Source organism: Ceratotherium simum, chromosome 13, assembly GCF_057802395.1.
Source record: "Ceratotherium simum simum isolate JZ-2026a chromosome 13, ASM5780239v1, whole genome shotgun sequence".
Classification (NCBI taxonomy): domain Eukaryota; kingdom Metazoa; phylum Chordata; class Mammalia; order Perissodactyla; family Rhinocerotidae; genus Ceratotherium; species Ceratotherium simum.
This window is the reverse complement of record NC_141912.1, coordinates 34,796,286-34,857,233: the sequence shown is the minus strand read 5'-3', so window position 1 is coordinate 34,857,233 and position 60,948 is coordinate 34,796,286. Positions and strand designations below refer to the sequence as shown.

Genomic DNA, 60,948 nt, shown 5'->3' with positions numbered 1-60,948 from the left:
TTTGGTAAAAACTGCTGGAATGCTCTGAACTGGCATTCTATTAATAAACTATGCAGGGCTCTGCAAATCTGCAATCTGGGGCCAAAGCAGCAGATTACTGAAGTAGGCACAACTGCCTTCTCAGGGAAGAGGCCCAACGCAAAAATCACCTGCTGTTGGCTACCTCCCATCCCTTTCACATCTTTTAAATGTTCAGGAGACAATCCACATATCCAGCATCATAAAGGAAACGCTCAGAGCCTACCTCAAATCTTGAGTTCAAAACTCTCAGTTAAGGCATGAATGAGCCAGAGGGTTTGCTTTTCTCATTTAAACCAGAGCATATCATGAACTGGTTATTTTAAAAGATTCATTTTACCAAGGACACATATATTTACTTCTCTCACCACAGCAACAGCCTGATTTATTTAAAGAATAAGACACAATCCAACTACAGGGTGGCTCTCTTCCTTTTTCTCACTCAGGAATACTTTCCTCAGAATTTTCACTCAGTTAATTCTATCATGTTCCTTCTGAAGCACTACAGAAACAAATGTTATTAAGATAACTAACTCAAAACTTGAATAATATTTTCTTTATTTACAAGTTAGAATCAACAGACAAAGAAAAGACAATCCAGGGGACCAAATGGGGAGATGACTGAAACCCCCAGAGGCCCCAAATGGAGCAGAAGGAAAAGGGAAAACAGAATAGAAAAGAAAAAGTCAACGTAAAAAAAGAGCTCTCCCTTCTTCCCTCCCCATGGAGGCCGAGGGGACCATGGCCCCACCCCCCTCAGCCTTATCTAGCTTAAAATAAATTAGAACAATCAATCTCAAAACAGGGCCCTTACAAGCGAGAACAGGGCAGCTATGGCCTCAGGTAACCCCATTATCAGGGCCTTTGCCCACTCCCACCCTGTTCTTCTGCCCAGCGCCAGTCATTTTGAATGGGGGCTCTATGCCCAGGAGGTCACTCTCAATGGGGTTGAGAACTCAATCTTATTTTGTCCATTTATGTCTCTCCTTCAGTATCCCTCCCCCCTGCAGAGCCAGCTCTCCTACAGTAGGGGGGAGGGAGAGTGAGATGAGGAAGTGTCACAGCAAGGGAGGGAAGGGGTGGGGCAGGGTGGTCTAGGGGTCCGGTCCTGCGGAGCCTCCTGCCCCATCTGGCCTGGCCCCTTAGCCAGAGTCTGAGTCACTGGTGTCTGAAGAAGAGGAAGATGAAGAGGAGGAGCTGGAATCTGAGCTGGAGCTGGAAGCACTGAGGCGTGACACTGCTACCTGCTGTGCTGAGGATGACTCTGTTTTCTCACTTGCTGCAAAACAAAGTTGAAGGGTAAAGACAATCAGTCTCATCTCCATTTCTCAAGAAAAGGCAGTTAAGAGGGCAAGATGTGACAAATTTACAGTTACTTATAGAATACTCACCTTTCTTGGGGGGCTTTTTGGTGGAATTGAGCTGCCCACTAACATCCTGTAACCGCTTTTCTAGTTCCCGCTTCTTCTCCAAAGCCAGTTCCTCTTTTGTCTTTCCCACAGGTTTCTTAATGGCTAGAAAAAGAAACGCTATCAGGACTAAGATTGTAGCAAGCATCCCAGTTTTACTGCTTCCTGATTTTGCCAAGTTCCTTTCTTGAACCTTGGGAGGCAACTAATGCATCCCCTCATCCTGGGAGCTGACAATCAATCATGAGTGCAGCAAGCACACCCTACTACCCTTTTCTCAACTGTCCTCAGAACCGATTGCTAGGTTAACTGATGGACCTCATTTACTCACTGTAGGGCTTCCGAGGTTTCTTTCGTAGGCAGGAAAGGACGTAGCGTTCAAGCTCTCTAAGCGTGGATGGCTTGAGCGTTTCAAAATCAATCTCAATCTCTTCTGGGTTTGAGTCACGTAAAGAGGGCTCCCTGGCTTGTATTATGTGCACAACTCGACCCAGCTTCTCTCCAGGTAACTTGTTGATGTCCAGGCTCAACTGCCGCTTCTCATCATAACTCATGGGCCTGCTTTCTTCTTCCTCCTCTGAATCGTAGCCTGTAGGCAGGGCGGGTGGGGCTGTCTTTGTGGCCTTTTTGGGAGGTCTATGGGCAAAAGAAAACTGTCAGCTGGGAAAGCATCAACAACTTTTCCCAACATGCTTCCACTGTTTTCAAACCAGTAATCAGATTTCCTGCCTGGAGTGGAGGTTCTGTTTTTTCCACTAAGGCAGATGGGTGAGCCAAAGGTGCGCTACTGGGACACTGTATTACGTAAGCAGAGCTTCTCACTTGCCAAACATTTTACATTTATTTTGGGCTCTGAGAATCAGATATAGTTATACTGGTGTAAGTGTATCTTTTTCCTCCCTAAAGTGCTAACCGACCCCTAATTGTGGAAAATAAGTAAAAGATAGTACAGATTCATTAGTTTAGAGACCGGGCAAGCAAACAATGGTCAAGGAACAAATCTGGCCTGCCACTTGTTTTTGTAAATAAATTTTTATTGGAACACAGCCATATTCACGTTTACATGTCACCTATGGCTGCTTTCATACCACACTGGAAGAGCTGAGTAGCTCTGAGAGACCCTATGGTCTTCAAAGTCTGTATTTGTCATCTGGCTATTTACAGAGTTCACTGATCTCTGGTTTAAAGAAAACTTTGCAAGGGGTGGGAGAAAGCACCCCCAAGAAAAATTATAGAAATAGCCAAGCTCATCTCTGCCTCCTACCCTGTTAGAACTCACTTGGTGCCACTTCCTCCAGAAGGTCCAAAGCCAGGAGTGCCTAGTGCAGCAGCACTGCCACTCCCACTGCCACTTGCTTTCTTGGACTTCTTGGGCTGAGATGGGCGGGGGGCCCGAGGCCCTTTGTCATCTTCATCCACCCCAGCCCGGCCTCGATGCTTCTCTGTCTTCCGTTTCTTTTTTTTCTCTTTTTTCTCTCTCTTCCGCTTGGGCTTGGATATTGGGCCTTGGGACAGGGCAGCCAGCTGTTCATGTACTGCCCGAAGCTAAAGAAGAAAAAGAATCCGTGAAATGGGAAAAAAAAAGTAGAATGAAAGACAAAAAGGAAAAGAAATTTAGGCCATGAATCTTTTATCCAGGAAATTAAAGTGACAATATATATACCTGTTCTTGTAGTTCAGCCAAGCGATGAGCCCTTTCTTCCTCAGAGTCAGAGCTTTCACTCTCCTCTTCTTCCTCTTCATCCTCCTCATCTTCCTCCTCCTCCTCCTCAGAAGAGCTCTCACTGCTACTTTCCTCACTGGAGGACTCTGAAGATGATTTAGCCAAGCCAGGGGGCAAGACAGTAGAGACTGGTAAAGGCCCTGGTTCCAGTGGTTCATCTGGCATCTTGGCATATCGGAACTCAAATACATCCTAGAGAGAGAGAGAGAGACTAAAAACCATGCTGGTGGACTGTGCCCTGATCACACTCAGCTGCCTCGTGGTACAGCTCCAATTTACAACTGTTAGACAGACTAGGAGAGCCTCACGTTAAGCTTGTGCAGCACAGATAACAATCTCTCTCTCCCCAGACCCATTTATTCTTCTAACTCCAACCTTGACACTCACCTGTAACTTTCGTGCCATGGCTACAACATCGTGGTCTGGGGGGTTGTACTTATAGCAGTTGGAGAACATAAGCCGCACATCAGCAGCAAACTCCTGTGCATCCCGGTAATCACGATTCTCCATCTTCCGCTGCAGAAGGAGGCAGCATCAGAAGCTGCACAGGCAGGGAGACTCACCTTGCCCTGCCAACCCCAGACATCGCAAGAGTAGCCCTCTCTGAGAGCACAGTAAGGATGACCTTAAGGATCTACGCACACCCTGGGATTCAGGTCTGAAGTCAAAGGAATTTAGGTGGGTTGAAGAAATACCTATGTCTAGAAAAACAAATCATTTCTACGTGAAAGGGGAGGGTAGATGGCCACTGACTACCCTCCTACCCCCTAACTTCCTAAACTCAACACTCCCAATAAGCAGGACTTAATTGTACATTAATGGTGTTGCTCTGAAGACTATACCCACCATACTGTTTCAAACTCCAGGAAATATGGACTCATTTTATTAAGTACTTGACTTTTTGTCCTATTACTATTTTGTGAAAATAAAATACGAAGAATCAAAAACTGCTGTGTGCCCATAAGAAGTGACTGTTTTATTGATCCCTAGGGTTCCAATCACTGCCTGAGCTTCCCATCTGCCCCATGCAGTGGGTACCTTGACAGTGCTGAGGTCCATGGGGTGTTTAATGATGTCATGATAGTCATGCAGGCCAAGGGCAGAAGCGTCCACTGGTTTATAGAAAGGCCAGGCATAGGCAGCATGCTTCTTAGAGAGTAACTCCTTCAAAATGCCATTGCAATGTTTTAACTGTTCTGATAGCTTTCCTTTCTTGGAGCTCTGGTGTTGTTGCTGCGAGTCAGGCAAGTCTTTGCGTGGGGGCTTGATGGGGCGGCCGCTCTCTCTACGCACAGGGGGAAGCCGTGCTGCCTTAGGTTCAAGACCCCCAGGAGGGCTAGCTGGGGAACCAGGAGCCAGGATGGCTGTAGGCGTAGGGGTGGTAGTATCTGCTTTCCGCTTTACCCCTTTTTTCTGCAGGGAAAAACAACATGGAAGCTTTTATCCTGGGTCCACCTCAAAACGCTTCCCTCCCAGTTGTGCAGAAGAAATCCAGGGATCTATACCTTGGCAAGGGGCTGGGCTGGGGGAGCTGCAGAGACAGCAAGGAGCGGGGGTCCAGCGGAGTGCAAGGACTTGAGAAGGGGAGAAGAGATGACCGATGGGTGGGGAATGTTGAGGACAGTGGTAGGTATCTCAGGTGGTGGAGTATACAGGGTTGTATGAGACACAGATGAGACAGCAGGCACCTGATGGGCACTGGTGATACTGCCCTGGAGTGCTGGGGGACAAAAAAAAAAAAGTTTAGTTTGATATCTTTCCCATCTTTTGGTCTCCATTAGTAAGACTCCCACTCTTCCTACCTGCCAATTTGGCCCCCTTCTTGTGGCTGTTCTTAGGGATGGTCACCACAAGCTCTTGTTCCTCTTGTGGCATTGATGCCACTTTCTGTAGAAAGATCTTTTCCAAAGTTTGTGCCATCAGCACAATATCATCAGTGGGCTATAGGAAACACAAACAAAAAGGTCCAAACATCAACAAAAAGTAGACACCATTTTTCTCAGACGAATTCCTGGCGCCATCACACCACCATCCCCTTCGACAACTTGGTCATCAACTATCGAAAAATTATCCACACTGGGTCACTAATTTCCTTTTTCTCTCCCAACTCTGTCCCTCAAAATACAACAAAGAAAAAAAGTTCAGAAGTAAGGCAATGAGAGCTGACAAGGAAAATAGATCTTAGTCTACTCAGGTCCCTGGAGATTTCTCTGAGAAACAGGGCCACTATCCCTATCCCTAAGTATGAAGTGTTCTACTTAACCGTTAATTCTCAATCTCTGAAACCACATCACTGTGTTCAACGGTACCCTTTAAAGCTCAGATTTTCTAGATCTTGACTATTGTGAGAACACCTTCTATAGTAAAAAACAAACTTTATTATAAACAAAACATCTAGCAAATATCCAGCAATAACAAAAGCACTGTCTCTCCTCAGCTACTAAAGCACACAGGGGAACTCACCTTGTTGTAGATGTAACAGTTGGTGAACATGGTATTAAAATCCTGCATACACTCTGAGGCAGCCCAATAGTAGTTGTTTTCAAGCCTCCTCTTAATAGTCCCCATGTCCATAGGCTGCTTTATAATTTTGTGATAATCCTAAAAAAAGAACAGCTAGATCAGCCACTGAAAGATAAACACCTATTCTCCTAGTCAAACTACTGTCCCCAACACACACGTACTCTCACACACACATGCACACACACACCCTATGCCTTCAAGGAATATACAGTCCCCCCAACTGCGGCCCCCATTAAACTACAGGACAGATAAAAACGAAACAGGATTCTTAACACCCATAGGGATGCCCCTATTGTGTTTCTCTAACCACCCCCCACCCACTCTGCAAGGCTTCCCATCCTGTGACATTACCTCTGGGGCTGGCTATCCACGGGCTGCATGAGGGAGAGGAAGAAGCTAAGAATTTTGGCCACCGTGGTCCTCTCCCAACCCGGGGTGGGATATCTGTAAAATGGAGCCAGGGCACAAAAGTTAAGGAAGGACACATGGAGGGCACAATGAGAGATGCCAAGATAGCAAGAGGTTGGATCAATCACAAGGCACCAAAGACCCAGAAATCTGGTGGCTATCTGTTCTACAAGGGAGAGATGGGAACTCCCTAGGGGCCGCAGCACCTATACCATACAGCCCACCTCCATTCACACTCACTCTTGTTCATTTCCATACCTCCCCCACTCCCATCTCTCTACTCACCGGCAGACCCAGTTTGACAGCATCCACAGGCTGCCGAAAGGGCCATGCAAACTGATGTTTCCACAGAGCCTTCATCACCACCTTGTGCAGGTACTGTAGCTGGTTGGTAACCCGTCCTGGCTTTTTGGGATTGGACACCTCTGGGGGTGGTGGGTTAGCAGGGGTCAGTTGCAAAGCTGGCACTGAAGCCATTGTGGGGCTCTCGAATCCCTCATACAACAGGGAGGGCTTTCGAATCCTTTTCCCTGGAGCTGCTGCCTCTGGACCCAGCCCCAGTAACCCTGCATTCCCTTCCCCAGGGAGCCTGTGAAGATGGGAAACACAATTAGATGTGGTAATCTCATGGAAATCGGCAAACAACGCAATTTACACTACATACTCAATAAATCCAGGCTTAGGACCTAGTGAGAAGCGGTCAAACCTATGAAAATGAATCTTAACCAAAATCAGGATGCAAACAATCTGCGAAGCTTTTGTTCTTGTCTCCCCTCCACCTACTTTCTTTGTTGCCGTGTTTTTAGTATACCTACCCAGATCCCACCTGCTGGAGTCTGATGGGCTCTATCATCTTTTCACCTAGAATGGGGGGAAAAAAGCGCCCCAAAATGGTTGCTCATAAGGCATACCATCTGAGAAGCTCAGCCTTATGGGGATAGAACTTAAGCAAAATGGGTGGAGCTGAGAAACTCAAGCCCCAAGCTTCCTCCCTCACCAGGGGCTTGGTGGTTGCCATGGTGGCTGAGCCTGAGGAAAGCGAATAAAGGAGGAACGGAACAAAACAGGAGAAAAATTTCATAAAATGTTGATGAGACATCACAGAATCCATCCAGGCAGGAGAGATTAGCATCTTCCAGAAGCTCTGGATACTTAAGTCCAAAGCAGAAAACGGACCAGAAATCTAACGGAAAACCGTTATCAACTCTTCAGAAAAAGAAAAACTCAGACAAGGGAGCATTTGTCAGCCTTCACAGCCTAGAATAAACCAAGCTGCCAGCTCCCAGATATTATTCGCAAATTCGGTCTTCTCCCTCCAAGGGACTCAAAAAATAGAGCCATCCAAACAGTCAAGGTCAGCAAGTTCCCTCGCAAAAGTGACAGATACCCCCCAACCGCCGCCAAAAAATACAATTCAAATAACAGTTCCCACTGTGGCATCAACTCTGAAGATCAAAGGCCAACAGCGGTTAAAGGTTACGGTCCCTCTGATGCTGCTCAGAACCAGGTGCTTCCCAGGGCCCAAGACTAAAGACGTTACAGCCAAATCTCATTGTTTACATCCGCAAAGCTAGACTACAGAATCCTCAGCTCCACCCTCGTCCCTAAACAAGACTCACTGCTACCAAAAACACATCCCCCCCTCCACCAAAACACACACACACACACACACACACACACACGTCCCAACACAAAACCCACCCCATCACGGAAAGACGAGCAGTTCAGTGACCTCCCCTAGACATAAAGAACCCACAGGCTGAGAGAGCGATCTCTCTACCCTACTCTGGGAATCCCCGTAGCCAGTCCCCGAACCTCTATCACCATGGCAACCCTATAAGGCGCTACATGTGGCGACGAACCCCCCTCCCAAACCTACAACACACTGTCGTTAGACACCGGACCTACTACCTGCAGGACCCGCTGCCCAATCAATGTCCTCCTCCCCCATTACATTCTGCCGCCAAGCTAAGTCCCCCCGCCTCGGTTAAGGCTGGACCGCGGCGGGAAACGGAACGCACGAACTGACCACCTGTACGACCTCCATACGCTGCATCTGGGCAGCTACCACCGTCCCCAAACCGTCGCTCACCCCACTCCGCGAGCGCCAACAGCCGCGCCACCAAACTGGAACGCGCCCCAAAGTCCCACACCCGCGCGCCGCAGCCTCCCAACGTCCCCTTCCCACACGCGGCTCGCGGGGACGTACTTGTTGTGGGGAGTCACGTTTTGCAGCATCTTGACCACGGGGAACCGGCGCTGCCCTCAGCCGCGCAAAGTCCGGGTGGCCTCGGTTCCCCTTACCGCCCGGTCCAGCATAACCCGGGGAAGTGGGGGGGGCCGTTGCCCTTGGTCCTCCAGGCGACAACCCCCCCGCCGGACCGGCACGAAAGCAGTCTCTTCCGCTGCTTCTCGGAGAACTCCCGGTAGCTTGGCGCGCTCCGCGGGAGGCGGACAGCGAGAAAATGGCGGCGGCCTCAGCTGAGGCGGGCGAGCGAAAGGGGACGCACTCTTCAAACCCTAGGACGGCCCCTGATCCCAGACACCGTCGTCAATATTGCCCGCTGTTGGTCTGCAACGATCCCCTCTTCCTGCTGGGACCGTCCAGGGCGGACGAGGTCCCGTTTCGATCTTGGATGGAGGCGGATGAACCCGAAAAGTGGTTTAGGGAGCCGCCGCCTCCATCTTTGAAATCCTCTTGAGGGCGGAGTAGAGGGGGTGGACAGACTCCGAGGATTGGGCGGGGCCCGAAAAAGGGGAGCTTCGGGGGCTTCTATGGGGTCTGTACTGTCCGCCGGGACCAGTCATAGGCCGAGACGAAGGCCATTTCCAAGCGGATGGACGTGGATTGTAATGGCGGCCCCCGACGACTCGAAAGCTCTGTATCGGTGGCAGAATCCCCCAGCTCGTTCTAGAGGCTGCTCCACTCCAGCGCGAAATGGCGCCGCCGAGCCCCGCGCCAGCCCTTTATATATAGGCAAGAGGGAGGAGCTTCGCCGCTCATGCGCGCCACCGTGCTCGAGATTTCCTCCACCCTCTCCGCGCGCGCCCGCTCGCTCACGCGCGTGAAGAAGCAGAGTCGAAGGGGGAGGAACACCTCTCCGCGGGAGCGTTTTCTATTGGTCGGCTGAGGCGATGACGTCATAAGCTTCATTTCCAAGGTGTCAGTCACCAGGCAGAAGAGTGCCGCATAGACCCATAGGGAAGCGGCAACCCGCCACGTCTCTGAGCCAATTGGCTGCGCTGTGGTTCGGCGACTCCAGGGAAACAGGGAGGTTGGCAGGGATGCAGCACCCTCTCCCCGCCTCCCCTTCCAACAAAGTCTTCCCAGGCGTCCAAACCCGGTGCGACTGGCGACTGCCAAGCTCCGGCAGGTCGTGCCATTCGTAGCTCCTCCATTGGCCAGAACGGCAGAAGGACTGGAGGGGGCCGCGTGGGCGTAGCCAGCCTCGGCCCGCCAGGGTGTGGCCGCAGGATGCCCGGCGGGTTGTTGTTCTCGGCAGTGAGGCCGCTGCAGTGAAGAACCTGAAATGAGGAAGAAGACGCCATCTTAGAAACCGCGGCCTGCTCCTCTGGCAAACAGCTAAGGGCTCCCGAACGTAGCAAAGAAGGAACCTAATGTTCCTATGCTCCACAATAAAAAATACAGGCTTGCCAGAGTCTTAAAAACTCTCCCCGTCCTTCCCCAAGTGAAACAATCGAAAGACAAAGGCAAAACACTTCTCAGAATCTATGTTAACTCCCAAAGGCTTCCTACCGAGACAACCAAACCTACACGTCCAAAAAGTTGCATCCCAAGCACCTCTCCTATCCCACCCACTCATACCTTCAGTTACCAACGTAAATATCTGCCTGCTTGACAAAACCTCGGCAGCTCAAAATTTCCAAATGCATCCTCATACCCTATAAAATGAAACCCACCTCCTCCCCAAACTTCATTCCGGTGTCCGGATCGGAGCGGAAAAAACAAGTCCTGCGAGAGGCGAATCAGGGTGAACACCCTGCCCGCTCCTGGCGAGCTCAGACCTTTCCCCACCGCCCTCCCCCACCCAGAGGGCAGGCCCGCACCCCCGCCTTAGGGTCCCTCCGCCGCGGGGGCGGAAGGCTCCCCCCATCCCCCCACCAGGGTCCGGAGTCCTCCCCACGGAGCGGCTGGTCCATCGGTCAGCGCCAGGGAGGAGGGCGAGCGGAGGAGGCGCCGGCTGCGGCTCAGACTAGCCCTCCCCCTCCTACTCTCCCCTCCTCCCCTCCCCCCGGGCCGTCCGCCTCCGAGGAGGGGCAGGAGCCATTTTGGGAGCTGTTTCGCCCCCTCCCCCCAACCTAGTCAACTAAGTCTTCCCCACGATCTGGTTGTCTTGAATAGGGTAACGAGCTCTGTATCCATCAAGAGCCAGAGCGCAAGGTCAGGATCTTCAAAGCCATCTCTGGGGCTCCCCCGCCCCCGTTCCCTCATAGGAGACTGAAAGAATTTCCCCTACCTGGGCTTTAGGCGAGGGGTCTCCCCCCTGCATTTCCCCTTTTCTGGCTACCAAGGAAGAGAAGGCTATGCATTTCTGAAAAAGGAAATTAATTTGTCAACGAATATGAGCCCCCCCTGCCAGGGGCTCGTGAGGGCCTAGATCCTTGAGCTCCAGCCATGTCACCCTCCCTCCTTCGCGGTAGCCTTTGAGCCCTAACCTCGGTTACTTCGTCTAAAATGGCCGTCAGTCTCCCGTCTTCTCAACCACTCGAGTAGGGCAAGCCCTGCGGGGGAAAACGCGCACCGGGAGAGCAGAGTCTCTCCCTCCACCAACCCCCGCTGGGGATCAGGCCTCGGCCCCAAACGTACATGCGGGCCCGCCCGGGTGGCTGCAGCACGGAGGGCAATGACACAGCAACTTTGCAGAGGCCTTCTCCCCTCCCCCCATTCCCCTCCCCCTAGCGGCCTAGCCTCCCCGATCTGCTTTTCTCCACCCCAGGCCTTGCAAGTCTGCACAGAGGCCCATCAGGGGGCCGGCCAGGGAAGAAAAATCAGGAGGTCGAGAATACTGGGCCTTAGAAAGCGAAAGGGCAGCCAGACATTACTCTGGCTTATTTCCCTGCGTTCCGGAAAATCACTGCTCCCCGCTCCCTCCCAATCCTCCCTTCCCCCACATGAGTCACCGGGGAGGCTACTGCTACTCAGTAATTTGGAAAAGTAACTCTTCCCTCCTTTCCGTTCCCTCCCCCGCAGTACACAAGGAGAGAACTGTTCAGGAATGGGGGAGGGGATGAAAGAGGCAAAAAAACGCCACCCTGGAGAAACCCGAAACCTTGTGAGCTGTGATATCACTCCTGGTCCTAAGCCTCACTCCCTCCTGTCTCACACCACGATTTCTACTCCCTCCCAAAACCCACCTTGGGCCTGGCTTCTGCTCCCAAGCGGACCCCAGGCTTTCAGCCTGTAAGCCCTCCCAAGCCTGGGGCAGACACATGCTCAACTAAGACCCCACCGGGGCAACGAAGGTTTGTGCAGAAGGCTCCATAGGCCGTGTCCACGTGAATGCACACAAATTCGATAAGCGACTCGAAGCGTAACCTCCACCATGCCATGTGATGACTGCGAGCTTCCTACCGCTGACACAAAGGAAGTACAGAAATGCTCCTTCCAGTCTCTGGAGAGAAAGGGAGTGGGCGCCTGGAACAATCTCAGTTCACAACCCAGGTTGCCAACTCTAAGCATTAACATCCAGGAGTAGGAACTCCGGTCACCACTCCCACTCCTCAGCCCACTAGGTCACCCCTCCCTCCGGCCGCCAAAAGGATCCCTTCTCACCTGGCTCCGGGCTCCTGTACCCCCAGGGAACGAATGGAAAGGGGGGGCCCACCGCCCCCACGCCCCTTTGCCCTCCAATTGGTATGGAGGCATGAGGTTGGCCATTCCCCTCCCCCATCAGAGGGGCCCTCTCCGGCTCGCCCCCTTCCAAGCTCCCATTGGCTATAAACTATTTGAAGGACAAATCCTCTCACCCTCAGGATTCTTCTATGAACCCCAAGAATCTCCCTCACGGACTCCCCACCATTGGTTAAGCACTTAAATGACTGACATTCCCGCCCCCCAAGGGCCCCTACTCACCTGGATCCTGGAACCTTCCGGGGGGGCTCCAATGTTCCCCTCGCCGTGGTGCGGGGGGAGGTTGTAATCCGGGGCGTCACCCCCCCCGGAAACTGAAGCTGTGTTGGGGGAGGGGGCGTAGCCCCCAGCCCCTCCCTTCCTGACCGATCCGGGGGGTGGGGAGAGCATCGGGGCCGCGCGGCCACGTCAGCAACACCCAGATTGGCTGACCCAGGTCACGTGCCAGCCGCTCCCCTCTCCCCCTCCCCCGCGACGGGGGCCAGTTTTCCGAAGCTTACTGGGGGTCGCGCAAGGGCCAAGGGGGCCGCATGGCCCAGGCCTATCTCCAGAGACCCAGATCGCTCTAATGCCGCTGCTTCTCCATATCCCCAGCTTCCTATCCCGCTGTCGTCGACCCCGTCCCCCCCACTCGCCTCTCCGTACGGGTTCAGCATGGCTGCGGGAGCCCGGGAACGTGCACGGCGCAGGCGCAAGGGTGCGACCGGATTGGGGGAGGGGAAAGGAGCGCCGGAGGCCGCGAGCAGAGCAGCAGTGCGCAGGCGTCGGGGCCCGCACCGCAGCTGGGGCGGCGAGGCTGGGAGCGCGCGCAGTGGGTGGGGCGGAAGCGGGCGCGGCGCGCCGACCTCTCGCCTCGGCGGCCCCTCCCCCACTGCCCGCGGCCTCGCGGGGCGGCTTGGGGAGGCCTGACTCGGTTCCTTTTCCGCAGGTGAAAGGTGCAGCCTGGGACGTCCTGGCCGGAGTCCAGCGGAAACGCGCGCCACCGAGCTGTTGTCAGTGAAGGAGAATGGGGCCTGGACCTGGAGATGTGAGGGTTTGCAGGGTGGGGCCCCTTCCCCGGTGTAGTGTGGTTCGACGACGGGAGAGGGAGTTAATCACCCTCGCGGTGCCTGCCTCCGGGAGGTGAGGTGCGGACGGTAGATGGGGGCGGTAGATGTGGGCGTCTTGTTCGGCTTCTTTGTCTTAGGCAGCTTTATAATCTGTCGTTTTCCCTGAACCTACCAAGACTTCATTACTTCATTGAGAGCTGTCAGTCGCTGGACTTCTCTGCCTTCTACAAAATTTACCAGCCTTCTGATCACTTTTATTTCTTTACTGATCTCGTGCTCGACCATTTATGTTAAAACTCTTCTACTTTTCGCTAAGGGTTTGCCCTCTACTCTCAGTCTTGAATCAGTCCCATAAAAGTCTAATCTAGGGATGTTACGGTGATTCATTTGCCGCCTAAAGCAGATCTTTTACTTGTTCATAACCCATAATTTCTCTCCTGTCTCTCAGAGTATGGTTCAAATTTTCACTCTTTAGTCCATAAACCCCACTGCCCACCAACAGAACAGAAAGGCCAACTTGCCGGAGAACTCCTGGCTTTCCGTCTCCCTCCTGTAAACTGGGCCATGTCTGTATCCCTTTACCATTGTCCTAGAAGTCCTCTGTTCCGTTTAAGGAAATTTCTTTTCTTTTGACCTGGTCAGCCTTATCTATTACTCTTAAGCTGTCCTCCATTTTCTAGCAATTGACATTTTTAAATTCTCCCTTTGTAAGGGTTTCTCAGCCCCCAAGAAAAGGAAACAAAGAAAATAACCTTATGGATAGCGTATCCCCCTGTAGACTCTCTTATTTATCTCTCAACTCTCCTGCATAGTCAAGACCTAAAATTGTGATCTAAATTTTCCTCTCTCTGCCCCATCCCACTTTTCAGCCCATTTCTTCCACTACTGAAACTGTTCTGGCACATGTCACCAAGAACCTCCTAATTGGCAAAGTCAAGAAGTGCTTTTCACTTCTCACCTCATTTGACCTCTCTGGAGCATTTGACATTTGATCATGCTTCCTTCCTGAAGTTCTCTGCACTCTTGGTTTCTGTGACCATCTCACTTGTTTCTTTTCCTGCTTGTCCAGCTGTTTCTCTCCAGTCTCCTTTGTGGGCTCTTCTTTAGCCTCTTCCTACGCATTGATGTTTGCCAGGATTTTGCTTCAGTTTGCTTCTAGTTCTGTTTATCTTCTCTAAGTAATCTCACTCAATGGCTCAAAGCCTCTCAAATCTGTATCTTTACTTCAGATAACTCTCCTGAGCTAAACTGGCCACTAAATATTACCGCTTGGAGAACCCTCAGACACTTGAACATGTTCAAAATTGATACAATCTGTGTGCAGGCTAGACTTGCTTCTTCTATATTATCCTCGCTAATGGCAGCTATTCAATCACAAAGTCTGGAATCGGGGAGCCCGTTCTTGATTTCTTTTTCTCACAACTTTATATCCACTAGACTTATTATTTTGGCCCTAAAATAGCTGTTGAATCACACTCTGTCCTTATCCTATCACCTGAGCTATGTCAACAGCTTCCTAATTGATTTCCCTATCTCTAAAGCTGCACTGTCCAATACAGTAGCCACTAGCCATAGGTGGCTATTTAAATTACTATTAAATATGATTTTAAATTAAGTTCCTCAGATTCACAAGCCACATTTCAAGTTCTCATTAGCCACATGTGGCTAGTGGCTGTCATATTGGACATCACAAATTCATTGCAGAAAATTCTGTTGAACAGTGCTGTTCCAGATTGCCCTCTCTTGCCACAATACTGCCCTGAGTGAGCTTTCCAAAATACAACTCTTGGCCATATGCTACTATTTAAACCCCTTTATTAATTCCTCATTGCCTCTGTAATAAAGTTCAAATTCCTGTGCTTGACAGAAAGATTGGCTTACCTCTCCAGCCTCCTGTCTAGCCATTTCTTGGGCCCTATACTCCAGCCATATTGAATTGTTCCCCAGGCACACCATTTTGTTTTATGCCTCTGTATTTTACATATACAGTCATGCATCACTTAACGACGGGGATACATTCTAAGCAATGCGTCATTAGGCAATTTCGTTGTTGTGTGAACATCATAGAGTGTACTTATACAAACCTAGATGGTATAGCCTACTACACACTGAGGCTATATGTTACTAATCTTATGGGACCACTGTTGTATATGGGGTTCATCCTTGACTGGAACATCGTTAATACAGCCCACGACTGTACTGCTCTCTCCATACAGAATAGGCTTTTCCACAATCCATGTAAGCCCAAATACCATCATCTGAAAAGCCTACTCTTGCCTCCCAAATTGAGTTGACTGCTTGTTCTTTGATGTCCCTTCCTCTTATGATTACTCCTTTCACAGTGAATGGCATTTATGTGATTACATGTTTCTCTCCTCTACCAGACTTTGATCTTGAGAACAGGGCCATGTTGTATCCTTTTTTTAAAAAAAAATATCCCCAGCTCCTGGCACAGTACCTGGCCAATATGAGGTGCACACAAAGTGAGCAAATGTTGAAGGAAATTGATGCTTAAGTAAGTACGTGACTTAGGTAAGATGGAGATGTATATGTATTATGGAGCATCCTGCATAGTATTGGGGAAGTAATCATAGTAAGACAAAGTCATTGCTGTCAGGTACATGTTTGAGACATTGGAATAGTGTGAGGAAAGACAGAAGCAGAACAGCACAGGTCATTTTCACAGAGAACAGTGCAGTCTGGTCTGGCCAGAATAGAATATAAGCTACAGGTAGAGCAGGAGGAGAAAGGACTGGAAGGTAAATTTATTTGAGGCATTATTATGAAGAATTTCCAGTGCTGTTAAGTTTGGACCCAGTAGGGAGTCACTGAAAGTTTTTGAGCAATGACGTGATTGGAATTATGTCATTAGATAGGAAATGTATCTTCATATTCCCAGTGGCTAGCACTATACCTGTTGATAAATGCCAAATAAAAGTGTTGGGCTGGAAGGAGACGAGACTGGTAAGAGCTAACATTTATTGAGTTCTTGAAATGTGTCAGGCCCTGTTTTAAGTGCTTTACGTGTATTAACTCTTCCAGTCCTTATAACCCTATGAAGTAGATACTATTGTTATCACCCCCATTTTTCAAATGAAGCAACTGAAACAAGAGATATTAAATAATTGACCCAAGGTCATGCTTTTAGTAAGTGATCAGAACTGGGATTTGAACCCAAGCAGTCTGCCTCTGGATGGTATGTTATTCTGGTTGCTAAGCAAAAGATTGGAGAAGTAGACTTGGGAGTCATCTTTGAGGTGACATTTGAATCAGTCATGTAGATAGGTGAGATTTATAAGGGAGGAAGTATAAAACAGAATTTAGTTGTGGGTCAAGGATTGAGCTTGGGTTAGATCCTCATACAGGCAGCAAGAATAAGAAGCGGAACCAATGGAGGAGCATCAAACAAGAAGGAAAAGCAGAACAACATAATATGAGGAAGCCAGAACAAGAGAGGGCTCCAGTGAGGACTTCATGTTTGTTGAATGAATGACGAATCAGGAGTTTTTAAGCTTGTTTGTGCCGTGGACTTCTTTGGCAGTTTGGTGGAGCCTTTGGACCTTGTCTGATAATAATATTTGTGAATACATAAATAAAATATACAATTATCAAAATATTTAAAGAAATGTGTGATGATCTAGTAATTTGTGTTCCCTTATTAATACAATATATGTTTCTTAACTAACACATTAAATAAAATAATTTATTGGCAGGTCTAACAACTCCCATAATTGTAAAGTAGAGATATTTTGAGATGTCTATATATGTGATATGAAAATATTAATTGATGATGCTTTCTATTGATGACAACATTACAGGTACTGCTAATACTACAAAGACTTATTTTCTACATTCATAAAATTACATTTCAGTTAGTTAGATGTTATTGGAAATAAAGGTGACACTTGTTTATTCCATCCAAGTTCATGGACCCCTGAATTTTATGGCATGTGGACTGTAGTTGAAGAATCCTTGTTCTGATTGAATGAGGAAGTGAGATCCTACAGATAGGTGTGAGAGAATGAAGAAAGGGGAAAAACTCATTGGGTTGGTAATTGGGGTCATTACTGACATTGGAGAGCGGTTTCTGTAGTCTGGGGATAGAATTCAGAGTGTGAGAGACCTAAAAACGCAGGCCAAGTCATTCAGACTGAATCTAGTAGAAGAGAGGGAGCTATTTAAGTTTTTTGAGAGGGGAAGTGAGAGCTACCTTTGTAGGAAGATTTATTTCGTAACCATGTGCACCGTGGATTGGCTTTGGAGAGACTGGAGGTAGGTCAGCTAGGAACCTTAGCACACAAACATGCAGAAGATGAGAAGGAATAAAGTAGTCGCAGCTTTAGAACTAACTGCACTTAGAGCTCAAACCTCACTGTGGTCCACGAGGTCCCGTGTGGTCTTGCTTCTGCCTACCTCTGGCCTCATCTGCCGTCCTCCCCTACTCACTAATTATGTGCCAGCCACACTGGTCTTCCTTTACCTCCTTGAAGGAGCCAGCCCCTTGCCTGTCTCAGGGCCTTACACATGCTGTTCCCTCTCCTAGAGCACTCTTCCCACTGCCTGGCTAACTCCTACTCACTCTTCAGATCCCATCTCAATATCACTAGATTCCCTACTCCAGTTAGTCTGGCTTATGTGTCTCAGTTCTTTTCCTTCATAGAACCTTTTATAATTTGCTATTATAGGTTTGTATGTTTACTTGTTTAATGTCTCTTTATTTTCATTAGATTATAAATTTGATCATGATAGGTATCTGGTGCCCAGCATATGGCCAGGCACATAGAAGGTGGTCAATAAATATTTGCTAAATAAGTAGATGAATGAACCTCTTTGAACCACAATTTTCTTGTTTATTTAATGGGAATAATAAATTCCAACCTTATAGAGTAGTTGAGAGGATTGCTATATCCCGATAATGTAGCTAAAAGGGCCTGATGAATATGGATATGAAGAACTGGGAATGAGGGTAAATGTGGGAGCTGGATGGCTAGGTTTGCTCACTGAAGTAGGACGTGGCAGGGAGTAGGAAGAAAGTGGCAGTTGGGATCTTGGGTAGGACCTAGAATGGAAAGGGAAGAGTGGTGGGGTACACAGGGGAGGCAGTGGGGGTGAAGGTGTTTATAGAGTAGCCCATAGCCCTGCCTGGTAAGATTTACCGTTGAAATATCTGTGTCAGAAGGGATGATCTATCGTTCATCTAATGCTTCTAGGCTCTTCCAGGCTCAACTTCAACATCCTCAGTAACTAACAGCCCATTTATTCATCCCATGAGCAGTCACTTGGTGGGCCGTCTTGGTAGATGCTGAGAATGTAAAAAAAAGGATAGGACATGATTCCCTAAGGACCTTGGAGTGGGGTGAGGGGACCGTGAAGCAGATATGTAAGTAGAAGAGAATAATACAATAAAAATGATGGTAATGACAGGCACAGGGTGCTGTGGAACATACTGAAGAGGCTACTCATCTCCACTCTGGGTTCCAAGGCTTCCTGAGGAAGGTGAGATTTCATCTCAAAGGATATATGGAGGTAGTTTAAGTGATTCCAGATCATTAAGGATCATGCCAACGAGAGCAGATTACAGAGAACCATTGAAGGTTTTCATATAAAAGTATGATGTGATCAAATATGCATAATAGAAGATCCTTTTGGCAGCACTGGAAAATAAGATTGGAGACAGACCAATGATAGGAAAGTTGCAGCAATCCAGGAAAAAGCAAGCAAACCAGTGAAGGCCTGAACCAGTAGGAATGGGCAAAAAAGGGAGGACAGATTATCTGATATTAAAGAGGTATAATTGATAGGACTTGGTAAACATTAGATGAGAAGGTTTGAGGAAGATGAAGTCAAAATTGACTCCCACATTTGTCGCTCAGGTAACTGGGTATACAGTCAAATTATTTCTTGAGGTCTTGAATACAGGAGTTGGAACATGTTGGGAAGGGAAGGTGATGAGATTAGTTTTGTAAATCTTGAGATGGAGGAGCTTTCAGGTAGCAATTCCTAAACTGCCTATTACAGTTCATTACTGAACCATCAACAGGGGTTTATGAGACATAATGTAAAATAGAAAGCTCACCATTTTTTAAAAAATGAAGGTACTGTTTGAAAACCATTTTCATTTAAATCTTTTTTTCCCTTAGACATTTTTGAGATAATTGGGGAAAAATGAACACAGATTGGGCTAAATGAAGTTGAGCAATTGTTTTTATTTTTGTGGTTGTGATGATAGTATTGTAGTTATGTTAAAAGAAAAGTTATCTATTATACATACCCTTTGAAATATTTCCTGGTGAAATACAATAACAGATTTTGTTTAAAATACTCCAGCAAAAAAAAAAAAAAAAAAAGTGGAACAGGAGAATAGATGAAACAAGAATGGAAGACTTCTAGAATGTTGAAAATTGTTAAGGGACTGGCCCAGTGGCGCAAGCGGTTAAGTGCACACGCTCCGCTGCGGCGGCCCGGGGTTTGCCGGTTCTGATCCCGGGCATCCACCAACGCACCACTTGGCAAGCCATGCTGTGGCGGCATCCCATATAAAGTGGAGGAAGATGGGCATGGATGTTAGCACAGGGCCAGTCTTCCTCAGCAAAAAAAAAGAGGATTGACAGATGTTAGCTCAGGGCGGGTCTTCCTCAAAAAAAAAAAATTAAGAAAATTGTTGAAACTCATGAGAGTACGTGGGGATTTATTAGATTCCTCTCTTTTGTGTGTTTGAAAATTTACATAGTAAAATGTTTTGTTTTTTTAAAAAACTTTTTAGTCATAGATCCAAAGGAAATCAGTTAGTGGAATATAAATATTTTTATTAATAAATCAACCTTAAGTCGTATCAAGAAGTATATTTTGAATTTGTGGCAAGACTTGTGACAGACCAGAGATCTTCAGGAAGGTGACATATATCACCCTGGCAGCTGGTTGGGTAATGCTGTTTGAGCATTAATGCACAGATTTAACCTCATGCTTATGCCTCAAATGATCTCATGCAATTGTCTGGGATGCTGTATGTTAAATAAAGCTGTATTGAGGTCGTTGTTAGGTTCGTGATGATTCTCCCTTCTCTGAGAATGGCTCTAATACACAGAGGTGATATTGTGCTTGGCCTCAGCTAATTGATCCGGAAGTGCACAGCTAATACAAGCTGAGCCAGTCAGATTTTCTCTGCCAGCAATGTGAAACTTGAAAGATAGAGGCTGGAGGCCTTTGAAGGTGAGGCATATTAATGACAACTCAACCCCTGCTGCTAAAGCCCCTGCGGCTCTCCTTCCTTAGGTTGGCTTATTCCACTCTTGATTTCATGCGCTAGCTCAGTATCTTTCAAATAAATCACCATTTTAAAAGTTAAGTTAGCCAGAATTGGTTTCTATTGCTTATAACCAAAATAGTCTTATTAAATATAATAAATTGTTGCATAATAAAAATTATTATGTAAATGTTTGGTGTTTTGTTACATCTGTGTTGAAATAAATTAATAAATTAAAAATTGCTACTATCAAATTTACATTTTAAAAAATTTCTTGAGGGACGGTTTTGTGGAGAATGCAGTTTGAGAACTGCTATTGCACAACATCCAAGTGGAGCTGCCTAAAGGCAGTTGGTTGTATGGGTGGTGTGAACTCAGAGCAAGATCTGAGCTGCAGGGGCCCGTTTGGAAGACGTCAGCAAATCGCTGGTAACTGGAGGCATGTGGGAGTAAATGCCATCCAGGGCAAGTGTGTAGTGTAAGAAGAGAAAAGGTTGAGGACAAAACTCCAGGGAACACCAGCACTTAAAGGGTAGCTGCAAGAAAGGAGTCCATAGAAGAGACAGGACGCCAGAGAAGTAGGAGGGAAAACTAGGAGAGAGTGCCATCAGGGATGCCAAAAAAAATAGACCGTTTTAGGAAGGAGGGCATGGCCAACAGTGTCAAATGTGGCAGAGACTGCAAAGAGTCCATTTGATTTAGCAACAGAAAAGTATTGGTGAACCATTTAAGGATTAAATGGCAAGTATGAAAATGTAGAGATGGTTGCCACAACTTTTTTAGGAAATTTGGTTCTTCCAGGAAAAACAATGGGGCAGTATTTGGAAAGGGGTGGGAGAGCTGAGTGTTAGAAAGTCCTGGCCTACTGGATTTATGGGTGTTATGCCATTATTTTCATAGACGTTCATATTTAGTGACCAAAATAGATAGTGTGTTGCTGGGATGCAGAACTGGCTGCCTTGCTACTTTCTTGCCCACAATTATCACTTCCCCAAACTGATTAGAAACTATTATTGAGATATCTATTATGGAGGCTGTTGGAGGGTCCTGACAGGAAGAAGGATTACATAGAGGGAAGGGTCATTACAAATGTTTGAACTTGTTAGCATTTATACCAGGAGAGAGGAGTTAACCACACCTCGCCCTTGCCTTGATGAGTGACTACATTCCTCCTCATGCTAGTCTTGTCCACATTCTACTCTCTGTGGGGAACTTGGACTCCTTTGCCTCATTCTTCCCACCCAGAGTAGTTGCAGTGTCTGCTATACCTGTTCCTAGCCCTCCCACCCAGTCCTCTTCCTCCTGCTCCCCTCACCCCCAGACCTCCTTCCAAATGATCTCTTGTCTCTGGGGCACAATGTAGTCACTAACCAGTTGCCACCCCCAAGGGGAAATGAGGCTCTTCTTTGGAGGGTGGGTTTATTTTAGGTCTCCCATCTCAGTTCTGACCACATGCATAGAACAGCGTTCAGCAAACTGGTCTGTGAGCAAAATCCAGCCATTGTTTTTATATGGCCTGAGAACTAAGAATGGTTTTTACAGTTTTAAATGGTTGAAAAAAAGCAAAAGAAGAATTATATTTCATGACTCACAAAAATCATATGAAATTTAAATTTAAGTGTCCATAAGTAAAAAAGGTTAAGAACAAAACTTCAGGGAACACCAACGTTTAAAGAGTTGCTGAAAGAAAGTAGTCTGTGAGGGAGACTGAGAAGGAGATGCCTGAGAAATGGGAGGAAAAGCCGGGAGGAAACCGGGAGCACAGCCATGCTCTTTCATTCACATCTTGCCCATGGCTGTTTCCGTGCCACAGCTGATTATTCAACAGAGATTGGCCCACAAAGCTTAAAATATTTACTATCTGGTCCTTCACGGAAAAAGTTTGCTGACACCCTAGGTGGCTGTGTGTCATATATCTCCCCCTATAGTCCTGGTGATGTCACAAACTTCCCTTCTATTTTCCTCGGCCCGAATCTTCCCACTGTAGGAATTACTGATGGGTTAGTCTACAAAGAGTGGGACATTGGGAAAATGTTCTGTTTTTTGAAGGGTAACACAATAATTTCCAAACCCTACACTGACCCTGGCACTCTGCCCGCCCTCACCACACACACACACACACACACACACACATTAGTGTTTCAGAATATCCAAGAGGTCATGGGGTTGTTGTTGTTTGGGGCTGTCATTGCTGCTGTTACTGGTTTTTGACAAGAGAGTATGGATTTTGAAAGTCAGAAACACTGATGGACCATATTCACATAGATTAATTTCTAAGATTACTTAATTGCCACATTAGATCTTTCTCACTGCCTCTCCCCCGACCCCTTCTGTCTTTCTTCTTCTCTATCAAACTTGCAACATATACACTGACAGTTTCTTCCTCACCTCCCACTTACTTCTCAGCCCACCACAATCTGGAGTCAACTCCCACTACAACACTGAAACTGCTCTCAATATATTTGTCAACCATCTTACAATTACCAAATATAAAGGACACTTTCCAGTCTTTCCTTGACTTCTGAGTAGCATTTGATAATGCTGATCTTGCCCTTCTCCATGGAACACCTCTATTTCTCTGAATCTGCTTCTTCCTTGATCTTCTCTTTGCTCTCAGGATGCTCCTGGTGCCACCCAATTCTTACAAATTAGTGCTTTTCAGTGTACTGGTTATTATCTAGTGCCAGTCCCACTCCCACCCTCCTGTGCTGTGTTCTGGACTGCTCAGCCTAGGAGTCTGCAAGGTGTGTACTTCCCAGCCTTCCTGACCAGTTGGCTTCCTGTTAGATTCTCAATAGGAGGCTCTGGCGGGAGATCAGAAGGCAGGAGAAACCAAGAAGCTTCCTGCTTCAGTTTCTAACAGAATGGCAGTTGCTGGTAGATGTAGCAGCAGCAAGAATGGGTGATTCTGGACTCTGGCCTCCTCGGCAGAGGAAGTACCTTCTCAATGATCCAGCCTTGATGGAGATGACACCTTTCCAATAGATCTAGAACCAACTATGACAGTGTCTCCCACAGGGCAACAGCAGCTGTAGACATAGATTCCAGCTCAGAGGTGACAGCAGCTCCTGATTTCCAGGTATTCTTCTTTCCCATTTGCACCTCCAGCCACTCTCTTTTTCCCTTTTGCACTTATTGCCCTTTTAACATTGTTGTAACCAATTCTTTATAGTCAGTTCTCTCAGTCTGAAATATCTAGAGTGGCTGTATGTTCCTGACTGGATCCCGGATGATAACTGGTTTGAGGTTTGGGGTTTGAACCCACGTAGACTTATGTCCTTGTGTCTCTTCCCACTCCCTCTGCACAGTCTACTTGGGTGATCTTATCCACCACCTCTGCTTCAACATTTGGACTGATGACTCCATTAAGGTTCTTCAGCCCATACCTGAGATCCATAACCATATACTTCATGCCTCCTTGTGTGGTTGTTCCTGGAGTCTCAAAAATTCAACACATACAAAACTGAACTCATTCTCTTCTTCATCAAACCTGCTTCTATGGCATTCTTTTCTATTTCAGTTCAGTCCATCACTGACCACCCATCCCATTACCCAATCTAGAAACCTTGGTGTTATCTTTGATCCCTCCATCTCACCTTCCCACATCTGATTAGTAAGTAGCCAAGCCCTTTAGATTCCTAATGATCTCAATATTTGATTCCCTCTATCTCCTTTGTTCAAGACTTAATTCAGGCTCTTATCATTTCTCGCCTAAATTATTGCTATATTGCTACAAGGGGGTGGTGTGCAGGTGTGTACAAGCAACTTTTTATTTTGATGTAATATACTATAGACTCTTGACCAGCAGTTTTGCCTCAATTCTTTCCAAGCTCCCATTGTTTGAAATATCAAAACAAATTTTCTAAAATGTTAAAATTATTGTGTCACTCATCAGTTTTAATATCTCTATCATCTGCTAAGTAAAAGCCAGACCCTCCTTGGGGCATAACAGGGCCTATGTGATCTAGCTCTTGCCTAAATTTCCAGCTCATCTTGACCCTCCCCTCCTCCTCCCCATTACCAAACAGGGACACACCAGCAGCCTCCACAACATTCACATCCAGCTATACAGAGGCCTCCAAAGGAAGGAGCTCTGAGCGCCTTTGACCACACATTTGCCTACCCCTTGCTCTGGAATGCTTTTCTCTTCCCTCACCTTCTGCTGGTCAAATTGTTTTTCCTTCAAGACTCTTAGAAGCCTTGATTATGTGCCACTTATTCCTCCATCCTCATAAAATTACTATTTCCAAAACACTTGGCACATTCTTATTTGAATGTATTACATTGTTGTGTAATTATTTATTCATTGACCCTCCTCCTACTAGACTTTAAGCTCTTTGAAGGCAGGAATATGCCTTATTCACCTTTGTATTTCTAGCACTGGGCCCAATACCTAGCACTTACAAATTTTCAATATATTTCTGCAAAACGAATTGAAGCTAATGCCTGAAAAATACCTCTCTGAAAAGAGGAGGGGGGGCTTGGAGGGAGGAGGAGGCGGGGTCTAAAGAGCCTGGGGTGGTGTCCGGGGGGTGTTTGCTGTGGGAAGATGAGCTTCCCCACTGCAGCGTTCTGCCACGGGGAGGCGCTGCTCTGAAGCGCCCGTTGGTCTGGCTACAGGCTGAGGCTGACAACCTGATACTAAAGAGGGATCCCCAGCAGGGGGCAGACATTCCTCCCTTGCCTGCCCAGCCCAGTTACACACCCCACTCCGGCCTGATAAAAGAGCCAAGTCTTCAGGAGGTTGCTGGCCCCAGGTCTCTCCCCAGCGACCGATGACGTTAAGCCCTACACTTCTGTGATTGGTTTAGTCAAAATGCCAAGGGCAACTATTGGAAGTGAGAGGGCGGAACACGATCTTGGGGAGGGAGTTTGGGCACCTGGGTCAGCTGGTGGGTAGGTCCTAGCCCACTGTGTGGTGTGAAGGTATGGATCATGATCAGAGGCAGGGAGCTGCGCTGCTAAGGCTGTTACCCCTTCTGTGGCTGCTGCCCCAGTCCTGGACCGCCCCTGGAGGTATGACACTACCTCCCCTTTACTTCAATCCTGACTGGGTTAGAGCCTAGGGAGCCGACCCAGAGCATTGAAGAAGAGCCCTGTGCTTTGTAAGTGATGGGAAATATTATGGGATAGTGGAAACAATAGTAGGATTGGGAAAGAGATCAACTATGGATGGATGGCAAACAATGTCAGAGTGCTTTACGTATTCCATATAAGACAATCTTTTGAAGCAGAGATTATTATATCCATTTTACAGAGGAGGAAAACAAGACTCAGAGAGCTTAAGTAACTTGTGCAAGTTCACACAGTTGGAAAGTGGTAGAGCTGGGATTTGAACAAAGCAGATGTTATTTCCACTCTTCTACCTAGGAGACTACTCTGCACTCTGTCATCAACTCATCTTGTGATTCTTGAAAAATCTCTTAACTTTATTGGTCCTTAGTTTCCTTCTCTGTAAAGGATGAGGCAGAATGGAAAAATAATCTGGAAGATCCCTCTTACTCTAAATGTCTGTTATTCTAGGTATTGGGTATTAGGTAGAAGGTTTCCTGCTGGCTGGGGGGATTCCTGCCAGGAGTTTCAAAGAATAGGGATTATTTCCTACAGCTATGAGGTCACCTCCCCCAATCCTGTCGTTGCAAGGCCTGGAGAGTTGAGGGAGGGGAAGACGTTTTCAGAGAGGCCTGGTGCTAATGAAGTGGCTGAAGAGAACCCTGAAGACTGTCTTTTCATTTTACCAGGTTGTCTGGGGGTAGGATGGGGCAGTGTCATCTATGGCTTGCAGAGACCAGAACCATTCCTTCACCCTCTCTTCTGAGACTGGGGAACCCATCCAGGCCCTTTGCAAGTCAGTATGGTGGCCTTCTGTGAATTAGACAAAGTATCCCCTTTGGGAGAGTGCAGCCTTGTGCCAGGATGCATCGCTTGGTGAGCAGAGTGCAGGCTAGATTTCGGCCTCCAGTTACCTCCATGACTGAGTGCCTTCGTGCAGTGCACAAGCACACAACCAACATTGTGACTCTGAATCTGTCACTTTAGACAGTAGACCTTTTTTATTTTTTACAACTTGAGACTGTTGGCCTTTTATGGGCAGGGGAAGTTTGGAGAGATCCTGTAATTTCTTTTTCACCCTCACTGGGAGGGAGATCCTAAATAGCAGACACAAGAGGGGGTTATACCCCACCCCCAACCCCTCTCCCTGAAGCAAGTCTTGCTGTTTTCTTAGCTAAGGAGGAAGAGGAGGCTCACAGCTCCCTGAACACCCTGTCTCCTTTGCAGCTCTTACTCCAGTATGGCAGGATGATCTGCAAAACCACACATTCCTGCACGCGATATACTGCCAGAATGGGACTCCCAGCGTGGGACTGTCCGAGACCTACGATGAGGACCAGCTTTTCTCCTTCAACTTTTCCCAGAACACCCGCGTGCCTCGCCTCCCTGAATTTACTGACTGGGCTCAGAAGGCTAGAGATACTTCCGCCATTTTCTTTGACCAACAATTCTGCCAGGAGATGATCCAGGGAATAGGCCCCCATCTTGAAGGGCAAATCCCAGTCTCCAGAGGTCAGGGATTTTTCGGGGAATGGGGGGACGGGGGTTGCATTCTTAACCTCTCATTAGTCTATATGCTAATTAATCTAATTATTCCCTTTCATACTAGCTCCCACCTCTAACACCTTCTACTTCTCCCCTAGGACCTTTATTTTTGTACCAGCCCTGGTCTGCACTCTGTTTCTGTTGTGGGGCCGAAGATAAGTGCCTAGGACATAGTAGGCATTCAAAACTGTTTGTTGAACTTGGTGAATTCATCAGGGATCCATTGATGCCTACAGAATATTAGAGCTTGTGTTACTATGCTCAGTGAGATGGAAGGGGAGAAGGGAAGTATCTGATGATGAGCCTGTGTTTTGATGAGAAGACAGCGTGTGACTAGATGCCCATGTGAGATCTAGACACGAAGTGCCTCAGGAAGTCAGGGTGGAAGGGTCCACAGGGGCCTGGATCTGGCTCTGCCTGTAGGTCCAGGTCCAGTTCTTGCCTGGAAGAAGACCTCCCTCAGAGCCCCAGCTCCTCCCTCATCTCTCCTCCCAAAGCCCATCCCCGTTTACTCTGTCTCCGCCCTCCCCCCTGTATGCCATGTCCCCTCCAAGCACAGGGGAACCATCTAAACTAGTCACTTCTCTCCCTCACACCTCAATCTCCCCACCAGGGATCCCCATCACTGAGGTGTTCACGCTGAAGCCCCTGGAGTTTGGCGAGCCCAACACGCTGGTCTGTTTTGTCAGTAATCTCTTCCCGCCCACGTTGACGGTGAACTGGCAGCATCATTCGGACCCTGTGGAAGAAGTTGGGCCCACTTTTATCTCAGCTGTTGATGGACTCAGCTTCCAGGCCTTTTCTTACTTAAACTTCACACCGGCACCCTCTGACCTTTACTCCTGCCTCGTGACTCATGAGATTGACGGCTACACGGCAGTTGCCTATTGGGGTGAGACCCTTCTCCCTGGAAACCTGGTTCATTTTTGGGGCAAAAAGGGATAGACCCATGGGAGGCTCCTCTTTCTCTGCTTGATCTTGTGTAGTCCATGCTCACTCTGAGTCAACCTCCATCTTCCATGCCTCAGCCTCTCCCTTGTCATCCCACATACCCGTGTCGTTCCCCTGAGTGGGGGGCTTCCCAACCAGATCTCCAGGCTGACCCGCTCCTCTTTTTCTCCAGTGCCCCAGAACGCCCTGCCCTCAGATTTTCTGGAGAATGTGCTATGCGGCATGGCCTTTGGCCTGGGTGTGCTGGGCATCATTGTTGGCTTAGTCCTCATCATCTACTTCCGAAGGCCTTGCTCAGGTGGTACGTCAGGGCACCTCGGGGGGGCAGTGGGCAAGCCATGGGAGCCAGATACAGTGGTGCATGTGTGGGCATGCCAGGATTATCCTGTGGCATGGGGAGGACATATAGTGATCTTCAGGCCCTGAGTGGGGAGGCCTGTATTGGGCACCATGGGACGTCCTTCTAGTTGGGGTCCTGATGACACACACACGGTTATAGGTCACAGAAATGGTTTGAGTGTGGAGCTGTAGGAAGGGTGTTTGGAGATGATTTGTTTGGGAACAAGGAGAGATCAACTTCTGTAGGGTGTGCTGCAGGCAGGGAGGGGCCTTTAGGGAGGAGGAGGATCCCCCTGATGGCTTTCTTCCATCCTTCTCTCTCCTCAGACTGATTCTTCCTGACCAGAGTCTGGCGCCAATAGCTTCAGCCATCCAAGCAGGAGATGCTCAGGTTTCTCGCATCCTGCCCAGGATCTCTCCTTCTCAGAGCAGAAGCCCCTGGGACTCCCCCGGTGTGTGTGTGTGTGTGTGTGTGTGTGTGTGTGTGTGTAAGTTTCTCGGCTGGGGGCTCTGCTGTCCCTGGGCTTACATCCAGGGGAGCACAGAGTGGCCTTCCTATCACGACCACATCCCTTTCCACCTCAAGGCAATAAATCTCATTTCTTCATATTGGTGTGGCTTCTCTTTTTTAACTCATATTTGTTTCTGGATATTGCAACTTGAGTGGGTTGTCATTTCAAATTCAACATGCCTTAACCTGAACACAGCTTGCCCTCATTAGAAAGGGAAATGGGAAAACCCCTAACTCCTCAGCCAACTCCTCTTCCCTGGTCTCAGCACCACACGATGGCTTTTACTCCTACAAGTTTGTGCAAAATATGTGAGAAATGAAGGCAGAGCTACTTTCTGATAATCTGCTCACAAAATGATGGATGCTTGTGGTTTTTTCCTGCACTTAACTGTTTGCGAAAATGTTTATGCCTAGTATAGGCTGCCTTGAGAAATATATAACTTCCTTCAGCCTGCACCGTAGCTGGGAAGTCGGGAGCTCAGGAGTGGGAAAAATAAGCCTTCAGATGCTATTCTAACTCAGTCATATCGGTTCCGTGAAAACAGCTCCTGAAGTGAAGTATGAGGAGCACTGAAGGGCCCAGAATTCATGTGCCCTTCCTAACGGTCTGTTCTTTGGCCATCCAAGAAGAACTGTGACAGTACTGTCCTGGGAAGAGAGTGGGGGCAGGCGGTACATGACTGCTGTGATAAATTACTTTGCATATGCTTTGTTTCTTGCTGTCCTTAGGGTCTGGGAGTTGCTTTGGAGGAGGGGGTGGCATTAAGGTTCAGAGTGAAATTATTTTGCTATTGGTGAGGGAATCTCTGTTCTTTGAATTGTATCAGAATGTAATTTAAGGGAAAATATCCAATTCTTCCCAGGAGTTGGCACCTCCTCTGAGCCGTCTCATTTCTAAGAGCAGCATGTGTACTGGCTAAGAGAATGGGCTCTGGAACCAGACTGCTGGGAATTCAATCGTGACTGTCACATTTTAGCTGTGTGCCCTTGGGCAAGTTGCTTAACCTTTCTGTGCCTTTGTATCATGTTCTGTAAAAGGCTGATGATAACAATGTGCCCACCTTAACAGGGTTGTTGTGAAGCTTAAATAAGTTAATATCTGTAGAATGCTTAGAACAGTATTTAGCACATAGGAAAGGTGCTCAATAACTTAGCAAGGATTTTCACAGGGGAGCTTGGCAGCATCATTGACCTCTTCTCTTTTCTGGAACTTACTTTGAATTTACCTTGAAGTATTGTATTTTCTCCCTTTTGAGATGTCTTTCTTTTTCTTTTCATTTTACTATTCTACATCTGTCTCTTATTGCTTTCTAGTTCTTCTGGATTTCTATCTCTCTATTTTCCAACTTATCCAGAAATTTCCTACCAATCAAGCCTTAAAACTGCTTTTTCTATGCTGTGTGACCTTAGCCAAGTCACTCTCTGGGCCTCAAATTCCTCATCTTTAAAATGATGGGCTTAGCTTAGATGCTCTCTAATCAAGCATCCTATGGTACTGTCACTTTTCACACTTGAGAAGCATTCAAGAGCCTCTCTAGTCTGGTGTCTGCCTTTTAATAAAAAATATTACCCACTCTTCCCAACAGGAATCTTGTTCTTGAATGAATCATTTTTCACCACTCTTCCTTGACAGTATCATGTCTGTCTTCACTTTAGGACATTTGCCCAGGTTTTTCCCTCTCACTGGAATGCCTTCTCTTTCTGCTCAGCGTGTTCTCATCTTAAACAACGCCGTAGATCCAACCCAAGTTCGACCTCTTCCATGAACCCTTCCCTAATCCTCCAGCCATAATTGCCCTTTATTATACTCTTCCAAGACTTAGCACACTTAACCCAGACTTTACTCTCAAGGATATGCTGCCTTGTTTTATATGTTAATTTTTTTTCACCCAACGAATTTGTAATTTCTATAATTCAGGGATCATAAACAGTTTACACTCCCACCAACAGAGTAAGGTTGTTCTTATTTTCCTTTTTCTTTCTTTTTGGTGAAGAAGATTGGCCCTGAGCTAATATCTGTTGCCAATCTTCCTCTTTTTGCTTGAGGAAGATTGGCCCTAAGCTAACATCTGTGCCAATCTTCCTCTACTTTGTATACGGGACACTGCCACAGCATGGCTTGATAAGTGGTGCATAGATCCGCACCCAGAATCTGAACTTGCCAACCCCAGGCCACTGAAGCGGAGCGCATGAACTTAACCACTATGCCACCTGGCCGGCCCCTTATTTTCCTTTTCCATCACTAGCACTTGAAGTTATTTGACTTTCAAATGTTGGCAGTATGGTGGGTGTAAAGTGGTATCTCGTTTTGATTTGCCTTTCTCTCACTACTAGTGAGGCTGGGCATCTTTTCATAGGTTTCTCTCTCTGTGAATTGCTGATTCATATCTTCTGTCTATTTTAAAAATTGCATTTTCTTGTCTTTTTCTTGTGAATTTGTGGGGATTTATAATATATTCTGTATAGTAATCTTATGTCAATATAAACACTGCAAATGCCTTCTTCCGGTGTGCTGCTCATCAGTTAAATTTGTATACAGTTCCTTCCCTGAATAGAATTATTTAATTTTATTAAAATCCTTATGGTTTGTGCTTTTATGATCTTAAGAAATCCTTTCCAAACCCAAGGCAACAAAGTCACAAGTTTTGCTGGAAAATAAAGTGATAAGGTGATACTCCATTTTCTCAATGAAACTATTATAAAAGTGTTTTGACCAATTTCATTATATAAAGTTTTAGGGATATAGAAGTCATAGGGATGTAGTCAAATGTCTGCTAACTACCTTTATTTAGTTACTAACTCACAAATTTAAAATCACATATTTTATAACATAATACATTAATGTAAGCATGTTATTTTCACTGTCACATTTCATAAAAAAATTTTATTCTAATTCTTCTCATGTACTTACTTTTTTGATTATGCTATGGACTTTTTAAAAATAAATCAATTTATTTAAACTAAAAAAACCCACCAAAACAGTTCACCCATTTCTCCCATCCCCCACCCCCTACCTCTAGCAACCATCAATCTGTTCTCTGCATCTATGAGCTTAAGGTTTTTTTTTTTCAGATTCCATGTATAAGAGAGATCATACAGTATTTGTCTTTCTCTGTCTGACTTATTTCACTTGGCATAATGCCCTTGAAGTCCGTCCGTGGTTATCACAAATGGCAAGATTTCCTTCTTTTTTATGGCTGAATAATATTCCACTATGTATATGTAGATACATACACCATATATATGATATATATAGCTCACAATTTCTTTATCCATTCATCCACCAATGGACACTTAGCTTGTTTCAATATCTTGGCTATGTAAATAATGCTGCAATGAACATGAGGGTGCAGTTATCTTTTTGAGTTAGTGTTTTGTTTTCTTCAGATAAATACCCAGAAGTGGAATTGCTGGATCATATGGTAGTTCTATTTTTAATTTTTTGAGGAACTTCCATACTGTTGGTGAGCCTTTGTGCATTGTTGGTGGGAATGTGAATTGGTGCAGCCACTACAGAAAACATCATGGAGGTTCCTCATGTGTTTGTTAATTGAGATCCTTTCAGGATAACGCATATTCTCCAAACAGCTTTGAGAGAGTGGCCATAATTTGGGAAGAAAAAACCTAAGGACTTATATATAAGGTAATGCCCTCCTTTCTGATGAATAATTTTGGTTAAAAAAGCTTTACCTTATATTTATCTGGTCATAATGATATTCCACTATGCTTTCTTCTATTAGCGTTATTGTTTTCCTTTCACATTTAGATCTTTATTGATCTGGAATTTTTCTAAACAGTGTGAATAGGAATACAACTTTCTTTTCCTCCAAATAGTAAATTGATCTTCTTAATACCATTTACCAAATATTCCATTTATTCCCAGGGATTTTATGCCAAGTTCTCCTCTATGCATGGATTTGTCTCTGGATTATTCAGTTTCATTGATTTATCAATTCCTGTGTCAGTATCATATTGTTTTAATTACTATGGCTTTTTAATATGTTTTAATATTTGGTAGAGCTAGTTTCCATTCCTTTACTACCTCACCTCCCAAAAGACCTCATTTTGCTCTTCTTTATCAAAATCATCTAAGATACTCATGGACTTTATTTCCATGTACATTTTAGAATCAGCTTGTCAAATTCTTCCCAAATCCTGCTATGATTTTGGTTTGGACAGCATTTATGTTAGAGATATGGAGGGAAATTGACCTCTTCATTATGTTTGGATGCCCCATCCATGAATATGGTATGTCCCTTCACTTCTTGACGTCTTCATTTATGTACTTTAATAAAATTTTTCTTCCCATAAAGTTCTTATACTTTTGTATGTTAATTTCTAAATATATTATGGTTTTTATTACTGCTATAAATGGTTGGCAATTTTCAATTATTTTCTAATCAATATTAGGAGTATAGGATTTAGAATCATAAATCCTGAGTTTAAGTCATGGTTCTATTACTTAGCATCTTGGTAAATCTGGGTAATCACTAATCTCCCTCTGCCTCTATTTTCTCATAGTTAAGATGGAGACAATAACACTCTTCAAGAGTTGTGGTGGCAAATCAGGTAGAATATTTCCTCGTAGTTTAAGTAATTTGGCTGCAGGAGGGAAGGATGACGAACTAGTTACAGTAAGTGTAACCCAAAGTTCAGAGTCTAGAGCAGTGACTCCTGAAGGAGAAGAGGGAGTGAGAGGAGAGCGGTGGAGTGGGAGGTGGGTGGGGGTGAGGTAGAACAGGAAGTAATGTAGTCCTGGCAGAGTGCAGGTATGTGTTGTTTTGAAAAGACATTGAAGGAAGTCACCAGTGTGGTTTCATGCTATTGGTTTTAGATTGCAAATGATTGATGGGTTGAGCAATTTTTGAGTTTATAAAATGGAGGCTTGAGTTAAAACCATCTGTCCAGAAGAGGAACCCCGAGAACTTACAGTGAGTGACTTTAGGAAGTATGTGTGGCCAGACTCTCAGAGAAAGCGTGAGACCACAGTTGTGACTTCCTTTAACGTGTGATGCCAGTGACATTATTATAGTTCGTTTTTGTTTTAGGCACCCCAGGCTCCTGGTAGAACCCGACAGCACCTCATATTTCCAGGACTATGGAGTTATATGCCAGGACTGTGATGCCACTTGCCTTCCTTTTCTCTGACATGAACCCAGCCCTGTATTCAAGGCTCGCTTCCAGGCCCCCTCAATAGGGACGACTCCCTGCCCACCACACCCACAATGATTCCTCTTTTCTCTTCTAAGTCCACTGGACTTATTGCTTATTTGCTTTAAAATAAACTCTTATCTTTATAGATGTTTCTTCTTATTCCCCACTGATCTATAAGCAAATGATGTGGGGGCAGAGTCCATATCTCCTATCTGGGTATTCCCTGTAATGCTTTGCGCATAAACACTGTAGTTAGTCCCCTTCTGGCATGTGGTGGCCAGCCTGGGGGAGAGGCAGCGGGAAAGGAGAGGGCTCACTCTTTGGGCTCTCGCACAGCGGCAGTGAAAGAGGGACAGCATGTGGGAAGCTGTCTGGGGTTCCCTAACTTCTTCAGTCCTAGTGCTGCATAAATAGTTATCAAATCACCAACAAGGGACAGGACAGTTGAAATATTCTTTTGGGTTGACTGCAGGTGGGGGACAGAGCTGTGTCTGTAGAAAAAGTAGGTTAGGAGGAAGCAGGGAAGGAAGAAACAGCTTTGCTGAGCACAGGTCTCACAGGTTTTCTGTCCTGCTTTATTCTAAAAAGCACCACCGTCTTCTCATGAATAGAGAAGTGAAGTCTTCCACATTTCCTGCTGCTGCCTCACAGAAGGTTTCACATCTCCTTTCGCTGCCAGAGTGGAGACCTAAACACGAGTTGGAACTCCACTCAGCCTCAGCGTGCTGGTGGCCGGCCACACCCGCGCGGGCACAAGACCACACAGCGAGGATCCCTGTGCCAGGGCAGGCTTTGTAGACATTGGAAAGGATCCCAAGACCTGGATCCCAGCAAGGTTAGGCTTACCGCCTACCTAGGAGGAGGAGGAGGAAATGTAAAGGGGAAGTGTGTACATGTAGGAGAATTCATGCAGTTTTGAAACTGTCGAAAGAGAAAGTGGAGGAGACACTGGTTCTAAGAGCAGAAGGAATTCTGAGAACAGGAAAGATGAGACTTGGATGGATCGGTGGGCTTCCCTTTCTCCTTTTCTCAGTGGAGGCCACCACTAACTATCTTTACATGGGTTATCTCAGTCTCCAGATGTAGAAAGTGTACGGGCATGCTCAAATGTGTGTGTATGTGTCTGTGTGTGTACCTCTAGACCTTAGGTGTGAACCTTTGGACCTTTTTTCAAAACTGTAAAGTGAGGACAATTAGCATGACAATTAAAAGACAATTAGTCTTTTAAGATTAAATGAGGTAGCATGTGAAGGGCTTACCTAGGCTAGTACCCGCCACAAAGTAGAAGCTCAATAAATTTTGGGCTCCCCACCCCATTTTCTGCCCACTCCAACACCCCCGATGGTTCCTTAGAGGACTTAGAGTATAGAGCAATCTTATAACCAAGGTGGGGCTGAGAGTGGGGGTGGCTGGGAAACATGGGCAAAGCTTCAGTTTATCTCAATTAATTACACAAAACAAGTCTTTGTTTCTGATATTCACATCTGTATTCACTTTTGGTACAAGTTTTTTTTTTACCTATTCCTTTTTTCTTCATAAATATCAGATTCTCTTGGGGTCAGGGACTTTGGGGGAGGACAGATAGGTATGGCGTCAAGGGGCTCCCTCCTAATCCTCTTTCGTTTAGCTCACTGTTAAATCAAACCCCGGAGCTCTCAGAAACTACGGTGAGGAGAGGCAGCCCTGAAGCCTGTTGGGGAGCAGAGAGAAGCCAATTTAGAGTTTTAAATTTATGATGGAAAAATCAATCAATTGTACAGTTCACAATGGAATTGGAGAATGAATTGTCATTTAAAATCTGTTTTTTTCAGGGGAAGAAAAGTAGGGAAGCTTTATTTCATTTTTCTAGTGCCTTCATAATGCAGGGACCTGCCCCGGGACAGATGGGACCAGTGGGGGAAACACACAGAGGAGTTCAGAGTTTAGGGGAGACAGTTGAGCTTTGGGAACAGGCCCATCACCAACTATATATCAAGGGGCTTATGTGGAGTTACCCTGCGGTCTGCCCTGAGACCGCTCAGAGTGTAGGAGGATAGAGTTTCCTGACTCCAAAAAGCAGGAAGGAAGAAATGAAGCTCCACTGGCTAGAAAAGGAGAAGCACTGGAGGCCCAGGGAGGCCACCCTGTCGCTGACCTCTAAGGTGGAACTGCTTCTTTTAATCTGCAGTTTTGCTCTGAGGCCAGATAACTACACTCTGCCTGTGCCTTGTTCCTTCTCAGCAGCATTGCCTCTGCCACTTGCCCCAGAAGGGCCCCATGTCCTCCTGTCTCCTGGGACAGACCAAGGGTTATGTAATATCTTCCTAAGTAACCTTCCTTTAAGGAACAAGAGAGGTTATCTCGTCTCAGTCTTTGGGGAGGACACTGAGAGGAAACAGTTAAACCGGTGGGCAGTCTAGGCTACATACATCTTGGGAATATTGGGATTATTCTTTCCACTGATCTAGGGAAATCCACCTACAGACTGGTTGTTCCATAGAAAAAGAGTTGAGAGAGAGACGAGGAGTCCTTTAAAGCCTAGGGCGGGATGAGATTTACCCAGTAACTGATGATGCTAGGCTGAGGCAATCAGTGATTTGTCTCTACATTAGTCCCCGCCTATCTAGCCAATCTGGCAACTGCAGTTTGGGACGCCTGACTTGGAAGAGCTGGTAGGAACAAGTTTAGTATTTAGGGGCTGCGTAGCTTCAAATCACTCGTTTAGCAGGGATCAAGGAGCCTGGGCCACACCATATTCCACTCAGGGTCTGGAGATCAGCTACCCAGGCTGGGGATCCTAGAGCAGGCGAGGTCCCAAGGCCCCTGGAAGAGCTGGTCCAGGGGACCAAATTACCAGTGTCTCCCCAGAGCAGAACATGACCACATTCCTGCCGCTGCTGCTGGGCCTCAGCCTGGGCTGCACCGGAGCAGGTAAGGACGTTTCTTCCTGGGACCCTCCCTTCTGCTCCTGTTTCAGGCTAAGGGAGTTCAGTTTTCTTATTGGATTCGAACACCCCTGACTAGTTAGTCTCCCTGTTATATACTCCTATAGCACTTTGCACTCTACCTTTGCAGTAATTTTAATGGTAATTAAGATGTATACTTATTTGTGTAATATATATCTCCTGTTGGAATGTAGGCAAGGGCAACAGCTATCCTGTTTACTGCCGCATCCCCAGCTCCTAGCACAGTGCCTGGCACAGAGAAGAGCATTTCATAAATACGTATGGAGTGAACATTTTATACTATATGCAGCACTCAATATTCTCACTCAATAATTTGCCTTACTGAAGGTCTTGTCCTGGGTAAATCATCGTGTTCGAACATGCAAGTAATTTTGGGCCACACTTGTCCCCACACTTAGTCTCACATGCATCCCTCACATAAGAGGGAATGGGATCTGAAAACTTCTCTGTTGCTACCATCTATTCCCTTAATTGGGGCTCCCAGGGACTCCAGCACATGAGCTTGGTCAGTAGATGCTGCCCAAGGCGGGAGACCTGTGCCTCACTCACTGGGTGTAACTGAGGCTTGGGCTCCCTGCAGAGGACTCTGACCTGTCTCTCTTCTCTGGCTCCTGTAGGTGGCTTTGTGGCCCATGTGGAAAGCACCTGTCTGTTGGATGATGATGGAACTCCAAAGGTTTTCACGTATTGTGTCTCCTTCAACAAGGATTTGCTGACCTGCTGGGATCCAGAGAATGCCACAATGGCCCCTTGTGAATTTGGGGTGCTGAATGGCCTGGCCACATACCTCTCAACGTACCTCAACAAAAACAAAAGCCTACTCCAGCGCTTGTCCAATGGGCTCCAGGACTGTGCCACACTCACCCAGCCCTTCTGGGGATCATTGACCAATAGGACACGTAAGGAGAGAGGGGTACAGAGGGGCTCTTAGGAGGCACAGTTAGGAGAGGGGAGGCCAAGGAGGATCCCTCAGCAGGCAAGGGGTTTGACATTTGGGCAGGAAAGAAGCAGAAAATATGTGGACTTGGAGTGTAGAAAGAGGGAGTGTTGACCCTGAAGGGGAAACAAGGTGGTTGATGGGGGTGGACCAAGAATAAAGAAGAGAGGTGATGTTTGAGCTGGTGAGGAGCTATTGATGGGAGAGTAAGCACGTTTTCCTCCTATGCAGGGCAACTCAGGATGCAGGTCCAACTTCAACCAGGGGTGTGTCAGAATAACCAGAATGGGTTTTCCCAAAATGTTCATGCCTCTTTATCCCGGGTTTTGATGTTCTAGGTATGGGATGGGCCCAAGCTTGGGAATATTTGGAAAGTCTTCCAGGAGATGCCGACGCATGCTCTCTCACCCTTAATCCCTTGCATTGAGAATGACTTGGCTTGGTAAAAGAAAACTTGAAGATCTCCATAGGACAGAGTAGTGTGTCTTAAGTGTGATTTCTGAACCACTTTTCTCAGAATTGCCTAGGGAAGGTGCTTGTTAAAAATGCAAGCCCTTGGGGCAGGCCTGATGGCATAGTGGTTAAGTTTGTGTACCCGGCTTTGGCGGCCCCGGGTTTTCAGTTTCGGATCCCAGGCATGGACCTATGCACTGCTTATCAAGCCATGCTGTGGCAGGCATCCCACATATATGTAGAGGAAGATGGATATAGATGTGAGCCCAGGGCTAATCTTCCTCAGCAAAAAGAGGAGGATTGGCAATGGATGTTAGCTCAGGGCTAATCTTCCTCAACAACAACAAAAAAGCAAGCCCTTGAGTACCACTAGAGATCCATTGAATGAAATTATCTGGGGATGCAGGCTAGGGAATCTGCATTTTAACACAATTCTTGGATTTTTATTTAAGATTTTGTTTGAAAAGCACCAAGGTAGAGGCAAGCAGGAGGGTCACCTGGGAGAATAAACTAGTAAAAGAAGGCAATATTAACAATCTCATTAATTTGGACTATACTAATCCAAATTTAAGAGAGTTAGTCCTGAGTTAGGCTTGTTTCCTTAAACTATCTGAGGAAAAATAGATTTTATTTAGCAAATTAATTTGCTAAATGAGATTTGAGGACACAAGTCTTTTTCTGCCTTTACAAACCCCAACTTATAACCCTGTACAACTGTTAGCTTATGAGCTTGAAATAAATACAATGATTTCTGAAACAGCTTGCTGTTCAGATCCAGCTTCTACTTATTGTGATCAAACATAATTTTGGAGGAGAAAAGAATGGAAGGGGCAGCGAAGGAATGGGAGAAAAGAAAGAGTGAAGCAGGAGTAAATTCTAACTCCTCATTTTCAAAGGCATGTGTGGTAGAATGGGATGGGGTGGGAGGTAGGTTGGCAAAATCCCTGAAGAATTGAAGTAAGAAAGAAACCAGGTAGGAGAAAAAGCCAGAACGTTTCCCTTCTTCATGACTGTGTTTTCCTCCTATGCAGGGCCACCATCTGTGCAAGTAGCCAAAACTACTCCTTTTAACACGAGGGAGCCTGTGATGCTGGCTTGCTATGTGTGGGGCTTCTACCCAGCTGATGTGACCATCACATGGATGAAGAATGGGCAGTTTATCCCCCCTCACAGCAGTGCCCATAAGACTGCCCAGCCCAATGGAGACTGGACATACCAGACCGTCTCCCATTTAGCCACAACCCCCTCTTTTGGGGACACCTACACCTGTGTGGTGGAGCACACTGGGGCTCCTGAGCCCATCCGTCATGACTGGAGTAAGTGTTTGGCAGGTAGGAGGAATTAGCGTTAAAGCAGAGAGATTTTGGAAGTGGGTGGTTGAAAAAGGAACACCAATATTTTGGAAGAGGGAGTGAGATATGGATAGGTCCATGGTATATGGTGGAGAGGGAGATGCTGAGAATGAGAAGTGAGTCTGGAGGAGCTTATGGAGGGCTTATGACCAGAGATGGGGCAAGAGGATACAGGAATGGAAAGAGTGAGTTATTGTTGTTGCTGTGGTGGTTTGGTTGATGTTGTTGTGTACTTGTCTGAGGGTGGGAGGAGGGCATGACTGTCCTGAAAAGAGGATGTAGATTTGGTAACCGCATTTTCAGAACCGAAAATTGTGATGCAATATTCTGGGATCCTCAGATTTCAACTGTTTTGTTGTCAGATCAGGAATGGGAATTGGAGAAATAAAGAAAGTTGCAGAAGAAAGGAGACTTTCTTTGGTATGCGGGCAGTACTGAATTTGGGCTGCTCTATCAGGGATGAAAGAGCCACGGCTGGTAGACACTTTGGTGTGCATGCTTGGGGCTAATGAACAAGGAACCAATCACCATTGTTTGAACCTCAGAAGTGGTTCTTAGTAGTAATTGGTAGTTAAAGGAAAGGCGAGAAGTTGCACGCAGACTTGGGGGTTCTTGGGAAAGAGAAGAGGAAGAAATGAGGAAGAAGAAGGGTGTCTACAAAGGGCCAGGCAACAGGATCCCAGACTGGCTACTGAGACCAGGCCTCCCCCTGTCAGGAGTGTTGTGTCTTTCTGGGCAGCTGAGAAGAGCATGAGGAGTAGAGAGTGGAACCCACGTGCTCACCTGAGCTCACCTGGGGAAAAATCTTCACAGCATGCACAGGGAGTCTCCTTTGGTGGTGGAATGTTCATTTTAGCCTAAGAAAGGAATCCAGGTGGGACAGGATTCAGAGTGTGAACAGCTCCAGGAAGGGGTGGGCTGTGGAACGGGATGGAGACAGGTCCTGAAAGGACACGTGAGAAATCCGTATGCGGACAGATAGGAAACACAAGTATTTGGAATGTAATGGAATAACTCGTGGAATAGAACTATTGGAAGTTAGGAAAGGTGGAAAGCCATTTTAATAGGAAAATGCTCAAATAGAACAAGTAAGGGAGAAAACATTGTCATCATGGGGTAAATGGAGAGGGGAATGAGGAACCCTTTATCCTTTGGTGAGGATGCCTTTGGGTGAAGGAAGAAAATAGAATGCCTTGAAAGGCCCCACCATATTAGACAGGAACTGGAAGCTGGGGTGCTAACTCAGAGGAGATGGATCCTCCAGGTTACTCTAGGAGCAGAGATTTCAAGCATAGGGTTTTGAGGAAAGGCCATTTCCTTGGGAGTGGGATGGTGTGAGCTAGATCATTGGGGTTGGGATAAAACACCTTTTGAACCTGCTAGGTGGAAGTCGCAATAAATTAGGTTGCTAGGATGAGCAACAGAGATTGGTTCTAGAAAGTTTCTACTTTTGCAGCACCTGGGCTGTCTCCATCGCAGACAGTGAAGGTTTCTGTGTCTGTAGTGACGCTGGGCCTGGGCCTCATCATCCTCTTTCTTGGTTTGCTCAGTTGGCGGAGAGCTAGGTCCTTTGGTGAGTGACCCTCTTGAACTCCTTTTGCCATTCTCAGTCCCAATCTCTGCTCACTTTCTGTTTGTGACTGGTTCTTCCATTGCTGCCCCATTTGCTGTGAATAATGCCAGATGCTTTTATCTACAAAGACTGTCCTCTAATCACACATTTTCTCTCCTAGGCTACACTGTCCTCCCTGGGTCCAATTATCCAGAAGGTAACATCTCTGTTGGTTTGTTTGCCTACTAGTCCTTTGGAGGGGGTGAGAGTTAGAGGGGGTCAGCACTGGGTTCAGCTACGGGTGCCTATAGTAGGGGTGATTCCCCCAGGATCTAGCCAAGAGCATGATTTAAGCTGCCATTTTTGGGATTAGGAGCAGGTAAGAGGAGAGCCTGCCTTCCTCTTCTACCAATGGCATGTCTATGGAGAGGAGCCTGAAGGTGGCTTCCTTAGTATTAGTTCTTGGTAATCTAGAATTTTCGATATCACTGTATTAAGGTCTCTGGCATGGATAGTTATCCAGATAAATGATGGGCTCAAGTTGGTTTGGAGCCTTATCTCCTTTTTATTTCTTCTGCAGGTCAGCACATTTCCTAGAGGCAGAATTCGATAGCTTCCACTCCAAGTGAGGAGATTCAAACTCTCGGTCATGCTGCTGTGCCCCTCCAACATCCTCAAACCATTCACAGTTTCTTGGATCCTATGGTTTTTCCATCCAATTCTTTGAATTTCCCAGTCCTCCTATGTAAACCTTAGCAACTTGGGGGAGCTCATTCCTGGGAATATTCTGTAACCAAGTTATTGTCCAAGCTATATTTCTATGGGGAATGTAATCTGGGGAGGGAGGCTAAGGGCCCTCCTGGGGGCCCCACAGAGGGCAGTGAGTGGCTGGTGATCGTCTCTGAGGAATAAACTCTGGTGTTGTTTTTCCGTGCTTTTTCCTGAGGCCCTGAGGAGGGACTAGGAATGAGCGGAGTTAGGGGCTGGGGTTAATTCTGTCCTACTTGGGTGGAGGAATCAGTGCCTTTTCCCATCTAGACATGACAGAGTTCGGGGCAGTTTTCTGATTTATAATTTATAAGAAGAAATTAAACTGTAATGGGACAGAGTCACAGAGTAAAGGAGGGGAAGGGGATTAACAGTTTACTTACCTTATAAGGGATCTCAGGAGGATTAAATGAGTTCATACTTGTAAACGGCTGACAACATCATCTGACACATAGTGAGCCCACAATAGTGACGTTAGCTATTATCGGTCACTCAACTTTCCAGGCCAGGCATTGCCCCAGGTGCTTTACATGCATTATTTCATTTAATCCTCATCGCAACCCTGACACAGACCCTCAGATAGTCAGGATTCAGGGGGCAGAGCTTAACTTCAGATCTAAGTTCTGGGCAGTTATTTTTTCCATACCTTAAGTGGGGAAGGGACCATAGCTCGAGCGCTTGTCATGACCTAGGTACTGGGCTAAGTGCCTTCTGTTTGTATCTCATTCACTTCTCACTATAACCCCATAAGGAATAGATTGTCTCCCTCCATGTTATAGACAAAGAAAGTGAGGTTCAGAGAGGTTAAATAGCGTGTCCAGGGTCAAAGAACAAATTCTTTATAGGATGTTTGTTTACCTGAGCTGGAAGTAAGGAGATTGCTTTATTCTGAGGACCCTCATGCTGGTGAGCACACCACACTCTTCAGAGCCACCCTTCCATTCCCCTGTACCCAAAGCCAAAGAGCATCTGCTGTTAAGGGGTAGAAGAGAGGTGCGATTGTTTCCAATGAAGGGCGACACCTGCTGGACACAGACAGCTGGGCAGTGGAATTGTTTTTGGAATTAGAGTTGGATACTGGACTTCCGGAAGGAAAAGAAACCAAAAATGAAGACAAGTACTGGAGGGGCTTAGCCTAACAGAGGATTGTGGAGGGAGAGCAAGGGGTTATGGAAGCATATTTGTCTGTGGGTATCTATGCAGGAACATTAAGATCAGAATCTGATGAGCTGGGGGAAGGAGTCAGAAGACAGACTGTGTGTGGGATCTTCCTGTGTACTGCTCTCCATGGCTGTGTGTGGGGTGGATGCGAGAGGTGGTCATGGACTAGAACCCTTCGTCGTTAGACTGTGTCTATGCTGATGGGACCCTGGAGAAGAGTGGGGGTAGCACTGTTCATACAGACTTGATACGATATCCAAAGTAGGTGCTCAGTGTTTGCCCAATCAATAAATTGATCTCCTCCACATCTGTGGTTTCCCCAGAAGCATCCTTGTGATCAGGGCATCTTTTCTGGAAGGAGTTTACTGGAGAAGTCAATGGGAAGGGAAGGTGCTCATGAATTCAAAAGGGTTATTCTCTGAGCAGGGCCACGTCAGATAGGAAGAGGAAAAGTGTTGCGTGCTGTGCTAATCGGTGGAGGTAGACTCAGAAATTAATCTCTATACATTTTATCAATTTTATGTTCCCTTTTCTTCACATTTCTATATAGCATGTAATTAATTAGCTTATGCATCATGTAAATAATCTTCCACCTCTTTGTGTGCTTTCTTTAATAACTTGCTGTTTGAAGTCTTGTCATATTGTTTCATTTTCATTTTCCATTCACTGTTCTTGTTTTTGCTTTCGCTTGTTTGACAAAGCAAATTCTTTTTGAAATTCTAGTCTAGTCTATTCTAGGGGGCAGGAGGGGGTTTGGGTCTTGTCTCTGCCTGCTTGGTGTTGAAGGAGAAGCTGCACATCCACAGGGTCTGGGTCTGGCCACAGCAGTGGGAATCAAAGCGACGGGACCCCAGGGGAAGGAAGGAGAGAGTCAGCTAAGTGGATAGGTTCCAGTCCCCCTCTGGAGATTCCTGGGCAGGCTTTTCTCTGCCCTAACCTTGTAGGTTTTTGTTTTATAGGGAAGCTGTCCCCTTCCAGATGGGGAGCAGGAAAAAGTTCCATGTAGATCTCTTGGGATCCAGGAAGCCAGATTACGTTAGGGAGAAAAGAGAGGAAGTACATGTCATTACACAGGGGAATGAGTGGTGCCTGGAAGGAAGGTAGGAGAGGAATAATGGTAGACCAGCTCCAGGAATGTGTGAGCAGGTAGAACGTTAAACATAGTGAAATGCCAAAGAGGGGTGTGTGTGTGTGTGTGTGTGTGTGTGTGAGAGAGAGAGAGAGAGATGGAGCGAGAGAGGGAGAGGGTAGGAGAGAGAGGAAGGTGAGGAGAAAAGGAGAGAAGGGGAAAGGGAGAGAGAGTGTGAGATGGGCTTTTGGGTTATATGTAATCCAAGTGGCACAAGGAATGGTTTTCTCCCTTCAATGTCTTGTTTGTCTTAAAAGCTGACCTTGGAGCTGGAATTGACTTTAGAGGTCATCTAGTTCAACTCTCCACCCATGAAAGAACTGGGTCTGTGTCCACGAGGGCATGCACAATGCAGAGTTGCTTCAACCCTTGGGGCAGATACCAGTATTTTAAAGAAATGTGTTGACCTTACGTTTTAGGTTCTTCTTTTGACTGTTAGACAATGAGAATAAAACCCCAATACACAATGAGAAGATGTATCCTCAGCGTTGGTCCTGAGGGAGAGTGTGGACCTGTGGTCCAGGTTCTCCTTGTTTCCTTACCCATTCACACATTTCATGTGAAAGGAACAAAGATTGGTATTTAATCTCAATGTTTATTTAGGAAAATTATTTTTAGAGCATCTTCTCAAGTAATTCCGTTTCCAAAGTAAGATTGGGCAAATCCGATGACAAATGAGAGTGGAGTCTAACCCCATCCCCACTCTGGTTTTTGTTGGAGAGCCTGCCATTCCCAGGAGCCCTCAGACTGTCTTGAAGCAGGGCAGGGGGTATTTCTCCTTGGTGCTTCCTGCCACCCCTTGCCTAGACCAATCCCCAGGGGCTGCAGAGAGTAGAGAGGCCCCAAGCCCCAAGGGATTGCTCCCAGCAGGGGACTCACTGGCTCTCTCGACCCTTCCTCTCCCACTTTCCCATTGCATATGAGGCTTCCAAGAGCCCCTGACCAGACTGGTCTGGGGCAGGGAATGAAGAAATATATGGCTTTCATTGTATCAGGGCCTCAACAGAAGACAGATGGCACACTCAAATAGGATAGTTCAAGGAGAGTCTATTCACAAGGAAGTATTTACAAAGAAGTGGGTGGAGGCTAGTACAGTCACCTGGAGCTAGCAGCAGCTGAGCTGTTACTACCCCAAGGCCTCGAGATACGGGAGACTGGAGAGGTTATCAGAACTCAGAAGGAGAACAAGCCCTGTGGAGCTGCCACCTTGCTGGCAGCAGTTTCCTTCAGTCAAGGGACAATGCCAGCCCAAGGTGACCTTGCAGGGAGGGAGCCAAGGGAGTAAAAACCCCTGACCTCACTCTCCTCCTTCCTCTGCTCTCAGGACAAGGCTGAAAGCAAGAGGAAGCCAGGGAGTTTGGGAGCCTGTGATGTCTCACAGCTCAGCACCCTGGGCAGACACTGGGATGGAGAAGTGCGGAGAGTGGGTTGGCAAAGCAGATGGAGGACAGTTGGCACATTCACAATATGAAGGAAAGAAGCCAAGGTTGGCAGCAGCGGGGAGAAAGATGTAAAACTTGGGCTTCCTTTGGACGTGCACAGAGACAAGACCTCAGTAGCAAGAGAAGACTAAGTTTGTAGTTCCCTGCTGGGGGACCTGGGGAATACTCATTTCTAGTTCTCTCTTTCCACCGCCTGCCCACCCAAGGTTCATGTAACTCTTTGTAGGTCTTTATTTTTTCGTACATATTTTACAGTGAGTTTATTGAGTTCCTTAAAATTAAACTTGAATTTTGATTGAGGCTATACAGAGTTTATAGAGCAATTTAGGGATAAATAATTTGTTTTTAGTATCAGTCATCCCATGTAATGCAGAAGATATTTCCCCATTTATTCAAATGTCTTGCTTGTTCTTTATTATGTTTTTGTGTGTGTGTGTGAGGAAGATTGGCCCTGAGCTAACATCTGTTGTCAATCTTCCTCTTTTTTTTACTTGAGTAAGATTAGCCCTGAGCTAACATCTGTACCAATCTTCCTCTATTTTTTGTATGTGGGACACTGTCACAGCATGGCTGCTGAGTGGTCTAGGTTGGCGCTTGGGATTGGACCCCATGAACCTGGGCCACTGAAGCGGAGCGTGCCGAACTTTTAACCACTTGGTTACAGGGCTGGCCCCCCAATTCAATGTATTTTTAATTTTCCCTTGAGACTTACTCTTTGATCCATGGATTATTTAAAAATGATTGCTCAGTTTCCAAGTATTTGGAGATTTTCCTGTTATCATTATGTTACTGATTTCTAGTTTGATTTCACTGTGGTCAGAGAACACACTCTGTATAATTTTGATTCTTTTAAATTTATCAACATTTGTTTTATGGCTCCAGATATAGTCCATCTTGATATATGTTCCATGGGCACTTGAAAAGATATATATTCTGCTGTGGTTGGGTGGACTGTTTTATAGATGCAGATTAGATCCCATTGGTTGATGGTATTGTTGAGTTCTCCTATAGCCTTTCTGATTTTCTGTCTAGTTATTCTATTAATTTTTGGTAGAATTGTGTTGAAGTCTTCAACTATAACTGTAGATTTATGTATTTCTCCTTTCAGTTATATCAGTTTTTGCTTCACATATTTCATAGCTCTGTTGTTTTGTGTGTAAACATATAAGAACGCTAGGTCTTCTTGGTAGATTGACCCTTTTATCATTATAAAATGTCCCAATCTGTCTCTGATAATTTTCTTTGCTCTGAAGTTTATCTGATAATAGTATATTCATTCATGTTTTTCTTTGATTAATGATTGCATGATATTTTTTTCCCCTCTTTTACTTTTAACCTGCCTATATTGTTATATTTGAACTGAGTTTCTTGTAGGTAGGATATCTTTGGTTCACTCTTTTAAAATCCACTCTACCAATCTCTGTCTTTTAATTCATGTATTTATACCATTTACATTTAATGTAATTATTGATGTGTGTATCAGTCTACTTGGCTTTCATAACAAAATACCATAGATCGAGTGGCTTAAACAACAGAAATTTATTTTCCTGCCGTTCTGGAGACTGAAAGTCCAAGATCAGAGTGCCAACATGATTGGTTTCTGGTGAGGGATCTATTCCTGGCTTGTAGATTGCTGCCTTCTTATTGTGTCCTCCCATGGAGGGAGGGGGGAGGAGGAAGAGAGAGAACACTCTAGTCTCTCTTCCTCTTCTCATAAGGACACTAATCCTATCAGATCAGAGCCCTTAATCTTAATTACTTCCATAAAGGCCTTATCTCCAAATACATTAGGGGTTAGGGCTTCAATACATGAATTTTGGGAGAACACAATTCAGTCCATGGTAATATGGTAGGGCTTAATTTTGCCATTTTATCTTTTGTTTTCTGTTCTCTCTGTTTTTCATTTCTCTGTTTACTTTTTTCTACCTTTCTGTGGCTTACTTGAACATTTTTTATAATTCCATTTTTATTTATCTATCTATTTTTGAGTGTATCTCTTTGTATAGCTATTTTAGTGGTTGTTCTAGGTATCACATTATACATACATAACTATCACAGTCTACTGGTGTCATCATTTACCAGTTTGAGTGAAGTATAGAAACCTTACCTCCCTTTATGTCTCCCTTCCCTCCCTCATTTATAATATAATTGTCTTCCCCTACATACATTTAGAACCACATCAGACAGTGTTATAATTTCTGTTTCAACCACCAAACATAATTTAGAAAACTCAAGAGAAGAAAAATTTACTGTATGTACTCATATATTTTGCTTTCCTTGTTCTTCTTTCCTGATGTTCCAAGCTTCCTATTTTATCATTTTCATTCTGTATAGAGAACTTCTTTTAGCCATTATCATTATTGCTGGGCAGGTATGTGAGTTCTCCCCCCACCTCTCATCTTCACTGACATCCTGGGGAGGGGGCCTCATTGCTAGTCTGAAGAAATGAAATTCTTGGCATCCTAATTGGTCTTCTAGGACACCACTGCAGGGTGATGTTGAGGTGCATTGTTACAGGCTCAAGAGGGCAGAAGTCTAGGCTTCCCATTTGGTCTTTCTGGTGTGAGTAGGAATGGGCCACAGTTATTTCTGTGGTGTTTGCCTGGAATAAAGAAGTTATTTTCTAAAAGTTTTCTATCTTGATAGGCTGCCTCTGTCTTGGTCTTTTGGCTAGCAATATCAGACTTCTGTTGGGGCTTTTTTTGTTTGTGCCAGTTGCTCTTTCCAAGTTGCCAGTTTCTTTAACTCCAAGTCTGGGATATATGAGTCAAGAAGAAAGCCCAAGGAACTCACCATTGTGTCATTCCTTAGATCCCGGCATCCTAGATGGTCTGCCTTCTTATCTCCACCTTTCAGAGTCTTCTTATGTTTGTTTTATAATGTCCAGGGTTTTTAGTTGTACTTAGTGGGAGGAATAGAGAAAAGAAGGTCTATTTCATCTTCCCAGAAGCAGAAGTCCTTGCTATTGGTTTTTATGTACAACCTTTACTAAATTAAGTAGGTTTCCTTTTATTCCTAGTTTTCTAAGAGCTTTTTAAATAAAAAATCATAAATAGATGTTTAAATTTTAAAAATAGTTTTCCAGCATTGATTTATTTAATTATATGTATTTCCCTCTTAATCTCCTAATATGGTGAATTATATTGAGAGTTTTTTAAATGTGAAACAGCTTTGCATTCCTGTGATAAACTCTGTTTGATCATCCTATAGTTACATACTTACTGTTGGTTTTATCTAGTTAATATTTTACTTAGGGTGTTGTATTTACTTTTATAAAGCATGTATATTAAACTTGCTTTTCTTGTATTCATTCTTGTGTACTTGTATTCCTTATTTATTTTTGTAATAAAAATTCCTCTGTACAATGAGCTGGGCAGATCTTTTTCTTCATTTTCTTTTCTGGAACAACATATATATGTATCTTTTCAAAGGCCAGCTTTTGTTTTCATTAATTCTTTTATTGCTTTTAATTCTCTATTGCATTGATCTCTATCCTTATCTTTACTATTTCCTTCCTTATTTCTTTGGGTTTGTTCTGTTCCTCTTTACCCTAACTTTTGAGTTGAATGCTTAGCTCATTTTATTTACTTTTTTTTCTTTAAGTTCCTGATAAGTTTGCTTAAAGGTACAAAATTCTCTTGTGAGTTCTGCTTTAATCATATCTAAAAAATTCTGATATGTAGTATTTTAATTTCTATTCAATTCTAATTAATCTTTATATTTTTAATAATTTTTATTTTAACTCAAATGTTATCTATGAAAACTTTAAACTTTTTATTTTTTAATTTTTTTATTTCATTTTTTTTACTGAGAAAGATGCTCCCCGAGCTAACATCTGTTGCCAATATTCCTCTCCTTTCTTTTTTTTCCTCCCCAAAGCCCCATTACATAGTTGTATATTCTAGTTGTAGGTCCTTCTGGTTCTTCTATGTGAGCCACCACCACAGCAGGGCAACTGACAGATGAGTGGTGTGGTTCTGCGCCTAGGAACAAAACCCGGGCCCCTGCAGCAGAGTGCGACAAACTTTAACTTCTAGGCCATCAGGGCTGGCTCTTAAACTTTTTATTTTGCAATAATTTCAAACTTACAGAAAAATTAGAAGACTATACAAAGAATTCTTATGACACTTTGTCTAGATTCAACAATTTTTAACATTTTGCTATGTTTACTTTCTTTTTCTCTCCGTTTCTGTTTCTGTCTCTAGTATTTTTTCCTAACCATTTTAGAGTAAGTTGCAGACATCACGCCCCTTTACTGCAAAATATTTTAGTGAATTTCTTAAGAACAAGAAATATAAACACAGGAGAATGATAATATTCAGGAAATTTAACTTCATCATAACACTATTATCTAATCCGGAGTACATATTCAAATTTCACTAATTTCTCAGTAAAGGTCTTTGTAGTCCCCCCACTCCCCCTAGCTTCCTGCTCTGCAATCCAGAATCACGCATTTCAGCAAGTTCTCTTGTTTCTTTAGTCGTTTTTAATCTGGAAGAATTCTTCGGATTCTTACTTATTGATGCTTGACTAATAAACTTCAGCTTAAATAATTTTATTGTTCCGCTCTCCAAGATCTTTCTTATTTTTCTGCCTATCTACCAGTTTTTGAGAGACGTTTGTTAAAATCACCAACTGCCATTTAAAAATAAATCAACTTTACTTGTAGTTCTTTCACTTATTGCTTTATAAATTGTGAGGCTGTATTGTTGATTTTATGTATATTTATCATTACTATATCTTCTTGCTCTATTGTTTCTTTTCTAGTTACATAAAAATCTTTCCTTTTGTCCTTTATGCACTTTTATTCAAAATTTAAATTCTATTTTGTTGTGTATTGAGATTGTCGCCCGACTTTCTTTTGGATCATATTTGCCACCTGGTAAATCTTTTCTTCCTTTTAATTTCAACCTTCCTGTGTCTTCCTGCTTTAAGTGTGTTTACTGTAAATAACACATGGTGTAGTCTTTTTATTTTCTCCATTATGAGAGCCTCTCTCTTTTAATTGGTAACTACTGACATGTTGACTAATTTTTGTCTCATTTTACATTTTGTATTTATAGTATATTTTTCTTCCTTTTTCTTACTTTCAATTTGCTAGACTGATTTTTTTTCTGCTGAATTAAAAGTTACATATATTGCTTCTGTTCTTACGATGGTTGCCGTTAATTTAAGACATACGCTCATGTTTACTTACCTTTATTAGTTTCTTAAATATCTTAATATTTATATCTTGCCCTCAAATTCTTTAGCATACTCTTATGTCCTTTTGATTTTCTCTTTAAAATGTATTTATTTTTAACTTTTTCTTCCAGCATTATTGAGGTGTGATTGACAAATAAAAATTGTATATATTTAAGTTGTACAATGTGGCTTTTTTAAAGGTGTATGATGTGATGGTTTAATATGTGTATACATTGTAAAATGATTACCACAATCAAGTCAAGTAACACATCCATCACCTGCCCTTTTGATTCTTTCCTTCTCTCACCCAAATGCCAATCCTCCCACCAAGTGGATATTGTCTAGATTTTAAAATCTGAGGTTACACCCACACCCACACCCACACCCATTTACTCTTTTTCTTTAACATGGTCCTGGATTTATTGACAAATCTCCCTTATTTCTATATTCCTTGTTGTAACTTCCTTGATTTGACTCTTCTTGTTTAAGTATTTTCTCCAAGATTGTTTTTAATATGAGTCTTTGGGTTCTAAGGCTTCGTATGCTTGAGAATATATTTATTATGCCATCTCCTTTGAATAGCAATTTAGATGTCTATCAAGTTCTAGATTCAAGCTTATTTTCCTTCACTACTATAAACTATTATTTTATTTTCTTCTTGCATCTATTGATGTTGCTGAAAAGTTTGATGTCAATCTGATTCTTACTCTGTTGTAGATGAGTTATTCTTTCTTTCTGTGAGCTTAGCATATTTCTTCGTCTCATTATGATGAGCCTAGGTATGGAGTTTTTCTTATCGCTCCTGTTTGGTGCTCCTTGAGCACTTTATTCTGAAGTCGTTCATCTTTCTGTAATATTGGTAAATTCATTACTCATTATTTCCTCAAATATTTCTTCTCTCTTTCTCACTGTGAGACCTCATTATCCAGATGTCTCCATTTCTATTTCCACCTGCCATTTTGCTGGACTCTCCTTTATATTTTTGATGTCTTTATTCTTTTCTGCTCTTTTCAAGGAGAATTCCTTCAACTTATCTTCCACCTCACTAATTATTCTTCAGCTCTCTCCATCCTGCTACTTGTTCCATCTATAGTGTATGTCATTTATACTGTTATGGTTTTAATATCTGATATTATCTCTTTATTTTTATGAATTATTGGTTTTGCTTTATGTTGTTGTCTTTTACTATCTTGTTACGTGTATTTACATCTTATTTTAAGTTCTTGGTTCACCTTTTCCACAATTCCACATTAGATAGTATATAGTGTTCAATTTATTATCTATGTTTTACAGTGGTTTTAGTCCTTAGCTGTCTAATTCTGTGGGTCTGTGAGCTCACGTCTCCATAGGGGCAACGGCTAGTTTGTGGGGTAATGTGTAATGGGAAAGAGATGAAGATCAGGCCCTGAAGGTCTGTGTCCTTCCAGGTTCAGCCCTGGTAGAGAGCTCAGAAACACTGTGGACCTCCCTATGTGCAACTACTCTAACAGCCAACTTTTCGGAAAAGTACAACTGGAAGTAGCCAGGCTCTCCACATTGCAATCCACCAGCTCTGAGAGTTGGGGCAGTGGGGTCAAGTAATGGAGAAGTGAATACCCCAAAGCTCGTATCTAGTTTCATCATTTCCTTGCCTACATGGCACTGGTGCTGCTCTGATTCCTGTTTATGTGTGAAGGGGAAGCAATGATTGTCTCTAGGCAGTTGTGAAGGAGATAAGAGTAGAATTAAAAAGGTCTTTCTACAGCCTGTCCTCCCACTGCTGCTTCCATCCCAGGATGCAGCCCTCCCCACTCCCTATACACACACGGTTCAAGACAGCAATTCTGTTTCTCCTGGAGATTGTTGCTAGTTCCCTAAATCCTTTCCTCCCTTTGTTTCTGTAGCCTTACCAAAATTAATTTTGTGTAAGGCAGCCAGGAGCCTGAACCTACCTATTTGCCATCTCAGCAGAAACTGGAAGCTTTATTTCTGATTCTCAAAGGACAGAGTGACAGGTGACACCCAACAGCTCACAGTTGGAAGCTTCCTGATCCCCAGAGTCTTACCCTTATGGTCAGGACCAATGCTATCTCATGCCTGTTCCAGAAGTCTCTTTTCCTGGTACCAAAGGCATGGTGAGTGGGAATTCTGATCTGTCTATGCTCCAGGGATAGGAGAGAAAGGAGACTTGGAGATTCATGAGGTAGGGGTGTGTGTGGCACCACGTAGGAGAGAGATGTACTTGTGGTGAGCACTGCACTGAGTCCTTACTGGCTGCACCTTCAGGGATGCTGTACTTCACAGAATCCAGGAAGAATGCTTTCAGCGGGTCCTTTCCGGGAAGACATTGGCTAGTTTTGGGGGAGTCTATGTGATGGGGCTACATCACACTGCTAGATTAACCTTGTGGTCTCTAAGATGTATCAGGCTGCGTCTTCCTTTTGTCTAATTTAGAAGCATCCACATGACTTACAAGTTCTTTCAGATTAGCTCCTTTAGGCCACCCTAGCACCAGTATTCAGTGCCCTCAGAGCAGTTTGCTGCAGCTGTTCCCAGCTGGTCCTGTTTCCTCCTGTCTTCTCAGCGGCCTCTACTCCCAATCTCTCCTCAACCGATCTTGTGGGATGACAGATAAATCTTCCTGTGTGGCAATGTTTGGCAGTAAGTATACAGCAAGTGCTTGTTGAATTATGTTCTTTAGATTTGAAGGTTATAAAAGTTAGAGGGTTTTTCTCCTTATAGGCACCCATCCCAATTTCGTCTCTCTGCAATGCTCAGTAGTTGCTGCCAGGAAGTGCAATCACCAGGCTGTGTCCTAACTGGAATGAGCTCTTGAGTGGGAGAAAACCAGGTTTGTTGGTGGGCCCTTGGGTTAACAGCAGTTTTAAGCCAGTTTTTTCCCATGGGAAGACAAACTCGAGTTTACCTTATCTTTACTGTTTCTTTGGAATGTACTGGGTTTAGATAAATGTGGAATGTCAGCTTTATTACAAAGCAACACTTTTAATTGTAGAAATGACCCCTGTTTGGTGAACTCTGTCTGTATGGGGAAGACTGAGAAGGCATTTAGAGTTTGTGGGCCTATGTGATAAGAAATGTATAAAATCCTGTTGGGAAACAGAGACCTTGGATTCCATGTATGGTGTTTCTTGATATGGAATGTGCCCCTTGGCTTGGAATTCACATTCACAGTCTGTTAAAAGAAGTAGTTCCTGTCATGTGTGAGGTTTTCTAACCTAGGATGGCTCCCATCCACCCTCGCAGTCTTGTCTGTTATGACCAAGCATATTCCCATGAGATAAGAAGGTTGAGAAGTAATACCTAGACTATTGTAAAGACTCCTGATGAAGACGTGTTTAATACTATCAGGCTGACAAACTATGTTTCCTGTCCTATATCCTTCTACAGCTAAGCAAACTAGGTTCCAGCCCATTTTTCATTACTGTCTCTTGACTGTGTATGTTAATCTGAACACAGGACCACAGCTGAGTTGTACAGAGTGGGCATTGCAAGTGTTTTTTTCCCTATAGAATAACTTTCTCTTCCTTGCTGAAATTTTATTGTAAATAAACAAGCAATAAATAGAAGATCATGTAGTGTTCCTTGACCAAAGCTTTAAAATTCTGTCACAGCATCCAAATTTCTCCGGATAGAACTGGAACAAAAATGAAATCATGGTTAATAATAAAACATTACATTTGTGTAATGCTTTGAATTTTCCAAAGTGCTTTCATGGACATTTTTTGGCTTGACACTATTTTTCCTCTATCTTCTCCCCTCCAATTTATTGTGGCTTTTATTATACCTACAAAAAGATGCATTCAAAATCCATTTCTCCAATTTTAAACCCACTACTGCACTCAGTACTCATCAATGCCATTATTTAGAAGCAAAGGAGATAAAATCAATGAAATGACTCAAAGCAAGAGATCTGATAGGACTTGGAAAACTTATTGGACCCAATTTTTTGGTTTGGACAGTTGAGTGGATAGTGGTTTAATCCACTGAAAGAAGAAATACAGAGGAAGGGAATTTTGGGGAGGCTTTTAGGGCATGTTTTATTAGATTTCTTAAGGGAGGTGAGTCTCCACTATTTTCACACTGGGGCATCTCACCCTGCTCCAGGATTCCTTGTGTTCACATCTGTTGGGGAAGACAGGAGAGCTGGAAGATGGTCCACCTTATGGATAAAGGAGGAGCAACCAGGCTACATGGAGTGGGTCAGGAGGCAAGGAGACTTGAGACTGAGCAACGGTTTATCAAGTAAATACCTTGAAATGCCCAGTAGGCACATGAAGGAGCAGCGATGGGCCCTGGGGTATCGGGATCATAGTCTACACCCAGAGGGATCTGGACCACTTCACTGTTGGGAATGTGATCACTCCCAAAGGAAGAAGATAGACTTCGTTTCACACTTCTGATCACAGTTGGCAATGAGGGATGGCTAGAGTAATGGACTGGCAGGTGAGCTCTTAGATCTGTTTTTTGATCAAATTCTCATGGCTGGTGGCCAGATAGAATGTGCTCATCTGGGACATTTACCTCAAAGTTGTGTCACAGACGACCAGCATTAGAGTCTTTTGGGATACTTGACGGAAATGCAGATTTCTGGATCCCTCTTAGACCTGCTGAATCAGAATCCCTGGGGCTGGAGCCTAAGGATTTGCATTTAAGCCCACTTCCTAGTAATTCTAATGTACACTAGGTTTAAGAAGCATGGGTAAGTGGTTGGATTAATTATGAGTTATTCTTATCAACAAAAAATTACACCAAATATGAATTAACTGGGGTAATTGGACATCTCTTTGATTGGAGGATGCTGATGACGACTTTATCTAATACTTCCCAGTTGCTCTGCCACCATTCAGTATTACTTCTACATTTGCTACTGAAGTTTATTTTTCATTAAATGTTCTTTCTGCTGGTGCAAAGGAAAACATCTTCATTTTCTCTTTTAGTTTCGATTTTTAATTAAAAATTTCTAAGACATTCTTAGCTTTAATGAAAAAGTTTCCAAAGCATGTTCAAGGGGTGGCCAATAGGTTGATGGTCTAAAGAACTGAATTGTATGTCAGTTGAATTTAATAAATATTTATTAGTATTTATACGTACAAGGTCCTTTGGACAGAGGAAGAGAAGTGAGACCCCATCATTCTCTGAAAGAGCATACACTCCAATTATGTAGACAAGACTAAACATACATTTGAACTGTGGTGTTCAAACTTTTTAAAAAAAGCATAAAGCCCTTGCCATGGTCTAAATGTTTTTGTACCCCCTCAAATTTATGTTGAAATCCTAATGCCTAATGTGATGGTATTAGGAAGTGTGCCTTTTGAGAGGTGCTTAGGTCATGAGGGTGGAGCCCTCATGAATGGGATTAGTGTTCTTATAAAATTTATGAGACCCTGCAGAGATCCCTTGCCCCTTCCACCATTTCAGGACACAGTGAGAAGGCACCAGCTATGAACCAGGAAGAGGGATCTCACCAGAAGGAGACCATGCTGGCAACTAGATCTTGGATTTCCCAGCCTCCAGAACTGTGAGAAATAAATGGCTGTTGTTTGTAAGCTACCCAGTCTCTGGTATTTTGTTATAGCAGCTGAAATGGACTACGACAGCTCTCACAGTAAAAAATATTTGAGCACTTATATACACGTTTATTTATTTATAAATTATCATAATTTATCCACATGTACTAGTAATATGATTTGATTATACACACTATAACACACACACATAGAAAGTTTAAAAGTTGCCAAATAAATATAAATAGAAATTTTAATATTTCCTTCTCACATTCCCAAGGATCTTTTGTGTGTTCCCTGTGCATACTCCATTTTGGAAACCTGTGCTTTAGAAAACAATTCGTGCCTGTATATAATCAAGCACTAAGTTTAGGTTACAGACAAAAAGAACTTGAGAGCAGAGAGAAAGAAGAGCAAACCTGGACTACTAGACCTGGTAAATGAATTGAATAAAATTCAGAAAACAAAATATATTCAATAAATAGATCAAACAATAGGAAACATTTGCTTTGGGTACATGCTATAGACTATTAATAGGGAGACACAGTGAACACAGGACAAGAATGAATATACAGAGGGTAAAGGAACACAAGATAGAAATTTAAACACTACTTCCTTTGGCAAAATGTTTTCTTGCCCTCAGATGGGTCTTTGCTGACATCTACAGGCTACAATTCATCAGTGATTTCACTTAAGGATCCTAGAGTGCATGCTGGTTTTCTTCGTCTACTTAAAAAAAAAAGTTTTTAAAATTAGTTATTCATTTATTTATTCATTCATTTAAATTTTCATTCATTTATTTCTGTTTGTCCGTGACTCGATATTGGAAACATTTATCCTTATTGCTTTACGGATTGGCCGTGTTCCTGAAAGTCTTGAAATATATTTTAAATATTAATCATATTTGAAATGATTCATTCAACCCTAAGCTTTGTGGGAAAGAGATTGCATCTGTCTTGTTCACTCTTGTATCTCTGGCACCTTGAATAGCATCAGGCTCATGGTGGATATTCAAGAATGTCTTCTGAATGGTTGAAATATATTTGAAAATCTCAGCATCTCAAGGAACTCTGTGACAAACCATTTAATAAAGTTAAAACGAATTAATATTCAGTAAATTATTATTTTGGTGGAGCAAAGCTTTTCATAAGTGGACAACATTTTTCTTTAAGCAAACCAATGGGGACATCTGAGTTGAATAGTTCAATACGGATTTATATCTGGAAGACATCTCAGACACAGTCTCATAGCCTCCTATCACGGATAAGGAAAAGCTAGAGCTTAGAGAAACTAGAACAAGCTTACACAAGGCCACACCACTACTTAGGGGCCGTTATTTTAATATGTAACAAATTATGTGTGATTATCCTTTTTTCACAAGGAGTTGTTACAGGTTTTCTTAAAGTAACAAGCCATTTTCTGCTATCCAGAAACAATTTAAGCCCCTCCCTTCCTTCTGGAGCAGTTACTAAAAGTTCCTAGTATTCTTTTCCTATCTATTCTCCTATAATTTTTGGAGAAGCATGGCAACAGCATTTGGAATGACTGTTGGTTCCAGGGCCCAGAAAATTCCTATCTTTTCTCTATCCTTTTGAATTTCCGACTCCCTCTTTCTTTCCATCACTTAAGAGTTCTGCCTAGTCACCATGTCCTTTATTCTAATTCAAACTCATGGACTTAGTCTTTGAAATAATTTATTGTTTTTATAAAAAGTAATACCTGCTCATTACCAAATATTCAAGCAATATAGGGCAAGTATCAAGATAAGAGAAATAATCACCTTGAATTCCTCCACTCAGAAACAACTATTATTAAATTATTATTTAAAAAGGCGACTATTATTCCATGCATCTTTCTATGCCTAAGTGTAATGAGTGATAGATACAGAGATAGATAGAAGTAAATGGGATGAAAGATTAATTTTTACTTGAAGTTACTAGGAAAAAAATGGAACGACACTAAAAGAATTGCTGAAGTTCAGATAAATGTCTTTTCATTGTTGATAATACTAGTTTCTAAATTATTCCTGAAGTTTGAGAAAAATTTGTAACAAAAATTAGCCTAATGAAACTCAAAAATATGACCAAATCGACATGTACATAAATGTTCATTGCAGCAAAAACAAATGAAACCAAACAAAAGCAAGACAAACCAATGTACGAAAAACAAAACACAATCCAGAAACCAACCTAAAGCCCATCAGTATTGGAATGGATTAATAACTTGTGGTATACTCATACAATAACACACAATACAGCACTTTAAATGGGTGAACTTGGCCTACATCTATCAACACGAATAAAACTAAAAAATATAATGTTGAATGAACAAAAAGTTGTAGAAGCATACACATAGTTAGATAACATTTTATAAAACTTAAAACTCTATCAAATACATTATATTGTTTAAGGATTCACAAATGTTTAGTAAAGTATTAAAACATGCATAATAATGATAAAACTGACTTCATGGTGGGTGGTTACATCTGGAGAAGGGGAAAAGGAAATGGAAAAGTTCAGAGGCATCAATGGTATTATAGTCATTAATTTCTTTAAAAAATTTGAAACAAATAAGGCAAAATATTAAGATTTAATAAAGCTAGGTGTTTAGGCAGTGGATGATCACTAATCTTTATGTTTCAGATATTTAATAATTAAAATAAATTAAAATAAAAATCATAAAGAGATTGACAAACTAATAGATTTTTAAAAATACTAAGCACAGGAACAAAGTCAGTTGTTATTTGCCCGAAGAAGTAGACATAATTAATAATATCTAATTCTGTTAGAACTAGACAGAATTAATTAAAACTTATTCTATTATCTGTATATGGATGATGAGAATAAAAAGTTTGATCAGAAAGCAGATATCCTATAGTTGGCAGCATGAAGGACCTGGAGTGTATTTTATGTTATTATAGTTAAACATTTCTAACACACAGAAAATACAGACAACAATACCCATGCACCCACTACTCAAATACAGTTGTGCTGTTTGCACCTGACTTCAGTTCTACCTTTCTTTTCCCTCCTCAATGCAATTATTAGTTTAAAGTTAGTGTAAATCATTCTTCATTATGTTTTGAGAATTGTCCTCATGTAATATGTACATTTAGTTTATTTTAATGGTTGTACAATATTATATTGTATGAATACATACATAATTTTATTTATTTGTTTATTCACTGATGGACATCCCCTAACCTCTAAATACAAACAAGGCTGCAATGAACATCCTTATGCATACTTCTTTGTGCACCTATACGAGAGATTCTCTAGGGCTCTGGGGCATATAAACGGAAGTAGTATAGTTGGGTTGTAGGATATTTGCAACTTCGAATTTATTCAACTCTGCATATGTGAAATAAGTAGTTGAAATAAGCAGGGAAAAACTAATGAACCTTTCCACCAAGAGTGTATGCAAATTCCAATTTCTCTACTTCTCTCTATCAGCAGCACTTGGTATTGCTAGGCTACCTACTGTGAGATAATAAACTTACCCTCCTACACTTTCTTCCAACAGCTTTACTTTTTCACATTTAGACCTTTAATTCACTTGAAACTTATTTTTGTGACGGTGTGAGTTCGGGATCCGACTTTTTTTTCCACATGGGGATAGCACTATTAACTGATGTCCAGCAGTTCTCAAAGTGTGGTCAGAGGATCCCTGGGGAAGAGAGATCCCTGAGATTCTTTTACAAGGTCCACAAGTCAAAACTATCCATAATACTAAGATGTTATTTGTCTTTTTCACTTGTACTCCATGAGTGGGCAGTAGAGTTCTCCAAAGGCTACCATGGCACGTGATGACATCATTGCTCTAACAGTTAATGGACTGTGTGCTGTGTATTGTATTTCCTAGGATTTTTAAAGGTAGTGAGTTTAGGGTATAAATATGTAGGTTTTCAGAAATTAACTCAGTTTGTTCCCAGTACTTCTACTATGCTCCAACCACCACTCTTCAGTTCTTTCTGCTATAGCCTCTGTAATCTCACTATCTACCAAGAAGTCATTAATTTTAAATCACAAAGTTTTTCCTACTTCTATACAGAAACACAACAAGAGTTGAGCTTATCTTGTTTCACAACAATATTAAAACGTTTTTAATTTTCAGTTTTATATGAAATCTATTATTTTAGAATTGAATATTTTATTATAAAATAAAAGACAGTTTATTTACAATATATTTTCCTATATTTAAGGATGTATTGTTGGCTTAAAAAAGGGATATCTGGGCCAGCCCCGTGGCTTAGCAGTTAAGTGCACGTGCTCCGCTACTGGCGGCCTGGGTTCCGATGGCAGCCGCGCACCGACGCACAGCTTCTCTGGCCACACTGAGGCCGCGTCCCACATACAGCAACTAGAAGGATGAGCAACTATGACATACAACTATCTACTGGGGCTTTGGGGAAAAAAAAGGAAGAGGATTGGCAATAGATGTTAGCTCAGAGCCGGTCTTCCTCAGCAAAAAGAGGAGGATTAGCACGGATGTTAGCTCAGGGCTGATCTTCCTCACAAAAAAAAAAAAGAAAGGGAGATTAGAAGATACATTTTCTCAACCCATGTCTATGTTGCCTATGTCTGAAGATACTGAAAAAGCTGAAACTGACACATCAGCAGGTTCTCTAACTCATTGAAAGGAAAAATATGTTTCAAAGAAATGGGGAAAAATTGGAAATATGAAAAAAATGCCAAAAGGTATCTTTCCTTCAGCTTTATAGATGT

The 60,948-nt window shown here is 44.0% G+C and overlaps 3 protein-coding genes across 9 annotated transcripts; 2 read left to right on the top strand and 1 right to left on the bottom strand.

Annotated features, from left to right (window-relative positions):
- Positions 1-557: 557 nt before the first annotated feature.
- Positions 558-12,322, bottom strand: BRD2 (bromodomain containing 2). Of its 4 annotated transcripts, XM_004424292.3 has the most exons (15): positions 10,759-10,910; positions 10,560-10,634; positions 10,003-10,054; positions 8,291-9,606; positions 6,367-6,670; positions 5,614-5,751; positions 4,953-5,091; positions 4,656-4,870; positions 4,189-4,563; positions 3,538-3,666; positions 3,091-3,342; positions 2,707-2,972; positions 1,759-2,063; positions 1,410-1,532; positions 558-1,297 (listed from the first exon to the last, which is right to left on the bottom strand). In XM_004424292.3, the coding sequence occupies exons 4-15, from the start codon at positions 8,317-8,319 to the stop codon at positions 1,161-1,163; spliced, it is 2,412 nt and encodes an 803-aa protein (XP_004424349.1). In that variant the 5' UTR covers positions 8,320-9,606; positions 10,003-10,054; positions 10,560-10,634; positions 10,759-10,910; the 3' UTR covers positions 558-1,160. The 4 variants fall into 4 exon arrangements, with proteins under 4 accessions (XP_004424349.1, XP_087294545.1, XP_004424348.1 ...); XM_087438419.1 differs by lacking the exon at positions 10,003-10,054; XM_004424291.3 differs by lacking the exons at positions 10,003-10,054; positions 10,560-10,634; positions 10,759-10,910 and adding an exon at positions 12,176-12,322.
- Positions 12,323-12,450: 128 nt separating this feature from the next.
- LOC101402777 (HLA class II histocompatibility antigen, DM alpha chain) lies at positions 12,451-28,739 on the top strand. 3 transcript variants are annotated; one of them, XM_087438426.1, is made up of 6 exons: positions 25,175-25,261; positions 25,987-26,093; positions 26,525-26,809; positions 27,456-27,734; positions 27,966-28,094; positions 28,460-28,739. In XM_087438426.1, the coding sequence occupies exons 2-6, from the start codon at positions 26,003-26,005 to the stop codon at positions 28,462-28,464; spliced, it is 789 nt and encodes a 262-aa protein (XP_087294552.1). In that variant the 5' UTR covers positions 25,175-25,261; positions 25,987-26,002; the 3' UTR covers positions 28,465-28,739. The 3 variants fall into 3 exon arrangements, with proteins under 3 accessions (XP_087294553.1, XP_004424351.1, XP_087294552.1); XM_087438427.1 differs by lacking the exons at positions 25,175-25,261; positions 25,987-26,093; positions 26,525-26,809 and adding exons at positions 12,451-12,650; positions 12,882-12,980; XM_004424294.3 differs by lacking the exon at positions 25,987-26,093 and having other exon boundaries at positions 25,123-25,261.
- A 7,668-nt stretch (positions 28,740-36,407) lies between these two features.
- LOC101387370 (HLA class II histocompatibility antigen, DM beta chain) lies at positions 36,408-41,966 on the top strand. 2 transcript variants are annotated; one of them, XM_004424472.3, is made up of 6 exons: positions 36,408-36,707; positions 37,360-37,641; positions 39,164-39,448; positions 40,941-41,057; positions 41,218-41,253; positions 41,617-41,966. In XM_004424472.3, the coding sequence occupies exons 1-6, from the start codon at positions 36,653-36,655 to the stop codon at positions 41,631-41,633; spliced, it is 792 nt and encodes a 263-aa protein (XP_004424529.2). In that variant the 5' UTR covers positions 36,408-36,652; the 3' UTR covers positions 41,634-41,966. The 2 variants fall into 2 exon arrangements, with proteins under 2 accessions (XP_004424529.2, XP_087294550.1); XM_087438424.1 differs by having other exon boundaries at positions 39,164-39,463.
- Positions 41,967-60,948: the final 18,982 nt, after the last annotated feature.

Excerpts from the sequence above, each read along its gene's own strand:
- BRD2 (XM_004424291.3), bottom strand. The coding sequence starts at position 8,319 with ATGCTGCAAAACGTGACTCCCCACAACAA. Across the intron at positions 4,871-4,952 it reads GAAGGGGGCCAAATTGGCAG|CACTCCAGGGCAGTATCACC; the intron begins GTAGGAAGAGTG and ends TTTGTCCCCCAG. Across the intron at positions 4,564-4,655 it reads CAGCCCAGCCCCTTGCCAAG|AAAAAAGGGGTAAAGCGGAA; the intron begins GTATAGATCCCT and ends TTTTCCCTGCAG.
- LOC101402777 (XM_087438426.1), top strand. The coding sequence starts at position 26,003 with ATGGGGCAGTGTCATCTATGGCTTGCAGAGACCAGAACCATTCCTTCA. Across the intron at positions 26,810-27,455 it reads GCAAATCCCAGTCTCCAGAG|GGATCCCCATCACTGAGGTG; the intron begins GTCAGGGATTTT and ends TCTCCCCACCAG. Across the intron at positions 27,735-27,965 it reads CACGGCAGTTGCCTATTGGG|TGCCCCAGAACGCCCTGCCC; the intron begins GTGAGACCCTTC and ends CTTTTTCTCCAG.
- LOC101387370 (XM_087438424.1), top strand. The coding sequence starts at position 36,653 with ATGACCACATTCCTGCCGCTGCTGCTGGGCCTCAGCCTGGGCTGCACC. Across the intron at positions 36,708-37,359 it reads CCTGGGCTGCACCGGAGCAG|GTGGCTTTGTGGCCCATGTG; the intron begins GTAAGGACGTTT and ends TGGCTCCTGTAG. Across the intron at positions 37,642-39,163 it reads ATCATTGACCAATAGGACAC|GGCCACCATCTGTGCAAGTA; the intron begins GTAAGGAGAGAG and ends CCTCCTATGCAG.